At 41.5% G+C, this 72,089-nt stretch overlaps 1 pseudogene; it reads right to left on the bottom strand.

Moving 5' to 3' along the window:
* Positions 1 to 34,671: 34,671 nt before the first annotated feature.
* Positions 34,672 to 71,816, bottom strand: Gm6205 (annotated as a pseudogene).
* Positions 71,817 to 72,089: the final 273 nt, after the last annotated feature.

The following is a 72,089-nucleotide window of genomic DNA, read 5'->3' as shown; positions in this document are numbered from 1 at the left end:
CCTGGACTAGACTGACCAGACGGCTCTCTGTATCTAGGGGCGGTGGGGAAGCCAAGGTAGGCTTTATGAGGGGAGTATTAGTCCCTAGGAAGGGTACCCCCGTGTTGGGCTGTGGAGTTGGAGGAGCTGGTTTGGCCGGGACCTTTGGGGGAGCCGGTACGACTGGGGGGCTCTGTTCTATAAGGACCTTGTTGGGCCCTAAGAGTGTCACCGCCGGGTCTCTCACTGTCAGTCTGATCATGAAAATGAACCCAGGATCTCTTAGTGGAATGTATACTCGCCAACCCCACCTATTTCCTTTAAGCCAACTCAGACAGTGTTGTTTCCCTTTCTTGGTGAACTTTATAAGTAGGGGGTTGCAGTATTTACCTTTGCATGATCCTGGGGGGCTGTTTTTAAAAGCGCACCCATTTTCTGGATATTTATAGGGGTTTCTTTCTCCTTGGTTTGACTTATCATAGCCACTACCTCGTTTTACCGTGATTAGGTCCCAGTCAGAGGAGGGCTTCCAGTAAGCTTCCCCTGTCGTTTCACATGTCCATTTACCACAAAAGTAATCTGATGCCCCCCCCCACATTCTTTTTGAAGCCTTTTGCTCCGACCCTGACCAGGGCAAACATAAAATTGTGCAGCTCTAAGATTAGCTCGGTAGAACTGCCCCGAACACCCATATGTGCTCCCTATCCCATTTGGGACACACCGCTCCTCAGGGGGTGGGTTGCTAAGATCAGTATAATCTGAGAGGTCCCAATTGGGGGATCCTGCCACTAACTTACAGACGTCAGGCATGAGATCAGGCCACCAAGTCCAGAGGGGATAGACTGCAGTGGTTGCCCATACAACGTTTCCCTTTTCATTAAGCACCTCCCAGGACTGTTGAATTGGAGCATGAGGGTTAAGGTTCCCTAGGTGTAGAGTGGCGCCTGCGATGCAGACGAAGCTTAAGAGGATTGTCAGTGGCTGCCACTGTCCAATTGTCGTCGTGGTTTTCTTCATCTTGGCTGGCGGTCCTCTTGATGTGGGAGGCGTGGATCCAGGAGGCGATTCCGTCAACTTTTACCGCAGTAGGGGTTGTCAGTAACACCAAATAGGGTCCCTTCCACCGTGGCTCAAGGCTGCCGGTTTGATGCCGCCTGACCAAGACTTTGTCTCCAACTCGGAACCCGTGGGGTACTGCGGTGGTCCCTGGGGTATAGGCTGCTTTCAGTTGGTCCCAAATCTGGGTCCTAATCACTTCTAGGGCCTTTAAATGAATAAGCAAAGAGGAGGGTAAGACAGGGTCAGAGTCGGAAACTAATGTTCCACCAGCTTCCATTAAGTGGGGAGGTCCTCCATACAGAACTTCAAAAGGAGTGAGCCCGAAACGACCAGGGGTGTTTCGGGCTCGGAAGAGCGCAAGAGGAAGGAGAGCCACCCAGTCTTTTCCGCCGGTCTCAATGGCTAATTTAGTCAAGGTCTCTTTTAAGGTCCTATTCATCCTCTCTACCTGTCCTGAGCTTTGAGGGCGGTAAGCACAGTGTAATTTCCAATCGATGCCCAACTGAGTGGCCAAGCCCTGACTTACCTGGGCAACAAAGGCTGGTCCATTGTCGGACCCGATTACCTTAGGGATTCCAAATCTTGGCAGGATTTCTTCAAGGATCTTCTTGGCCACAATCTGGGCAGTCTCTGTTTTAGTGGGAAATGCCTCGACCCATCCTGAAAAGGTGTCTACAAATACTAACAGATACTTGTTACCATACATTCCAGGTTTAACTTCAGTAAAGTCTACCTCCCAATACACTCCAGGATGGTCTCCCCGTTGTCTCTTTCCAGGTTCTCTGTAGGCTTTAGTTGCATTAGTGAATGCACATGGTTTGCAGGAGTCTATAATCTTTTGAGCCACTGACTTCAGGTTGGGGACTTGGTATCGGGAATTTTTAATTAGTCTCATCATTTTTTCAACTCCCAGGTGGGTGAATTGGTGTAGTCCTTTCACAAATTTTATTCCTTCTTCGGGAGTTAATTCTATTTTCCCTTCAAAAAAATATGGGAAGGGATCTCTGGTCCACCATAGCAATTTTTTTTTTTTTTTTTGTTATACCTCTCGTCCTCAGTGCTTTTGGGCGGATCACCTTTTTCAGTTAAGATCATGGCCCCTTGAGCAACTTGTTTTGCTACTGAGTCTGCCATTCGGTTGCCCCTGGCCACCAAGTCTTCTCCTCTTTGGTGGCCGGGGCAGTGGATGATGGCTACCTTCTTAGGTGCATGTATGGCTTCCAGTAGGGCCAGAATTTCTTCTTTGTTTTTAATGTCTTTACCAGCCGAGGTCAATAGCCCTCGCTGCCTGTAGATGGCCCCATGGATGTGTGCGGTAGCAAAAGCATAGAGGCTGTCAGTGTAGATGTTAACGATCTTACCTTTAGCCTCTCGGAGGGCTTGTATAAGCGCTATAAGTTCAGCCTTTTGTGCCGACGTTCCTTCAGGCAAAGCGCTTGCCCAAATTACCTTTTTCCCGTCTACCACCGCAGCTCCAGCCTTTCGCTTCCCCTCTATCAGGAAACTGCTGCCGTCCGTGTACCAACTGGGAGCTCCAGGCCAGGGTTGGTCAGTCAGCTCACTTCTGGTCCCAGTTTTTTCAGCGAGGATGTCCATACATTAATGTACTGGGACGGAATCATTTGTTAGAGGGAGAAGGGTAGCTGGGTTGAGGATGGCAGAGGGCGCAAAGGTTACACGCTCATTTAGCAGCAGGCTCTGATAGTGTGTCATTCGGGCATTTGTCATCCCTCTGTCAGGTGGCTGCCGCACGATACTTTCTAAGGCATGAGGGGCCACAACAGTCACCTGTTGTCCCATTGTCAATTTGTCAGCATCTTTGATCAACAGGGCTACTGCTGCAATAGCTTTCAGACATGTGGGCCATCCACTAGCAAAAGGATCTAATTTTTTTGACAAATAGGCTACAGGTCTCTTCCAGGGTCCCAGTGCTTGTGTCAACACTCCCCTGGCTACACACGCTCTCTCGTCCTCATATAGGACGAAAGGCTTAGTCAAGTCTGGTAATGCTAGTGCAGGGGCAGTCATTAGAGACGACTTGATAGCCTCAAAAGCTCTTCGGTGTTCTTCTTTCCACTCGAAAGGAACCCCTTCCTTAGTCAAAGGATATAGAGGTGCTGCTAGGGTTGCAAAGCCTGGAATCCAGAGTCTACAAAAGCCAGCAGTCCCCAGAAACTCACGTACCTGCCGTGGGGTAGTTGGCAATGGGATCATCATAACAGTCTTCTTCCGGGCCTCTGTGAGCCATCTTTTGCCCCCTCGGAGGGTATACCCCAGGTATGTTACCTCAGTTTGACAGATTTGTGCCTTTTTAGCCGAAATTCGATACCCCAAGTCACTCAGTTCTGCGAGGAGCCTCTCAGTTCCCTGGTGACACAGCTCCTTCGAGGCCGCCACGACCAAGAGATCATCCACATACTGTAGTAGGGTAAGCTGAGGGTTTCGAGTGCGAAAAGGCGCGAGATCCCGATGGAGGGCCTCGTCAAACAGGGTGGGGGAATTTTTGAACCCCTGTGATAGCCTAGTCCAAGTTAGTTGACCAGTCTGTCCGCCCTCTGGGTCCCTCCATTCAAAAGCAAACAGGAGCTGACTCTTAGGGTGCAAACGCAGGCAAAAGACGGCATCTTTTAAGTCCAGAACTGTATACCATGTTCTCTCAGGTGGGAGAGAGCTTAATAAATTGTACGGGTTCGGGACTGTGGGGTGAATGTCCAGGACCCTTTTGTTAATCTCCCGGAGGTCTTGTACCGGGCGATAGTCATTGGTCCCTGGTTTTCGAACCGGCAGAAGTGGTGTATTCCAGGGGGACTGACAGGCCACTAAAACTCCTTGGCCCAGCAACCTCTGGATATGAGGCCGGATGCCTTCTCTAGCTTCCTTGCTCATGGGGTATTGTTTTACCGAAATGGGGGTGGCATCAGCTTTAAGTTCTACCACAACCGGAGGCACTTGTTTAGCCAACCCCATTCCTGCTTGTTCTGCCCAGACATTGGGGAACGCAGTTAGCCAACCTGAAGAGACTGCATTTTTGGGTTGTTCTTCATGCAACCGGTACTCTTCCTCTGTGTTGAGGACAAGGCAGGCAACAGGGGCCTTTCCCCAGCTTACTTGTGGGCCTTCTGAAGTAAATTGGACTTGAGCCTTTAGCTTGGTTATCAGATCGCACCCCAAGAGGGGAGCAGGACACTCAGGTATCACCAGGAAGGAGTGGGTCACTATGTTCTTGTTTATCTGTAGGGCTCGTTCGGTCGCCCAGGGGTAAAATTTACTACCAGTGGCTCCAATCACCATGGTCTTTTTAGAGCCTAGCTTGCCTAGGGGGCTAGTGAGTACTGAATGCTCTGCTCAGGTGTCTATCAGGAAGTTGACGGGGGTCCCCTCCACGGACAAAGTTAACCTAGGCTCGGGGAGGGGGTCTGAGCCCCGACTTCCCTAATCATCTTCTAGGGTCAGGACCTTGGATCACTCCCGCTTTTTAGGGCAATCTCTAGCCCAGTGTCCTTTCTCTTTGCAATAGGCGCATTGGTCTTTTTCCAGTGGTATCTTTCTGCCACCTGGCGGTTTCACTGCCCTGTTGCCCAGGAGCCCTGTTTTACCTTTTCCTGACTGTCTATCATTTACAACTGCGGCCAAAATTTTACTCAAATTTCTTTCCTGACGGCTATCCCGTCTATTTTCCCTTTCCTCCATTTCTTTCTTCTCTCTCTCCTGCCTCTCTTCTTCTGTTTCCCTCTTATGATAGACTTTCTCTGCTTCTTTTACTAAATCTTGGAGCGTATGATCTTGGAGCCCCTCCAGCCTTTGCAGCTTTTTCTTAATGTTGGGAGCGGACTGACCAATGAAGGCCATGGCTACAGCGGCTCTCTGCCCCTCTGACAAGGGGTCAAAAGGGGTGTACCTCCTATATGCCTCCATGAGACGCTCAAGGAAGACTGAGGGTGGTTCAGTCTGCCCCTGCAAGACCTCTCTTACCTTAGCCAAATTGGTGGGCTGTCTAGCGGCTCCTCTGAGACCTGCCACTAGAGTCCGGCGATAGACAAGGAGGCGTCCCCTACCTTCCGTGGTGTTGTAGTCCCAGTTGGGGCGGTTCAAGGGGAAAGCCTCGTCAACGAGGTTAGGGAGGGCAGTGGGTGTGCCGTCCTCTCCCAGAACATTTTTTCTCGCCTCCATCAGGATTCTTTCTCTTTCTTCTGTGGTGAAAAGAACCTGCAAAGGCTGCTGACAACCATCCCAAGTGGGTTGATGGGAGAACATAAGTGACTCAAGGAGCCCAGTAAGCCCAGAGGGGTTCTCTGAGAAGGGAGGGTGGTTAGTTTTCCAATTATATAAATCAGAAGAGGAAAAAGGCCAGTATTATAAAGGAATGAGATCATTAGGTCCTGGCGCTGGCCCTCCCACATGTGCTCTAAGTGGCAAGGCAACTGTAGAATCTGGCCCCCCTTCCTCCCCGGGGCTTTGGCCTCGGCGGCTCCGAGTCCCCCCCGCCGGTCCCTGAGCCCCTCTCACTATTGGTCCCTGTGGTGGGGCGGCTGCAGGTGGCTGCTGGGGCAGGGGGTAAGGGGGAGGTTGGGAGTCCATCCAGAGGAGGTCGTCAATCTCTGGATAGATCTTGGGGGGTGCTGACGGGCCGGACTTTCCGGCTGCATCAGACTGGGCAACCGCGACCGTCAGTTTTGAAAAATTTGGGGTCCAAGGCTTGACCCACGGAGGTGGGAATTGGACGAGATTCTGCCAGGTCACAATGTAGGGGATCTGATCAGGCGGCGATTAGTGACAAGTCAAAAGCACCTTCTGGTGGCCAGCCCACTCCAAACGTCGGCCACTCGGAGTTGCAAAAGGTCTGCCACGGACCCTTTCTGACCTCCACCGACTGGTTGTGGGCTCTGACCTGCACCTCCTTCCAATGCTCCAGAGTTAGAGAAAGGGGAGTGGACACAGATTGTCCCATTTCCAGAATAATAGTAGACACAACAAGAGCGAACACGAGACTAAGACAAAAAAGAAACCAAAAGCGGCGGCGACTTCGCATCGACTACAAGCAACTCAAAGAATCAGATGGCCTTTCTAAGGCCGGCCGATTGAGACCCTCTGCACGAGGTGGGACTCGAACCCACGATCCCGTAACAAAACACGAGGTGGGACTCGAACCCACGGTCTCGCAACAAGGCGCGAGGTGGGACTCGAACCCACGATCTCGCAACAAAACGCGAGGTGGGACTCGAACCCACGATCTCGCAACAAAACGCGAGGTGGGACTCAAACCCACGATCTCGCAACAAGGCACGAGGTGGGACTCAAACCCACGATCTCGCAACCCCAGATGGTCTCTTGGCCTCCAAAGGGGTCCACCAGGCGTCCCTGGTCCTCCCCTGTTCCTCCTGGGACGTCTCCCAGGGCGAACGGACGGTGGACACCTGGACACGTCTATCCTTATCCACCCCGCGTTCCCTCTCGGAGCGCGGTCTCACTGAGCGTCCCCAAAACTGAAACTGCGATCGCACCAAACTTAGAAACAGAACACAGACACCAGACCAAGACAGAACAAAGAATCTTACCTTTAAGTGGGTCTAGGACCTCTGGGTGGTCGCGCTGATCCCGGACGAGCCCCCAAATGAAAGATCCCCAAAGGGAGACCCTCACTCAAGCCTCGGGACAGCCGTGGACCCAAGAAGACACTGAGACCATACTCAAAATGTAAGTGGGTAAGATTTAATAAAGTAACAGCAAGAAAGCACATAGACCAGAGCTCTGGGGTCGAAACTCATGCACCTAGTATGGTGTAGAGGAGAATCGACCTCGAGCCAAATTTTTCACAGGCTTATATAGGAAAAACTCAAGGGGGGAGAGCGGGGCAGGGAAAGTACAAGTTTGCATAACTAAGGGGTTCTGCCAAGGGACAAGGGGTTCTGCCAAGGGAATTCTACGTAACTAAGGGGTCATGTCCTATTATTTGGCAATGTACCCGGTTCATTCTGAGGTTGTTCCAGGAGGCCCTTATCTCAAAAATGTTCTTGGAACAGTCTTTAGTTGGGAGGGTTCGAACTCTAGGGTGAGGAGTTCAGGAATGCATTCTGGGGTGAAGAGTTCAGGAGTGTTCTGGGAACACTCTCTAGATGGGAGGGGTCGGGCTCTGGGGTGAGGAAGAGTTCAGTAATTTTTTATTCTTCATTAGCTCCTTGGGTACAATATCTAGCTCCTCCATTGAGGGCCTTGTGATCCATCCAATAGCTGACTGTGAAGATCTACTTATGTGTTTGCTAGGCCCCATCATAGCCTCACAAGATACAGCTATATCAAGGTCCTTTTAGCAAAATCTTGCTGGTGTATGCAATGGTTTCAGCATTTGGAATCTGATTATGGTATGGATACCTGGGTATGACAGTCTCAGTTTCATAAATAAAATAGGGGACTGACATCCAATGTATATAAAAAACTCAAAAACGTAGACTCCAGAAAATCTAATAACCCCATTAAAAATGGGGTACAGAGCTAAACAAAGAATTCCTAACTGAGGAATACCAAATGGCTGAGAAGCACCTGAAAAAATGTTCAACATTCTTAATCACCAGAGAAATGCAAATCAAAACAAACCTGAGATCCCCCCCCCCCCCGGAAAAAAAGTCAGAATGGCTAAGATCAAAAATTTAGGTGACAGCAGATGCTGGCAAGGATGTGGAGAAAGAGAAACACTCCTCCATTGTTGGTGGGATTGCAAGCTGGTACAGCCACCCTAGAAATCAGTCTGGTGGTTCCTCTGAAAATTGGACATAGTTCTACTGGAAGATCCTGCAATACCTATCCTGGGCAAAAACGTAGAAGATGTTCCAACTGGTAATAAAGACACATGCTCCACTATGTTCATAGCAGCCTTATTTATAATAGCCAGAAGCTGGAAAGAACCCAGATGTGCCTCAGTAGAGGAATGGATACAGAAAATGTGGTACATTTACACAATGGAGTACTACTCAGCTATTAAAAACAATGAAATCATGAAATTCTTAGGGAAATGGATGCATCTGGAGAATATCATCCTGAGTGAGGTAACCTAATCACCAAAGAACACACATGATATGAATGCACTGATTTCTGAATATTAGCCTGGAAACTTAAAATATCCAAGATAGAATTTGTAAAACACACACAAAAAAAAAAAATCAGAAAGAAGAAAGACCAAAGCATGGATACTTCATTTCTCCTTAGAATTGGGAACAAAATACCCATGGAAGGAGTTACAGAGTCAAAGTTTGTCACTGAGACAAACGGATGGACCATCCAGAGACTGCCTTATCTCCTGATACATCCCATAATTAGCCACCAAATGCAGACACTATTGCATCTGCCAGCAAGATTTTGCTGTAAGGACCCTGATATAGCTGTCACTTTTGAGGCTATGCCAGTGCCTGGCTAATACAGAAGTGGATGCTCATAGTCATCTATTGGATGGAACACAGGGCTCCCAATGGAGGAGCTAGAGAAAGTACCCAAGGAGCTAAAGGGGTCGACAACCCTATAGGTGGAACAACAATATGAACTAACCAGTATCCCCAGAGCTTGTGTCTCTATCTGCATATGTATCAGAAGATGGCCTAGTAGGCCATCATTGGGAAGAGAGCCCCCTTTGTATTGCAAACTTTACATGCCCCAATTCAGGGGAACTCTAGGGCCATGAAGTGGGAGTGGATGGGTAAGGGAGCAGGGCAGGGGGAGGGTATTTGAAATAGCATTTGAAATGTAAATGAAGAAAATATCTAATAAAAATTGGAAAAAAAGAAAACATACCACAAAATTTTAATGAAAAGAAAATCCTTCTGATAAAAAAAAAGAAAGTGTATCTTTGTATGTCAGGCTGTTCTGTAAGTCACTTGATAGACCAGGGTGGAGGTCGTCCTGCCTCTTCCTCCCATGTGCTGGGATTACACTTTTGTAATACCAAGCCTGGCTCTGTCTCAGGACTCTTAAAATGGCTGTTCCTTTTCTTAGGAGAGACAGAGAGGGTGTGGATTGAGATGGAAGAGAAGGTAGGGAAGATCTCAGAGGAGTTGGGGGAGGAGAAGCCATAAAACATTGTATGAAAAAAATATTTTCAGTAAAGGAAAAGCAAAGAAAAGGGGCTAGAGATATGAATGAACAGTTAAGAGCACTGGCTGCTCTAAGAGACCACTCAGGTTCATTTCCCAACCTTCTCCTGAGAGCTCCTATGTGCTGTATTCCTAGTGCTCTTAACTGTGGAACTATCTGTTCAACCTGCATTGGGGAAATCCAAAGAAGGGTCAGCTTAGCACATTGTCTACAGATGATGCCACCAAGATAGTAGCTAGACTTTGCAAAGGCTCATACTACACAAGGAGGCAGAGACAGGGTCTTCCTTAGTTTGGGTGTAACCTGGGTTATAGATGGAAACTGTTTCACCTAGGCAGCCTTGGAAAATGGGATCTGGGGTTCAATATAGGAAAAGATCTCAATATCCTGACTTAATTAGTGAGATAGTACAATTTAAGAACCTCTGAAGTTGAGAGTTCTAGCACCCTATAGCAAGAGAGAGGAAGCAATATAGAGAAGGCCAGTGGCTCCTTATGGTGAGCCCTAGTCTTAAATACAGTTTGTTCCCAAACTTGTTGATGACAAAACTTTCCAAGATGTGCCCTGGACTGAAGGCAACTGATCTTTGTTCTGTACTGTCACAGGGATCTGCTGTGGTTGATGCTGCCTCCCTGGAAGTAGTAATACTGAAGTGACCCCTGATTTTACTCTCTAGGCACATCTGGTAGAGAGATTCTAGATTTGCAATGGTTGATGACCCACCCTAGATGTGGCCAGTGTCCTATGAAAGCCCAATTTCTAGAGAAAATCAAATGGAAAAGCCACGCTCAACAGTTTCTTTGGATTCCAAGTCTGTAGTCTCTGGCCCCTGCCTTTTGAGGGCAACTGCCAAGCAGGGAAGAAAATTGCTGCTTCTGGCTTGGGCAAAAAGCTGGTTTTGCTCTGATGCTCAAAATTGTTCATTCCAAGATTTTACTGTGGAGGCTCAGGGTTAAAAATAGAAAGAAACTGTGTGGGCTAGGAAGATGTGAATGGCTAAATACTAAGGGTACAACTGTGAGTCAGCTACTACACCTGCATAGGTGGTAGAGGGCAGCAAGCAACCAGAAAAAGATCAAATGGCCACTTACAAATAGTAGCTTTCATTATTAAAAATGATTCATCTGGGGAGCTTGTAATCTCAAGACACAGACCAGCAAGGGGCTAAAAGTTTCAAGGCCAGAGAATAGGGCTTATTAGCAGGATCTCAGCCTCAGCCTAGTCCAGAGAAAACCTTTAACTAAAGACAGAAGTCACAAAACCAAACAAACAGACAAGCAAACAACAAAACCTGCCAGGCTCTCCATTCTTCTACTCTTTTTGAGCATGGAACAGAAGATGAAAGGCACCTGGGCAGTGCTCCTAGCATCATGCTGAAACCATTCCTCCCCAAACCGCAGAATCTACTGTGCTCTATCCCTGGCATGGAATTCTTCAAGGACACCTTGAACAAGTGCCTTAGAGGGACACAGGTCAATCACAGAAAAGCTCTGGTAAACAGATTGCAGCAATATAACAGGATCAGGGATCTATCCCCTCCCACTGAGCACAAATCCTAGACCTGAAGGTAGTCCTTTTTCCACAAGTGGGTATTTAGACAAAAGCTTCCATTCCCTTTGAGGCTTGAAATTTTTCACGCATGATAAAAAGTGAGTCATTGTCTATATCTGGCCAGAGGTACTGGTGGCCCTTCCATTAATAACTATGGTGCCTATTAACTTGTCTGGGTCAATGCTAGCCTCTAGGCTCCCCAATTTCCTGCTCATGAGCCCCACCCAGCTCAAAGTCTCCTTTGTCTTGGTCCCATTTTACCCTGAAAATCTTTCTTTCCACTACTGACTTGTCTTTACTTTTCTCAGGAGACATCTACAGTTCTTTGTAGAAAGCCTTTTTCTCTTGAACTGAGGACCTTGGAATCTTTACTGCAGCTATTTTCACTCATGAAAATTCAGGACAAGTGGCTGAGCTGCCTATTTAACACCAGCTCCCACTGTTGGTATTTGGTTGGGTGAGACAGAATTTCATTATGTAGTGTAGGCTAGACTCAGTTTGGAGCTATCCTTCATCAGTCCCCTGAAGCTTGCGCCACCACACTGGTTCATCTCTCATCCTGTTCTGTATGTGATGACTGTCTTAGTTCATTTGTGTATTGGGGAACATGCATGTAGAGGTAGAGTACTGGAGCCTGATAAATTTCTCTTATTTTTCCTGTGGGCCCTATTACTGGGTCTTGCACCATGGAAAAATGAAAGAACAGTAGGCGTTTGTCCTAGCAGAATGTCTGCCTGTCTGTCTGTCCTCATACTGGGTGTTGGGGCTCTGGGTACTGCTTAATATTTCTATATAGTGAGACTATCTCTAAATAAACTGAAACACACAGACAGACACACAGACACAGACACAAACACAGACACACACAGACACACAGACACACAGACACACACCAAACCCAACCAATGAAAACAAAACAAAAACAAAACAAAACAAAACAAAACAAAACAAAAAAAGATTGTGAATGAAAAGTTAAAGGTAATTCCAGGGCTGGAGAGAGGCTCAGTGGTTAAGAGCACTGACTACTCTACCAGAGGTCCTGAGTTCAATTCCCAGCAACCACATAGTGGCTCACAACAATCTGTAATGTGATCTGATGCCCTCTTCTGGTGTGTCTGAAGACAGTGACAGTGTACTCATATATATAAAATAAGTGAATCTTTAAAAAAAAAAAAAAGAGTACTGACTGCTCTTCCAGAGGCCCTGAATTCAATTCCCAGCAACCACATGGTGGCTCACAACCATCTGTAATGTGACCCGTTGCCCTCTTTTGGAGTGTCTAAAGACAGCGACTGTACTCATATACAATAAATCAAATCTCTCTCTCTAAAAAAAAAAAAGGTGATGCAAATCCTTTATTATGTGAAATAAATATCTGATTTGTTTGGATCTTATACCTACAAGTACTTTACCTATAGAAATTCCCCATATTCTTAGTTTACCCATTGTGTAAAAGAAAGGCCAGGAACCAGAATCAAGCTATGCTGGTACTCAGCTACTGAGTTGAATAATCAGGATTGATTCCCCTGTCCTTTCATCCACTGTCCTTTCACAATGAATGAGGCTGGGGATGGAGCCCCAGGGCATCATACATAACCAAGCAAGCATCCACCACTTACATACATCTCCAGTTTACTTTAGCCAAGTCATTCATTGGTTCATTTTTGCAAGCTGATATATTTCCAGAGGGTCTTACTTTGTAGCCTACCCTGACTGATAATTAATTTTATCTACCTAAGAGGTATGTACAGACACTCACAATTTTTATTGAGGTGGCTACTTAGCCTTCATATTGGGTTTGTTCAAATTTGCAAATCTCCTGCCTCATCTTCTCATGCCAGCAAACATGGTTTAAAACTATGCCACATATGTGTTTCTATGAGGAAACATGAATATTCTGCATCACCTTGGACCACAACCCAGTCTTAGAGACAAGCTGAAGATCATGGATGGGTCACTGTGTGGACATACGGAACCAGGTGGGCAGAGATCTCAGTGTCCAAGAGGTTAGACAGTGACCCTAAGCATGGGATCAGTGTCCATACTGGCTCCTGGGGGACTCATTGTTGCTGTTGCACTGGCTATACTGTATGAGTTGCTTCTGTAGTAAGACTGGCTGTGATTTTCCTGCCATTTATGAAGGGTGATGTCAAAGACGAGAGGAACTCAGAGGAGTTTTTGATTACTCCCCCTACTTTTCCAATATCTAGAAGTTGGGCAACTGAGATATATTTTCTCTTGATGTGAATGGTACTTACTGGGGACCCAGGTTCATTTTTATGGTAGAGATTACCAACAAATCCTGTTTCCCACCTGGAATCCCATGAGTATTGTTTGTAGAAAAAGAGTGTCTTGTGGTGTTGATAGAAGAAATGACTGGTCCATGATCCTATATAAGTACCTGACAAGACAAATCAGGACTGGCTCTATATCCATCTGACCATTGTTAACAATAATCTTTTGTCTGGTCAAAGAGAAATCAAGTATAGAGATCAAAATATTTAAATGAGTTAACATGGGATGATAGCAATTTGGATTTGTTTCTGGCACCAGGCTATGGAGCATTTTCCTGACCCTATTTTGAAAGACTGTTTGTTATCTGTGGGTTTGTCTTGCACCTCAAATCTGCAGATGTAAAGGTTACCCTGGATAGAAATGATCAGGAAGGGGAGGGCGAGAATCCCATGTTTTATACAATAAGGTCGAGCTTGACTGCCAGAGTGGAATCTCATTTTCTGGGATTGGGGAGAAGGTGGGTTGTCTCAATGTCCTCTGGAACTTAACAGAGCATGGTCCTGTTAGGATTGACATGTATAAAGAAGAGTCATTTTTAGGTAGAGGGATAAAAAGTTTGAGGTGTGTCAGGTGGACCCAATGAGAGAGTCCCTCCAGTGTCCGGGTCATGAGAATTACCTTAAATGGGCCCTGGCATTTGAGAGAGAGGGGTGAGGGCCAATGGCTTGGAGAGCATAGAAGGATTTGGTCTCCAATGTTGGCAGGCAGTGAACAGGAGATAGTGTGTGGCTGCCATAGACGGTGGTAACCAAAGATACATAGGAGAGAACACAAGGGGCAAAACAACGTGGTGAGTAGATCTGGGAGGGGAGAGCATTTAGGTAAAAGACCAGGAGTTAGTACCAGATATCCATACAAGAGTTCAAAGGGTAAGATGAGTAGAGGTTGGTTGGGGAGACCTTGTAGCCTGAAGAGACCCAGAGGTAGTTTTATCCAATCAAGGTGATGTTCCTGTGACAGCTTAGCAAGAGTGGTTTTTAAAGAGTGGTTGGTTCTTTGTACATTACCGTAAGATTGAAAGTGGTAGGGAACATGAAAATGCCAGGGGAAGTCTAGGGCCTTAGAAAGAATTTGAGAAATTTAGAAAGTAAAATCAGGACCATTGTCTGAGTGGAGGGAGGCTTGAACAACACATCAGGGGAATTCCTCTTGGAGAAGGATATCAGAGACTGTCTGATCCCTTTTGTTAGTTGTGGGAAATGCCTCCACCTACCTCAAGAAGGTGTCCACCAAGACCAGGAGGTACTTGGCACATTTGACAGTGTGCCTACTTGTGGGTAAAGTCAAGTTGCCGGTCAGTTTCAGGAAGGGAACCTGTAGCCTGATGGGTAGGAAAAGGGTTGCTACAAGACCTTGAGTTGTAGTTTGATATCTAACAGATTTTTCAAGAACCAGTGATAGATTTTTAAGAAAATTAAGTTCTCAGGAGTAGGCTGTAGTTAGGTCTTAAGAAAATAAGACAGTGCTTGGTTATTAGGATGAAAGAGTTGGTGAAGATAGGACAGAGTTTGTCAAGTGATAGGGGGTGAAAGTGGGGGTGTAGGTTGCAATTTAAGGATGTCCTGAGGAGGTTGAGATGAGTCTAGGCCTCTCTGGGCTGCAGCTCTAGCTGCCTCGTAGGCTTGGTTGTTTCCCTTGGAGACAATAGAGTCATTTGTCTTGTGTTATATGCAGTGAACAATCCCAAAAGCTGTCAGGATATGGGAGGCCTATAGCATGGTCATAAATTTGGTTGTATTAGTTATTGATCCTCCTTTTGTTGTAAGTAACCCAAACTCCTTCCTGATACTGGTGTGGACAGGAGGATATGGAAAGCTTTTTTGGAATTTGTGGAGATGTTGAGAGATTGTCCCTGTGTCAGCTGAAAGACATGGATAAGAGCTATTAGTCCAGCCTGTTGATTAGTGGTGTGAGCAGGAAGGACCTCTGCCTCCATTACCTTGGTGTCTGAAAGTATGGCATAAGGTCCAGATTGTCTGGACCCTTGCGTACCAGGTATAGATGGATTGAGGCATTGTGCCCTCCTGCATGTGTGAAGGACAAGGTAATAGCTCCTCTAATGTTTCAGTGCAAGAGTGAGATAGTATTTGGTTGAGGAAGAAGATTGGAAATAGTAAGAGGTGGACATGATTGGAAGGTGCATGTGGAGTCTTCTATTAGTGCTACCTGAAGATAAAGAACCTTGGAGGGAAGTTGAGTCTTTAAGCCTTTGTAAGTTAACAACTGTTACTGGTTATGAGAAGAGAAGGCAGTTTTAGGTGACTCCAAGTTTAGTTTTTTTGAATCTCAAATAAGGAGTTCAGTGGATGTTAAAGTATGAATACAAGGTGCCCATCCCTGGATGGTTAGATCTAGTTTATTTGACAGGTGTGCTACATGTGCAAAAGAGGGTCCCAGTTGGTGACCTAAGACTCCAAGGGTAAATCCCTCTTTTTCAGTTACATGGAGGGAAAAAGGATGAGTCAGGTCAGGGAGATATAAGGCTGGGACCTTAAAGAGAGCCTGTTGGAGCCTTTGAAAGGGCTTAGTAACAGTTTTGAGAAGAGGTTCATGGATGGTGCCTGAAGCTGCTCCATATAAGGAGCAAGAGAGGAGGGAAAAGGAATGAACCCGGGAACATACAAAGCTAACCATTTCTAAGAATGATAAAATCTCTTCTTTTGTATAAAGAATCTTGGAGACTGAATCAGATTCTTTCTATCTAAGGTAATAACCTTGTGAGTTGGGGTGATTTTAGTCCCAAATAGGTGACCTGAGGAGTAGAAATTTGAACTTTAAAAGTTGAGAACCTGTAGCATCCACTGGAAAGGATATTTAGAAGAGCAAAGGTGTCAGCTTGGCTAATATCTAGCTATGGACTAGAGAAGGATGTCATCTATATAAAGTACAATATTAGATTTAGGGAGAGATAAAGAGAGTAAGTCAGAAGCCAGGGCCTGGCCAAATAGGTTTGGGCTGTCCCAGAATCTCTGAAGTAGAACAGTCCAGGTAAGTTACATAGAAAAGTGGGTGTCAGAATCTGTTCAGGTAAAGGCAAATATGTTCTGTGACTGGGCATCTAAAGGGATACAGAAAGATGCATCCTTGAGATATGGGACTGAGAAATGGGAAGTTACCGAGGGGATAGTGGAAAGAAGTATATAAGGGTTAGCCACAACAGGATGGAGAGGAATCACTGCAGAATTAATGCACCTGAGATCTTGAACCAGGTAATAGAAACCGCTAGGATTCTTAACTACTATTAAAGGGGTGTCAAAGTGTGAAGAGTTGTGATGAAGGAGTTTTTACCTTAAAAGGTCAAAACTGATAGGCTTAAGTCTGAGGCTCTGGAGAGAGAAGTTAATGAGTTTGGGTGTTTTACCTGGAACAATAGAGTAACTGGATGGCAAGAGTAGTTCTTGTCATGTTTAGCACCAGTGGGGTTCTGGAATTCCCAAACTTAAGGGTCACCTGAGAAGCTGGTAAAGGAAACAGCATGCTAGAGTTAGTAGGTTGACTGGCTAGAAGGAAGAGTAAAGGAACTGCTGGTGATCTTGGGTTTAGAAGAATCCGGAATCAAAGAAAATTGATGCTTCCAACTTAGCTTTCATTCACAATAATAGACAAGTCATGCCGCCACTTCCAAAAAGGAATGGGTGAGAGGCACACCTGAAAATGCAACTAAAAATGCAAATAAGTGGTGTGGTTTGATGGGGAAGGTGACATTGTCCTCCTATCCCAACAATAGAAAAACATGAAGGGGAAGTAGGTCCCCAAAACTGTCAGGACCAAGTAAGTGGCCCCAGTTTCCAAGAGAACAGAGATGGGCCACCCACATACCATCATGGCTTCCTGGGGCTTATTGCTACTGATGGTTGTGGCCAAAGTCAAGAGAGCTCAGGTCTCTTTAGTCAAAATGGTAGCCTAAAGAATGGAAAATTAACTTTACTGACTGTATATTTGACAGAGGGCTGATATTCAAACATTACAAATACCTCAATAAATTAGACATCAGCAAACCAAATACACCTGTTAAAAAGGGGGTGCAGAGGTCAACAGAGAATTTTCAAAAGAGGAATCTCTAATGGTCAAGAAGCACTTAAAGAAATATTTACTATTCCTAGTCAAAAGCAAACTGAAAGGACCCTGAGATTCCATCCTATACACATCATCATGGCTAAGATCAAAACTCAACTACCAGCACATGCTAGTGAGGATGTGGAGCTAGGAATACCATCCCACTGTGGTGAGAAGTGTGCAAACTTGTACAACAAATTTGGAAATGAATCTGGGTATTTCTCAGAAATAATTCTACTTTAAGAACTTGTTATAGCACTCCAGGGAATATATTGAAAATGTGTTCCCCCAGAGCACATGGACACTTGCTAAAGTACATTCATAGCACATTTATTCATAATAACTAGAAATTGGAAACAGCCCACCTGTACAGCACCCATAGAATGGATGAGGAAAGTCTTGTACATTTATGCCATGAAATACCAATCAACCATTAAAAATAAGGACTGTTTTATAATTTTCAGGCCAGTGGATAAAACTGGAAAATATCATTGTAAGTGAGGTAACCCTGACACAAAAGAACTTGCTTAGTGTGTATTCAGTGATAAGTAAATATTGCCCATAGAGTACAGGATAACTATACTCTAATCCAAACACCCAAAGAAGCTAAGAATCAGTATGGCCCAAGGTAAGATGATGATTGAATCTCACTCAGAAGGGGAAATAAAATGTATATCAATAGTGTTTGATTAGTGGGAACTGTATGGGAAAGGATATGGAGACAGGAACAGTTTTGGGGATCAGGTGTGGTGGGAAGAGCTGTCTCCAAAGGACTGGGAAATGGAAAAGCCATCCATGTGGGGGCATGTCAGGAAGAATCCAGAGACCTGGGTTGGGGCAGGCTGCTGGGAGATTAAGGGAGTGATCTTGGCTGAGACCCTACTAACTGGAGATAAAGACTGAAGTGGCCACCTACTGTAGCCCAACAGGATTTCTAATGGAGGTAGGGGGACACCAACCTTCCCACAAAAGTTTCCTTCCACAATTTTCCCTGCCTACAAGATATACAATTTAAAGGCTGGAGCAGAGATTGAAGGAGTATCCAACCACTGAGTGGACAAACTTGAAACCTACCTCATGGAAGAGAGCCAAACTCTGACACTCTTGATGATACATGGTTATGCTTAAGTACAGAAGCCTAGCAGAAGTGTCATGTGATTAGTTTACAGTTCATAGCATACACTCATTCACTTCCTCTCCTCTCAATCTCTCCCCATCCTCTTCCACACCTTGCCTCCCATTCTCCTCAGTTAAGGAGAGCCCTCCCATGGATATATGTTACCTTATCAAAGTGCATCTTTTTTGATTAAGGCTATACAAGGCTGCGCAAGTAAGGGAAAGTGATCAAAAGTTAGTCAACAGTCAGTAACAGCCCCATGTTCTGTCATTTCATTGCCATATGAAGGCCAAGTTTCAGAACTGTTAAATATGTGTAAGGGGCCTAGGTCTGTCTCATGAAACTTCTCTGGTTGGTAGTTGAAACTCAGTGATCTCAACTGTGGCTAGATAGCTTGATTCTGTAGGTTTTTCTAGTGCTGTTTTTGATCTCTCTGGCTCCTCAATCCTTCCTCCCCACCTTCTACAAAATTCCCTGAACTCTGTTTGGCTGGGTCTCTGTATGTATTTCTATCTATGGCAATGTGATTCCTCGCCAATGACAGTTGTGCTAGGCTCCTTTCTGCAGAATATCATTAGTAATGTCAGGGCTCTTGAACAGATTGGAAAATGTGATGACTTCCTGAACACCCATTGCTCAGGCACTCAGTTCAATAATTAATAAAATGGACCCCATTAAACAGAAAATCTTTGGATGACAATGAACAGCATTAGTATGTCAAAACAGCAGCCTATAGAATGAAAAAACATATCTTTACCAACTTTTCATTTGTCAGATTGCTGATATCCAAACAAAATAAATATCTCAAGGAACCAGATATGTACAAACCAAATACCCCATTTAAAAATTGGGCAGAGAGGTCAACAGAGGAATTTCTAATGGTCAAGAAGCAATTCAAGACATATTGTATTTTCCTAGTCAAATGCTGATTGAAAGTACTTTGAGGGCACATCCTATAAGGTTGTGGGCACATCCTTTGAGGTTGTGGAGTAAGGGAGACAGTCTTCAATTTCTGATGAGTGTGCCAACTTTTACACCACACTTGTAATTCAATCTGTGTATTTTCCACAAATAATTCTACCTCAAAACCCAGTTATACCACTCCTGATCATATACTCAAAACATGCTTCCCCATAATACATGGACACTTGCTCAACTACATTCATAGCAGCTTTATTCATAATAGGCAGAAATTGGAAACAACCCACCTGTCCCTCAACCATAGAGTTGATAAGGAATATCGTGTACATTTATGCCATGGAATACTGGTCATCTCTTAAAAATAAGGAATATTATGTAATTTTCAGGAAAATGGATGGAACTGGGAAATATCATTCTGAGTGAGGTAACTCAGACCCCGAAGAACTTGCATGGTATGTAGTCACTGATAATGAGTTATTACCCATACTGTACAAGATGTCCATGCTACAATCCAAGCACCTAAAGAAGCTAAGAAACAATAGGGCCCAAGGTAAGATGATTGAATCTCACTAAGAAGGTTAAATAAAATATCTATCCGAGGTGATTGATCAGAGGGAATTGTATGGGAGAGTGTACATGGTGAGGAACAATTTGTGGTATCAGGTGTGGTGGGAGGGCCTGTGGGGTTGAGAGTTTTGAGACATAGAAAAGCAATCCATGTGGAATCATTATAGGGACAAGCAAGAGAGCTGGGATAGAACAGGCTGCTGGGAGTATATGGGAATGACCTTGGCTGAGACCCCAGCAGATGGGTATAAACAATTGAAGTAGCCACCTCCTCTAGCCAGGCAGAATTTCCAATGGGGGGAGGGGGGACACAAAACCACCCACAAATCTCTCCATCCAATATTTTCCCTGCCTACAAGATATGCAGGGATAAAGATCAAGCAGTGTTTGAAGGAATAAACAACCAATGATTAAACAAATTTGAGACCTACCCCACGGAAGAGAGCCAAACTCTGACACTCTCAATGATACTTGGTTATGCTTAAGGACAGAAGCCTTGCATACTGTCTTGTGAGTTACTTCATCCAGCACCTGATGGCAACAGATGGATATCCACAGCCAATCATTAGGCAGAATTCTGGGAGTCTTGTGGAAAAATCAGAGGAAGAATAGAGGGAGCCAGATGGTTAAGAGATCAGCCCAGGGCTTTTACCAAATTCCACCAAACCCCAGAGCCTAAGGATCCAGCCCTTCCTGGAAGACAGAGGATGTCATGAAGCATGTACGCAACCCTCCCTTCGTGGATTACATTTCTCAGGAAAACCTCAGGGCACACTATCTGTTGGCCACCTACAGACAAGAGAAGTCCTTGCCACCTCATTCCCTAAGGCCCAATCAGTTTAAAAGTCATACTGTTTCACAAATGATATTGTGCCTAGTTGTTGTATAAAAACTTGCCAAATGGGCCATGTGGGATTGGCATCTCTTCTTGAGGTGCAGGACAACCCCAGCAAACTGGAACAATAAATTTCTCTTGCTTTTGAATTGATCACTGGCACTGAGTCTTTACTTAGCAGTCTCCAGTAGCTATGGGCCATCAATGCCTTACAATGGGGTCAAGTATACCAGAAGGAGACCTACAGAGCTAAGCTATTCTGACCCATTGGGCGTTCAGAGAGACTGAACCAACCAAAGAGCATGCATGGCCTAGACCTATGCCTTCTACACACATGGAACAGATGTGAAGCTTGGTCTTAATGGGGTATCTCAATAATGAGATTGGGGGTTGTCTGTTTTAGACCTTTTACTCTTCGTTTGGAACCTTTTTGACTTGTGGACTGACTTGTCTGGCTTTAGAGGGAGAGGATGCATTCAATCCTGATGCAACCTGGTGTGTCAGGGTTGTGTGGCACCTGTTAGGGGTGGGGAATGGGTGCCTTTCTTTCTCTGGGGATAATGGGAGGAGGAAATGAGGAGAAAAGGTCAGAGGGTAGGATTTAGTGGAAAGGAAAGGCAAGAGGTGATCAGCTAGTAAAGTGAATACATAAATGAATTAATGAAAACAAAAAGGAATGAAAAACTGGGAGCTAGATGTGTTAGCATTTAAACTTGGCACAAACTGAATGGAAACAAGGTTTCCTGAAACTTCTTAACAACATATATTCTCATGAGGTACTTATAATTACATTAAATAAACATGAAATTTGCAATTATTTTGATATAAGATAAAGTTCTGAATATTTGTGTGAAGCTTTGTATCTATAGTTAGTATGCACTTATAACTGATAATTAGATCATGTCAATTTTACAAAGAATGTTGTTTCAGTCAGACATTTCCCTAAGACATAAATAGGCATGGTTATATTTATTTTAGTCCTTATCTCCCTCCATTTCTACATGGTTTCTTTCCCTTCTGTTATCAACATACCCTTAAAGTTCATAGTATAGAAATTGTCTAGGTGTTTTTGTTATTTTGATTTTTATTTACCTATTTTGCAGTTTTTTTATTCCGTTGCTGATCAGGGATAAGATGAAGTCAATAGACAGCAAAAGGAAAGTGCTCAGGGACTCAAACTCCATGTCAAGAAGAAGTTTCTAGAATTTTTATATTAGGTATTAGATAAGTACATAGAATGATATTGATTTTCTGCTCTGAATTCTCAACCTATAGGGTACTGAGATAACTGTTACATATTATCACACTGTGTTTAATGGGGTTCACAGATCCTGTGAATGGCTAGGTAAATGATCTATGAAATGATGCACATCCAGACCATTCTTGGAATGACTCAGGATATTGGTATTGCATTGGCAGATCTACTTAGAAACTATCTAAAAAAAGCAAACAATCAAGCAAACCAGCAACACACACATGTATACAAATCGTTTAAACTGAAATGAATTAAAGATAATGTCAAAGTCATAAGCTTTTGTGCAAATGAGATTCCTGATTCCTTGTGATTCTGTATCCATGAGCGCATTTACCATTGTCACACATGCAAGAATCATCTGTCAGTAAGTATGAGTCCTGGCTTCTCTTTCAGACAACGGGAGTTCAATTCTATACAACCACCTTGTAGCTGACAACCATCTATACAAGGTTCTGATACCCTTTTCTGTCATGCAAGGATACATGCAAATAGAACAAGAATATACATAAATGCATACAGAAATAAATGTACCGGGACAAACTCCTAATTTCCTCTCACTCACCCATGGTGTCAGAGGTAAACTTCTGGATCCCAGAACACCCTACACTATTGCTCACCAATGGAACTCAAAGGATATACCTAAACCTCCACATACTCTCTTCCTAGAGCAACACAACTGAGACTGATCAACATCACCATTTTAATTAAATGGGCCATTTTTATTCCTTTGTGAAATTAAGTCAATTTTTTAATTTAATTTTTTAATTAGGTATTTTCCTCGTTTACATTTCCAATACTATCCCAAAAGTTCCCCATACTCACCCACCACCCCCACCCCCCGATCCCCTACCCTCCCACTCCCCCTTTTTGGCCCTGGCGTTCCCCTGTCCTGGGGCATATAAAGTTTGTAAGTCCAAAGGGCCTCTCTTTCCAGTGATGGCTGACTAGGCCATCTTTTGATACATATGCAGCTAGAGACAAGAGCTCCGGGGCTCATATTGTTGTTCCACCTATAGGGTTGCAGTTCCCCTTAGCTCCTTGGGTATTTTCTCTAGCTCTTCCATTGGGGGCCGTGTGACCCATCCACTAGCTGACTGTGAGCATCCACTTCTGTGTTTGCTAGGCCCCGGCATAGTCTCACAAGACACAGCTATATCTGGGTCCTTTCAGCAAAATCTTGCTAGTGTATGCAATGGTGTCAGCGTTTGGAAGCTAATTATGGGATGGATATCTGCATATGGCAATCACTAGATGGTCCATCCTTTCGTCACAGCTCCAAATTTTGTCTCTGTAACTCCTTCCATGGGTGTTTTGTTCCCATCTCTAGGAAGGGGCAAAGTGTCCACACTTTGGTCTTCGTTCTTCTTGAGTTTCATGAGTTTAACAAATTGTATCTTATATCTTGTGTATCCAAAGTTTCTGGGCTAATATCAACTTATCAGTGAGTACATATTGTGCGAGTTCCTTTGTGATGGGGTTACCTCACTCAGGATGATACCCTCCAGTTCCATCCATTTGCCTAGGAATTTCATAAATTCATTTTTTTAATAGCTGAGTAGTATTCCATTGTGTAAATGTACCACATTTTCTGTATCCATTCCTCTGTTGAGGGGCATCTGGGTTCTTTCCAGCTTCTGGCTATTATAAATAAGGCTGCTATGAACATAGTGGAGCATGTGTCCTTCTTACCAGTTGGGATATCTTCTGGATATATGCCCAGGAGAGGTATTGCGGGATCCTCTGGTAGTACTATGTCCAATATTTTGAGGAACCGCCAGACTGATTTCCAGAGTGGTTGGACAAGCTTGCAATCCCAAAAACAATGGAGAAGTGTTCCTCTTTCTCCACATCCTCGACAGCATCTGCTGTCACCTGAATTTTTGATCTTAGCCATTCTACTGGTGTGAGGTGGAATCTCATTGTTGTTTTGATTTGCATTTCCCTGATGATTAAGGATGTTCAACATTTTTTCAGGTGATTCTCTGCCATTCGGTATTCCTCAGGTGAGAATTCTTTGTTCAGCTCAGAGCCCCATTTTTTAATGGGGTTATTCAATTTTCTGGAGCTCACCTTCTTGAGTTCTTTATATATATTGGATATTAGTCCCCTATCCGATTTGGGATAGGTAAAGATCCTTTACCAATCTGTTGGTGGTCTTTTTGTCTTATTGACGGTGTCTTTTGCTTTGCAGAAGCTTTGCAATTTTATGAGGTACCATTTATCGATTCTCAATCTTACAGCACAAGCCATTGCTGCTCTATTCAGGAATTTTTCCCCTGTACCCAAATCCTCGAGGCTTTTCCCTACTTTCTCCTCTAAGTTTCATTGTCTCTGGTTTTATGTGAAGTTCCTTGATCCACTTAGATTTGACCTTAGTACAAGGAGATAGGAATGGATCGATTCTAATTCTTCTACATGATAACAACCAGTTGTGCCAGCACCATTTGTTGAAAATGCTGTCTTTTTTCCACTGGATGGTTTTAGCTCCCTTGTCAAAGATCAAGTGACCATAGGTGTGTGGGTTTATTTCTGGGTCTTCAATTCTATTCCTTTGGTCTGCTTGTCTGTCACTATACCAGTACCATGCAGTTTTTATCACAATTGCTCTGTAGTACAGATTTAGGTCAGGCATGGTGATTCCACCAGAGGTTCTTTTATCCTTGAGAAGAGTTTTTGCTATTCTAGGTTTTTTGTTATTCCAGATGAATTTGCAGATTGCCCTTTCTAATTCGTTGAAGAATTGAGTTGGAATTTTGATGGGGATTGCACTGAATCTGTAGATTGCTTTTGGCAAGATAGCCATTTTTACTATATTGATCCTGCCAATCCATGAGCATGGGAGATCTTTCCATCTTCTGAGATCTTCTTTAATTTCTTTCTTCAGAGACTTGAAGTTCTTATTATACAGATCTTTAACTTCCTTAGTTAGAGTCACGCCAAGGTATTTTATATTATTTGTGACTATTGAGAAGGGTATTGTTTCCCTAACTTCTTTCTCAGCCTGTTTATCCTTTGTGTAGAGAAAGGCCATTGACTTGTTTGAGTTAATTTTATATCCAGCTACTTCACTGAAGCTGTTTATCAGGCTTAGGAGTTCTCTGGTGAAATTTTTAGGGTCACTTATATATACTATCATATCATCTGCAAAGAGTGATAGTTTGACTTCTTCCTTTCCAATTTGTATCCCCTTGATCTCCTTTTGTTGTCTAATTGCTCTGGCTAGGACTTCAAGTACAATGTTGAATAGGTAGGGAGAGAGTGGACAGCCTTGTCTACTCCCTGATTTTAGTGGGATTGCTTCCAGCTTCTCACCATTTACTTTGATGTTGGCTACTGGTTTGCTGTAGATTGTCCATTTTATCTTTAAAGACGTCTTCAGCTATTTGAATAGCTACACATGTATTATGTGGATTAGTGATTGTGAAAGGTGGGATCAATAGAGGATAGAAAGGAGGGTCCTAGAACAGGAAGCCTGAGTTCCATTAGACAACCACCTGATTATTAGCTCTGAAACAAAACTTTGGTTCTCTGAAAAAGCAGCGTGTGCTCTTCACCTGTGAAGAATCTCTCTCCATCTATGCATTGTTTGTTTTAAGAATATGAAAGAATCTTAATTGTCAGAAAATATCAGGTGAGTTTACTGGTCCTAAGGAAAAAGATCAGGTAACTGGACATTCAGACAGGGAGACGTGTTGTGGGGGAAGACAGAAAGAACGAACCTGAGAGAGGTATGTTCTTTACTTTTTGTCTACCTCTGTACTTTAGGCCAGCCTAAAAGTATATATGTATCCCACCATAGCTGATAACTTTATCCACCTTCCCAAGATTGTAAACTGGACTTCTTGCCAGAGGGTGATTGTTGCATAATCTTTAAATTTACATGCTTTAGTCAATTTGGACGAAGACAATGATATTTAAAGAAAGAACTCATGTTTTACCTGTTCAATAAATATAGATTAACATATTATTTTATTGAGAGGTTACTCTACAGAAATGGGATATAATGATGAGGCCGAGGGTGATACTTTTCTCTCTTCTTTTGATTACAACTGAAGACTTAAAATACATTTTTTTTTGTACAGTAAATGGTTTATGGAGAAGAGGGACCTGCATCTCATTGGATATCTTTAAATAAATATGGGTACTTCAGAGAGTTTTGGAGTACATTCGAATAAGGCTTTAGGGACATGTGGCATAACAGATGTATATAGTGGTTCCAGCAGTCATCTCTTTAAAGCATGTCAAAAAGGTCAAGATTACAAAGCCAGACTATAAAGCCTGTTTACTTTGCACTATGTTGTCTTCTTCCCTTTAGGCATTCCTTATAGGTCCACAGTGCCTTGTGGTCTGAATATACTAGATGTTAATTATCTGTGATCCTTTTAATCTTCCTTCCTAGTAGGTGTGTCTATGTTGCTCACATTAGTTTAAATGTTTTGTGCACGTAACTGTTCTGCCACACAGGAGTGTTGTACATGTAGCCCAGGAAAAGGACAAGGGAAAGAAGTGTCAAGAAACTTTCATTTTAATGTAACAGGTTAATTTCACCAAGATCTTTGCTTCACTAATGAAAAACAGTGTCTTTCCATTTCTCCACCCATTGAACCTTCCTGACCCTGAACCAGGTAGTGAGCTTGTTAACAGTCAAATACCACACTGAGAACATCCAGGTTTATAGGTATCCAGACTAGTTAGTCTGTCCATGGAGAAGACATGTAACAATGAAAAGCTGTGTATCTGACTCCACTAGGCCCCTGTTCCCACAGTCCATACAACTGTTCCCCATGTCAAGCTCAGTTTCCAAGACCCAGTCAATGAACAACATTGTCCCTCCTGATGCAACTAGGACATGGACTCCTTGGCTTGTGGGGCATAAGGCAAGCTCTCTCCCAATGACCTGGTTGACCACATCTATAGCAGGGGCATGTTGGTCACTGAGCTTAGAAGACCAGTAGTATGGTGTCATAGCTGGGGCTGGTCAGATAGCCTTTGCCAGCCTGTGGTAATTTTTTCCGTGGGCTTCTCATCTCTCTTATGGTACACCTTGAAGGCCAGCACCAAGGCTTCTGTCTGAGAAGTGGGGTCCCTTCTCCAACAAGTTAAGTTTAACTTTTATTTTGAAGTAGCTCTGGGAAAAAAAGTAAGGCATCAGAAGTTGCTTACCTTCTGGGTTTTCAGGGTCCAGATTAGTGTATTGAAATAAAGCCTTTGTGAGGCATGCTAAAAATTGAGATGGGTTTTTCTCTTTGTCCTGGAAAACCTCGTGGAGTTTTTCAAAATTTACCATCTTTAAGACTGCCTTTTTTAGGCTGGCCTGAAGGCATGTTATAAATCAATCTCTGGGTAAAATACCAACTGCAAAATTGTAATTCCATCGAGGAACTTGGTCAGGTACTGCACTGATGCAATTAAACCAATTGGATAGGTTCCATCTATTTGGTGAATTTTGTCTGCATGTGTTTTTGTCTCTTCCCAAACTCACCTGTGTTCATCAGGAAGTAAATTATTAGTAAGGATCATATGTACATAATGGAAAGTCAAGCTATAAGATTTGGTAAAGTAAACAAAGAAGTCTCACCTGAGGAATATGAATGGCTTAGAAGCACCTGAAAAAATGTTCAGCATCCTTAATCATCAGAGAAATGCAAATCAAAACAACCCTGAGATTCCACCTCATATAAGTCAGAATGGCTAAGATCAAAAATTCAGGTGACAGCAGATGCTGGTGAGGATGTGCAGATAGAGGAACACTCCTCCATTGTTGGTGGGATTGCACACTTGTACAACCACTCTGGAAATCAGTCTGGCCGTTCCTCAGAAAATTGGACATAGTACTACCGGAGGATCCAGCAATACCTCTCCTGGGCATATATCCAGAAGATGTTCCAACCAGTAAGAAGGACTCATGCTCCACTATGTTCATAGCAATCTTATTTAAAATAGCCAGAAGCTGGAAAGAACCCAGATGTCCCTCAGTAGAGGATTAGATACAGAAAATGTGTTACATTTACACAATGGAGTACTACTCACCTATTAAAAAGAATGAATTTATGAAAGTCCTAGGCAAGTGGATGGACCTGGAGGGCATCATCCTGAGTGAGGTAACTCAATCAAAAAAGAACTCACATAATATGTACTCACTGATAAGTGGATATTAGCCCAGAAACTTAGAATACCCAAGATATGAGATACAATTTGTGAAACACATGAAACTCAAGAAGAATGAAGACCAAAGTGTGGATACTTTGCCCATTCTTAGAATTGGGATCAAAACACCCATGGAAGGAGTTACAGAGACAAAGTTTGGAGCTGAGACAAAAGGGTGGACCATCTAGAGACTGCCATACCCGGGTATCCATACCATAATCAGCCTCCAAACGCTGACACCATTGCATACACTAGCAAGATTTTGCTGAAAGGACCCAGCTATAGCTGTCTCTCGTGAGACTATGCCGGGGCCTAGCAAAACACAGAAGTGGATGCTCCCAGTCAGTATTGGATGGATCACAGGGCCCCCAATGGAGGAGCTAGAGAAAGTACCCAAGGAGCTGGGGGGATCTGCAACCCTATAGGTGGAACAACAATATGAACCAACTAGTACCCCCCCCCCCCAGAACTCATGTCTCTAGCTGCATATGTATCAGAAGATGGCCTAGTCGTCCATCAGTGGAAAGATAGGCCCATTGGTCTTGCAAACTTTATATGCCTCAGTACAGGGGAACGCCAGGGCCAAGAAGTGGGAGTGAGTGGGTGGGGGAGTAGGTGTGGGAGGGTGTGGGGGACTTTTGGGATAGCATTGGAAGTGTAAATTAAATAAATACCTAATAATAATAATAATAATAATAATAATAATAATAATAATAGATTGCGTAATGTACTGAAACTCTTTAATAAAGGTAGAGGAATTAGAGAGACAGGAACCAAGTCTGTTTTCTATTTGAGAAAGTTCACTCAGGTAGAAAGGGACATGTACTCTGACAAGGCTGTCCACCCCAGTAACTTCCCTTAGAGGAAGGACCAGTGCTTGGTCAGGTGGCCCTGGAAGAGGACTTGGGGGTTTGGCTGTGGCCTTATAGCAGGTTATAGGAGGAGTAAAGGTCAACACCAATGCAATGTGATTGTAGTGACCTGCAGCTGGCACAGGAGGAGGGGAGGGGTTTGAGAGGTCAAGCTAGGAGGGTATGGGTTGTCCTGGTGAGAAGGAGAAACTGAGGCAGCAGTTTGGGTTTTCAGCAGCGTGGAACAGGTCTGCATTGTAAAGGAGGTGGATGAAGGGTCGTAGACTCATCTATCAGAGGTTATGTAGGTTTCACAGTTAAGAGAAGTTTGGTTGGGGTACAAGAGGAGCACATGGAGGGATGGGAGTGAAGATAGATGAATGCCTGTACAAAGGGAACCTCTTTCCATTTACCAGACCTCTGAAGTATGGATGAAGATCCCTTAAAATCATTAGATCTAGTGTACCTTTAAGTGTCCATTTGGAGCTATTGTTTAATGGGTACTTAATCCTGACCTTATTGAACTAACTTCAGAGATTTGAGATTTTCCAGGAGACATCCCAGTGGAGTGCCCATGGATGTGTTCAAAGACAATTTAGCACCCCCTGGGTGATGGGGTGTTACTGAACTATTCGTACTGGCATCCAGAGCAGAGTTCAGTAACAGGTTTAAGTCTACAGCCAAGGCTAGATGTTCAGGTCATCACAAGAATGTACTGAATTTGCCTGAAAGTGGTTCAACCTAGATGTAGGAATTTAGGAATTGCTACAAGAGCCTGAGGGATTATGAATGGCTTTCAAGAAGAGAAGTCACCCAAGGGTCTAATTCTTATCTCAAAGATCAGCTAGGAGGTTGGTCATAAGAATGAGAGCATTGAAATGCCAACCTCTTAGCCCAAGAAAGGCTGACCAGGCCCTATCTGGGCATTTAGGGTCCCTTCTGCCTACTGGGGAAACACCTTACTAAATTTCTGGTGTGTGTTCCCAGACTTTTCTGTTTAGTAGCAGAAAACATGGAACTGTATGGTTGGTGTAGACCTATCTGACTGTAACTCCACATGGTATTACACATCTTGGTGTGCCAGGATAGTGGGGAGTAGGTGCCTCTTCTTTACAGGGGAGAATGGGAGCAGGAAATGAGGGGGAAAGACAGAAGGTAGGACTGGAAGGAAAAGAAAGGCAGGATATGATCACCTGGTAAAGAAAATAAATACATGAGTTAATGAAAATCAATAGAAGTGATAAATAGGGAGCTAGCTATTTTTAACATTTAAATGTTGTCCACTGCAAACTGAATAGAAACAAGTTTTCCCTGAGACGTACTAGCAACAAATGTTTTTGTGGGCCACTTTTGTGTGTGTGTGTGTGATTTTTTTTATTAGGTATTTTCCTCATTTACATTTTCAATGCTATCCCAAAGGTCCTTCATACCCACCCCCCAATCCCCTACCCATCCACTCCCCCTTTTTGGCCCTGGCTTTCCCCTGTACTGGGGCATATAAAGTTTGCAAGTCCAATGGGCCTCTCTTTGCAGTGATGGCCAACTAGACCATCTTTTAATACATATGCAACTAGAGGCAAGAGCTCCAGGGTTGCTGGTTATTTCATATCATTGTTCCACCTATACGGTTGCAGTTCCCTTTAGCTCCTTGGGTAATTTCTCTAGCTCCTCCATTGGGGGACTTGTGACCCATCCAACAGCTGACTGTGATCATCCACTTCTGTGTTTGCTAGGCCCCGGCATAGTCTCACAAGAGAGAGCTATATCTGGGTCCTTTCAGCAAAATCTTGCTGCTGTATGCAATGGTGTCAGCATTTGGAAGCTGATTATGGGATGGATACCTGCATATGGCAATCACTAGATGATCCATCCTTTCGTCACAGCTCCAGATTTTGTCTCTGTAACTCCTTCCCTGGGTGTTTTGTTCCCATTTCTAAGAAAGGGTAAAGTGTCCACACTTTGGTCTTCTTTCTTCTTGAATTTCATGCGTTTGGCAAGTTGTATCTTATATCTTGGGTATCCTAAGTTTCTGGGCTAATATCCACTTATCAGTGAGTACATACTGAGCGAGTTCCTTTGTGATTGGGTTACCTCACTCAGGATGATACCGTCCAGGTCCATCCATTTGCCTAGGAATTTCATAAATTCATTTTTTTAATAGCTGAGTCGTATTCCATTGTGTAAATGTACCACATTTTCTGTATCCATTCCTCTGTTGAGGGGCATCTGGGTTCTTTCCAGCTTCTGACTATTATAAACAAGGCTGCTATGAACATAGTGGAGCATGTGTTCTTTTTACTGGTTGGCACATTTTCTGGATATATGCCCAGGAGAGGTATTGAGGGATCCTCCGGTAGTACTATGTCCAATTTTCTGAGGAACAGCCAGACTGATTTCCAGAGTGGTTGTACAAACTTGCAATCCCACCAACAATGGAGGAGTGTTCCCCTTTCTCCACATCCTCGCCAGCTTCTGCTGTCACCTGAGTTTTTGATCTTAATCATTCTGACTGGAGTGAAGTGGAATCTCAGTGTTGTTTTGATTTGCATTTCCCTGATGATTAAGGATGTTGAACATTTTTTCAGGTGATTCTCTGCCATTTGGTATTCCTCAGATGAGAATTCTTTGTTCAGCTCTGAGCCCCATTTTTTAATGGGGTTATTTGATTTTCTAGAGTCCACCTTCTTGAGTTCTTTATATATATTGGATATTAGTCCCCTATCCGATTTGGGATAGGTAAAGATGCTTTCCTAATCAGTTGGTGGCCTTTTTGTCTTATTGATGGTGTCTTTTGCTTTGCAGAATCTTTGCAATTTTATGAGGTCCCATTTATCGATTCTTGATCTTACAGCACAAGTCATAGTTGTTCTATTCAGGAATTTTTCCCCTGTACCCATATCTTTGAGGCTTTTTTCTACTTTCTCCTCTATAAGTTTCAGTCTGTCTGGTTTTATGTGGAGTTCCTTAATCCACTTAGATTTGACCTTAGTACAAGGAGATAGAAATGGATCAATTCGCATTCTTCTACATGATAACCGCCAGTTGTACCAGCACCATTTAATGAAAATGCTCTTTTTTCCACTGGATGGTTTTAGCTCCCTTGTCAAAGATCAAGTGACCATAGGTGTGTGGATTCATCTCTGGGTCTTCAATTCTGTTCCACTGGTCTATTGTCTGTCACTATACCAGTACCATGAAGTTTTGATCACAATTGCTCTGTAGTGCAGTTTTAGGTCCGGCATGGTGATTCCACCAGAGGTTCTTTTATTCTTGAGAAGAGTTTTTGCTATCCTCGTTTTTTTGTTATTCCAGATGAATCTGCCGATTGCCCTTTCTAATTCATTGAAGAATTGAGTTGGAATTTTGATGGGGATTGTTATAATTACACTAAAAATATCATGAGATATGCAAGTATTTTGGTATAAGATAAAGTTTTAAAGATTGTTGTGAAGCTTGGTGGCTATCATTAGTTTGTACTTATAACTGATAATCAGCATGTGCCAATTATACAAAGAATGTTGCTTCAGTCAGACATTTCCCTACAGACATAAATAGGTAAAGTTATATTTATTTTAGTTCTCATTTCCCTCCATCTGCACATGGTTTATTTCTCTTCTCTTAGCAATGTATGCTTGATGTCTATACTATAGAAATCATTGAGTTTTTTATTATTTTGATTTTTATTTACTTATTTTGCACAGCTTTTATTCCATTCCTGAGCAGGGATAAGATGATGTCAAGAGAGACTGGGAGGAAAGTGCTGAGGGACTCTAGCTCCACATCAAAAGTAAGTTTCTTGAATTTTCATATTAGATATTTAGCTAAGTAGATAGTATGATATTGAATTTCTGCTCTGAAACCAGAAAACTCCTATGTACTATTACACCCTGTTTAATGATGTTCACAGATCCAGTGAATGGATAGATAAACAATCTATGAAGAGAACTACATCCAGACCTTTCTTGGACTGACCCTGAATATTTTAATTTCTTTGGCAGACCTATATAGTGACTATATAAGAAATAAACAAGCAATACTTCAACACACACATGTGTAAAATATGTTTGAAATGTAATGAATTAAAGACAATGACAATCTGGTAAGTTTTTATGCAAAACAGACACCTGATTCCTTGTAATTATGTATCCACAAGTACTTTTTGGATTGTCAAACATAGGTCTGGAGAAATGTCTCAGTAACTAAGAGTACTGGCTGCTCTTTCCAACAACCTGAGTTCAATTCTAGACAACCCCCTGACCTGCTTAAAACTATCTATACAAGGTTCTGATGCCTTTTTCTGACATGTAAGCATACATGCAACTAGAACAGGAATATAAAATACATACAGAAATAAATGTTGAACATGGACAAACTCCTAATTTCCTCTCACTCACCAATGGTACAGTAGTTCAAACTCTGAAGCCCAGAGCACCCTACACTATTGATCACCAACTCAACTCAATGGAAACACCTGAAATTCCACAGGCTCTCTTCAGAGACACACAATCAACATCCCCATTTTAATTGAGTTCTATTTGTGAAATTGAGTCATTTTTAAAGGACTTCTTTAGCTATGTGCATAGTGACATATTACGTGTTCATGCATGTGAAAGCCAAGATCCACATAGTCCAGAAAAGAGAGTCCTTTCACCTGAAGTCTGAGTTCAAGAGTGACCTGATTATTAGCACTGAAACCAAACTTTGCTCCTATGCAAAAGCAGCATGTGCATTTAACCTGTGAGCAATCTCTCCCAAACTACGGGCTGCCTGTTTAAAGAGTGTGAATGCATGTTTATTGTCAGCAAATTTCAGGTGAGTTCACTGGTCCTAAGGAACAAGGCTAGGAAACTGGACATTCAGACAGGTAGTCAGAATGTAGGGGAAGACAGAAAGAAGGAGCCTAAGAGAGGCTTGTTTGCTTTGTCTTCCTCTGTGCCTTAGGCCAGCCTAGATGTCCATGTGTTCAACCATAGCTGATAACTTTACCCACCTTCCCAAAATTTAATTGTGACATTCCTGGCATCAATGTGTTAATTTTGACTTCTCTCCAGAGGGCATTTGTGGCAGAGTCCTTAAATTTTGATATGTTATTCTATTAAGACAATAACAATGATCTTAAGCAAAGGACTCATGTGCCAAGTGTTCAATAAATACAGAGTAACAATAAATTATTTTATTGATAGTTTGCTATACAGAAAGGGGTATAATGACTAGGCAGAGGGAGATTCTTTTCTTTTGTTTTTATTACAACTAAAGCCTTAAAATACATTTTTTAAAAGTAAATACTTCATGTAGATAAGTTACCTGCATATTATTGGACACCTTTACATATACTATAGGTACTTCATAGATTTTGGGACTCCATAGGAATAGGGCCCTAGAGACACATGTCATGAAGACCTCATATAGAGGTTCCTGTTAGTAAACTCATTAAGGCATGACAAAAATATCAAGAGTTCAAAGCTAGAATGGAAAGCCTGTTTGCTTTGCTCTATGTTGTCTTCTTAACTTTAGGCATCTTTGATGGGTCCAAGGTGCTTTGTGGTCTGAATGTACTGTATAGTAACCATTTGTGACACTTTTCTTCCTCCTTCAAAGAATTTGTCTATGTTGCTCACTTTAGTTTAAATGTTTTGTGCACATAACTGATCAGCCACACAAAAGTGTTACACATGTAGCCCAGGCAAGAGACAAGGGAAAGATGTGTCACGAATACTTTCATTTTATACATGCCATTTATCACCTAAAACTTACCTTTCTTTATAAAATAACAGTGTATTTCCAATCCTGGACCTATTCAACCTTCTAGACCCTGACCCTGATAGTGATGTTGTTAATAGTCAAAGACCCATGAGAGAGATCATCTAGGTTTATGAGTACACAAAAAAGCATCTATATATACACTGTCTGGGCAGAAGCCACATATAAATGCCAAACTCTTTTTCTGACCCCACAACCCCCCTGATATCAGATTCCATCGAAATGGTCCCAATGTTAAGCTCAACCTTCAGGGTCCCAGTCACTGTAAATCTCTTTATTTCCAACCATATGGGAAGTGTCTGAAATCACAGTTTCTGAGCACTGCAGATAAAAGATGTGTCCCAAGCCTGTCATTTATTCATATCCAGAAGTCCTGTATCTATGTTTACTGAAAACAAGAACAAAATATTGGGCCCTGGTCATAGACACAGGGCTTACCACATTTTTGACAGTTATCTGTAGCAAAAGAGATGCTCTTGGGCTGCCTTATAGCTCTGAGAGTATACATGAGCTCCTGACAAAGTTGGACAAATCTTTCTACAGAGACATGACCCAACTCATTATAGCACTGCAGAGGGGCAGGGTATTGTTCCACATTCATCTTGCTCCAGTTGGCTGTGTGCTGGAAAAGGGCCTTCAGGGTGCACATGGAGAAGTCATTGTTGTAGAAGTTGATCTGGTTGAGCTGAGTGCATTGACTGAGGGCAGGTAGGAGGGCATTGATCTGGGAGTCCTACATCCTACACCACTGAAAATCCAGAATCTCAAGAGTGTCTGCTACTTTTTGTAGGAGACCTCTCAGAGGCATAAGATCCAAAGCATATAAGATCATCCCTCTTATTTCCAGATGTTTTAATTTAAAGAGGTTTTGGGAGCAGGAAAATAAATCAAAGTCTCTCTGTGAAATTAGGCATTGAGTGATGGAGAGGGTCTCCAAGGGTGTCATCAGGCACCTAGGGATAGAGGAGACCAGAGGGTTAGTTCTAAAAAGTAGTGTTGTAAAGGTTTGGCTGGGATGTACATAGAGGTAGAATAAACCAGGGGCCCCAAGCTCAGTTTGACAAAAGGATCAAGTACATCATCTATGATGCTTACTATTGGATCTGCTCATTCATGCCAATCCCACAATTCATCCTTGGATCTCACACTCAAGCTGAAAACCAGTTCATCATTAAAAAACAAAAAACACACACACAGAAGAACTTCCAATCTAAGAAAGTCCTGACAGAATTTTGATAAATTCTGTGGACTCATTGAATCTACATTCCATCATTCCTTCTGCAATCATCCTTGCTCTAATTTACATTCACCTGTCCCATACACTCAGTGCTACTTAGGCTCAAAACGTTTCTCCCATTGGCACTTGGGGAAGATAGAAGGCTGTTCTCACAGATCTGAGCATATAGCTCATGTTCAAACTGTACTAATGAGTATCCTGACTCATCTATACACTCCCCTTTCTCTTCCCTATCCATTTGATTGGACGGGCATGATTCCAGGAAGAATTACAACTCATTCTTACAAGATCTGACCTACTCTTTACACCAAATCACTTCTGTACCCCATGAGTTCTCATTTGAGATACTATTATAACTTGTAGTATTCCCATTGTATATTTCAGTATACATTGAAACAAGATACAACTTTCTGAGTCTAATGAATGTCTAAATGTTGTTCCTAGTGACTGGCAGGCATCATGGACCACTAATCTTAAGATAGACAGATTTGCTTTTGTACCTGACCCAGATCTCCATTCTTGCTTACCCTAGGACCTGATTCATGTAGTCTCTTAGAAAATGGACGTGTTTCATGAAGATATGCTGGAGACAGTTGAATTGGGAAAACTGAGAAATAATTTTGTGAACACACTTGGCTTCTGTGGCACTTGTTATATTGATAATAGGGGAGGTACTCTTGTGGAGGGGTGCCAGGAAGACTTTTTGAAGATTTTTCATGTGCCCAAAATAGGGAGCAAAATGTGCAAGCTGTAACAGAGTCCAGTCAGTATTCAGTTCTAATTCTGTGATGTGCTCTGGATCAAAAACATTAAAGATGTCTCTGATAACTTGGTCTGGTGGGTCCCAGATCTTCATCTTTATACAGCAGAAATATAGGGATCCTATTCTCTGCTTGGCCCAATTCAAGAAATATGCCTTTGATTTATTGAAGTGGGAACTGATTGACAGGTTGACTATGACCTTCAGACGCTGCCTCCGTGCATATCTCGGAAGGACCTTCACTAGCTGCTTTTTATCCAATGTCTTTGATTTATAGTCACTGTCATTTGCATCAGCCCGTATGTTCCAGAAGGCATGGTACATATTTCTCATGTCAAGAACCTGAAGTTTTGCCCTCCTGTGGTTGAAACATATGAATGTTAGCACACCCTGAATCATCTTTTGCTGCATATATCTAAACTCAGCTCCCCTCCTATTTAAGGTGTTTGATTTTTAAGCACCTGATATCCAAGGTGGACTCAGGTATGCTACAGAAGCTTTCCTGGGCTTCATTACACTTGATTACTTTCCTTTCAGTAAGGTAACCATTATTTCTCCTTAGAGATTAATTAATTATTAATTAGAAAATTTAATTATTATTACTAGTTGTGGGAAGGCCAGGGATAGGCTCATTCTACTGTGAGGCTAAATCTAATCTAGTCCATATTCAACTCTAATCCATATCCAACTGTCCTCAGTATAAGTAAACAATAGCTTTCAAGAACCTTGTATCCCTACTTGATGATGTGATTAGAAGCATCTGATCCATTTAGTACAAAGCCAATCTCCCTGGCAATGTCTATTGTGTACTCCTCATGCTCCCTTATACAATACATGGATATTGCTTACCTGGGGTGAAACTCTCTTGTCAGTCGCATGTCTATTCCATCTAGCAGGGCTTGCAAGGTTTCTAGGTTAGGCTTCTTCATCAATGATCCCACAGGGAGACAGGGGAAAGGCCAGGCTGCCACCATTGCCTTTAGGAGATTGGTTTGTCTGCCAGCAAAGGCCTCTTTGAATAGTGCTGGGAAGACCACAGTAGGCAACTCCTCCAGAGAGGACATGATCAAAGCTTCATGTGTCAGCAGAGTGTGTGTGGGTGGGGTCTGACCACTCATCCTCTCAGGTCTTCAGTAAAGGCTCCTGGGGAAGCAGTTAGAAAAGAATATATATTCAAGACAAACTTTATAATATTCCTTCACCATCACATCAACCACTTAGCTTCTGAGTTACTGCCATGACAGTCATAAAGCCACCAATTTACCTCTTCATCCTAAACTGGTGGTGTAAAGACTCTCAAACTGGCATCATGGGAATCTCTCTATTACTCTAATGGACACCTAATTTTGGGGTCAAAATATTTTTATTTGTTACTCTTTCTTTTAAAAAGGAAAGAATGAAAGAATGCAAAATGGGAGAGACTCCCAGTAACCAGTACAGCTGGCCCTGGCTGAAATATGTAACATAGAGGAGATAGAGCTTGATGAAGCAACCCCCAATGAATATGCATGGCTCCCTTTTGAGGGAAGGGGCCACTCACACATCTCAAAAATTTTAACGTAGAATTGTTACTATCTAAAGGAAAAACAGGGACAAAAATTGGAGCAAAGACTGAAGAAAAGGCCATCCAGAGACTGGAATCTTGGAATCTATAAAATTAGCAGACACCAAACCCCAACACTGTTGCTGATGCCAAGGTATGGTTGTCCTCTGAGAGCCTGTGCCTATAACTGTCTAATACAATAGTAGACACTCACAACCAACAATTGCATTGAGCTTGGGGACCACAGTGGAAGAGAAAGGGAAGGACTGAAGAAGCTGAAGGGGATTACAATCCCATAGGAAAAAATTATCAACTAACTGGACCCCTCAGATTTCCCAGGAACTAAGTCAGCAACCAGAAAACATACATGAGTGTGTCTATAGTTCCTGATACATATGTAGCAAATGATTCCTTATATGGCTTCAATAAGAGAGGAGGTCCTTTGTCCTGTGGAGGCCTGTTGTCCTAGTGAAGTGGATAAGCTAGAGGAGTGAGGCAGGAATGTGTGGGTGGGTGGGGGAGTGCCCTCTTAGTGGTAAAGAGGAGGGATCATGAGAGGGGGCTTGCAGAGCTGAAACCAGGAAATGAGATAACACTTGAAATGTAAATAAATGAAGTGATCAATAAAAAAATGGGTGGAGGGCCAGGCAGTAATGGCACATGCCTTTATTCCCATCACTTGGGAGGCAGAGGCAGGGAGATTTCTGAGTTCAAGGCCAGCCTGGTCTACAGAGTGAGTTCCAGGACAGTTAGGGCTACACAGAGAAACCCTGTCTCAAAAACCAAAAAAAAAAAAAAAAAGGGAGGGGGGCAAGGGACAAGTAGGAGGAATGGGATGAGGAACAATCAAGTGGCAGATCAGGAGGGGGATAATGAATGGAGGGTAAAAATGAATTGAAGAGAAATTAAATTTAGTAATAAAAATTTAAAAAAAAGAAAAAAAAAAACAAATCAAAAACTGAATAGCAAAAAACAAACAAGAAACATACAAAAAAAACCAGTGCAAAAAAAAAATACAAACAAAAGTCTTGTGTTGCAGATCAATATTGAATTCTCACTAAGGAGGATGACAACTGTGGGTTCCTACAACTTTCAGGCTCTCTTGGGTCCCAAAAGCATACCAAACCCCTCCACAAACACACTCAAACACACACAAAAGAAAAGGAAAAGGAAAAGGAAAAGGAAAAGGAAAAGGAAAAGGAAAAGGAAAAGAGAAAAGGAAAAGAGAAAAAGAAAAAGGAAAAGGAAAGGAAAGGAAAGAAAAATCAGGAAATCAGGTGAAACATGTGAAAATGATCTAAAGCAAAGACTAAGGTGAGACATTTTATTAACTCAGAATTGTAATTTCTGCTATTGGGAGTTAATGATGATCAAAGTTACATGTTCTATAGGGCTACAATGTGAGCCAGGGTCTCACAAAAACAAAGAAGACCATCATTTCAGTGAAAGGAAATATGAAGGAACAGGTTAGTCAGAATGATCTGATTTCCAGCAAACCCAGAGCAACATGCCCAAGGGCTTAGAAAATTCTTGTATCAAAGAAATATATAAAGCACACTAATGAAGTATACAAGCTATCATAGAGATATATTGGAGAAGAGGCTAAAACTGCATTGGGAATGAAACCCAAGGTCTTCAATGTGTTTTACTAAAGAGACAGAAAATGAAATTTCCTGTACTATCCTGGAGTCTAAAATCAAACTGCATCAAACTGCTTAACCCTAGGGAAACCAATTACATACCCGTTGTGAGTACTGCAGTTCTGAGTCCTAGACAAACTAGGCAGTTTTTCTACCTCAAGGTCTGAATATTTTCTGTCTCCACTGAAGACTTTATATGCCTCTCTGTGTAACCTTCCCTATTGCACCTACACCCTTCAACCTCGAATTAGAATTGGATTAGATGGTTAAACTCCACCCTTTTAATTCTATATGTAACATCCAACCACTTCGTTGATTGCATTAGAGCTCTCTGTGAGAATACATCCATAGCACAACACCCCTCAAACATTCTATTTGTTACTTAACAGCACATCACTGAATTTGTGGATTTCCCCCTTCATTTGCTTTTTTATTACATAGTTTTGAGTTTGGTACAGGACTGGGTCTTGCTGTGAATCTAGAGTGGTTTCCAAACTCTAAGTTCTAGCAATCCTCTTGTCTCAGCATTCTTCTTCCTGCTAGGATTAATATGAAACACCACACTTGGGCAAATTTTTATTCATGCACACGAAGTCAGTCTGATTTGTGTCAGATCAGGGTTCAATCTATTGCTGATAATAGACATAAAACAATTCATCAATATTACTGTCACTGGATTTGAGACAGTTTTTAATAGTCAGGAATAAGTTCTGGAGCTCTAGGACTGAATTGGATGCTTCAATAAACTGCAGTAGTACCTACACAAAAGTTAGAGGAAGGAGCACGGCCAGATTCCATTAACATTGTCCAAGTGTGCTGGGTGTACACTCAGTTTGTAGGGAGCTACCAAACATACAGGGAGTCCTCTTTGGAGCAGTGCATGCAGCAGATATGACAGCCATGCCTGGAAACTCACAATTCAAGAGTTGGGAGTGAGGGATCAATTAAAACCCATCCTCAGCCATATTGTAAATAGAGGGACATCCTGAGACTTACATGTGATTCTGTTTTTAAATAGACCTAAAGAGAAACAGAAAACAGAGGGTCTGAGGCTGATGCTGCCCTTTGTAGACAGAAAACAGATAATGTGTCAGGTAGGATCAGACCAGCATGTTTGCCCAAGATGAAATCAGGAGTGGGACCTGTGCTGAGGAGTTGGATCCTCAATAATGAGCACCTGTTAATATTCTATTCTGAGCACCTACATGGTGGATTGAAATGATCTGTGAATCCAGTTCCTTGAAATCTGAACCCTCCTTCTCAACAATGTGGGCATCAGGCATACATGTGGTGCACATTCATATATGCACAGAAAACACCAAAAACACAGAGAAAAAAATCTTTAAGAGAAATAAATCTGTAAGTAGAATGGCGGCAAACACCTTTAATCCCTGAACTCTTGAGGCAAAGGTAGATTGGGCTCAGTGAGTTCAAGGCTAGCTTTATCTAAGTAGCTAATTATTAACCAGTGAAGCCTATTGACTAAGGATCTGTTTTATAATTAAAGCAGAGCTGGGATGGGTTGCACATAACTTTAATCCCAGCACCCTGCAGGCAGAGGGATGTGGACCTATAGGGCCCATACTGATCTACAGGTTAAAGTGTGGAACAGGGAAACCTGTAAAATAGGGAAACTCTCTCTCTCAAATCCAATCCAAATCGAAGAAATAAAACCAAAATCTGCTTTAGCCATGAGGTGCTACTATAAGCCTTTCATCCCAGAATTAAGGACGCAGAAGTAGGTGGACCTCTGAATTTGAGCTAGCCTGTTTTACAGAGTAAGTTCTGGATCAGTCAGATCTGTTAAACAGAAACCCTGTCTTGAAAAAGCTAAAAACAAAAAATGAAAAAAAAAATAGTGTTTTTAAGAAAAAAATTTTAGGGAGCCTAGTAGACTGTGAGATATCTCAATGGTCAATGGCACTTGTTGCCAAACCTGAATTCAGCTATGAGACACACAGATGTAAGGAGAGAAATCACTTCAGTATCTCATGGTTTCTAGACCACCAACACATTCTTGGGATCCAGGTAAAATATGAAGACCTAGATGGAATATAAGACCTAGGTAACTGCTACATATTGGGATATAACAAAATAAAGATATATAGCAAAAAGAGCCAATGAAAAACCATGAGAAATTCATATAGATGCAGGACATGTTCACACACAGTAGATTCCAATAAAAACCCAACATTGGTAGCCATAATATATGAGCAAAGGTCCCAAAGGTGATAAAGACACTGTAGGAAGTCCAACAGAGTCAATCAACTGGGACCTTTGATGCTCTCAGAAACTGAACCCCCAACCAAAGAACACACATGGGCTTGGAATAGGCCTCCCCACACAGATGTACAGCTTGGTCTTCATGTGGGTCCCCTAACAGCTGGAGTGGAGGCCTCCTTCAAAATCTGTTGCCTGTATGTGGGACATGTTCTTCTATTTGAGCTGCTTTGTCTGGACTCAGTGAGAGAGGATATGCCCTGCCTTGAAAATACTTAAAGTACAAGGGTGTGGAAATACACAGGGAGCCTCCACTCACTTAGAGGAGATGGTAAGAAGGCACCTAGACGGAGTGTGCTAGGGTGTGACCCTGGAGAGAACAGCTAGTGGGTTTTAAGATAAATAAGCAAGAAAAAAAAAAAAAAAGGCCTGACAAAACATTATGAGACCTAGGACCTCCAAAGAGGCCCCTGAGTTCATTTTGTGTTGGCCTGCAGACCTGCCCATCTGAATGGGATCTGTATCCTCAGGGAGACTTCATTTGAGAGAACTAATTTTTCGTTTGTTATTAATAGTTTCTGGGTTTGGGATTGGAGCTTGTGTCTATTTCTTTTCTCTACACTGATATGCCATGCAGTATAGACCATCACAGGCCCTGAGAATTCTCCTTTAGTCTCTCTGAGTTCATATGTGCATTAGTTCTCCTGTGTTTAAGAAGGGCTGACTTGCTTGGTGTCCAATATCCCTAACCCTGACACACCATTTAAATTGTTTTGAAAACATTTTAGTACAGCTCAGGCTTTCATTGCACTTTCTATTACAGTCCAAGGTGTCACTGGATTTCTGAGCCTCTACTCAGACTCACATGAACTGGGAACACAGCATGCCTCATTTGTCTAGATCATGCAATTATTTAAAATCTAAGATGTGAACGCCAAAAAAGGAGTTTTCTCCTCAAGTTATATCACAGAATTCCCTGCCAAAATGGGTGAAGCCATCATCCTGCCTCAGCCTTCTGAGGGCTACCATAGTAGAAGATTGGCAAAGCATAAAGCTCACCTCTTTATTCCAGAATAGTGAAATAATTTTTTAAAGTGTGACCAAGAGAGCTCAGTCAGGCAACAGGGTCTCAAGGGTAGGAATGACGATTGAAAAGACAATGACCATTAGACAACATTATTCCATGACTCCAGCCAGAGCTAAGGCTGAAGTAGATTCACTCTTCTCCAGTCTGCTTTTATACTAGTCTAAATACATGCAAAGGATGAAGTCAGTTTTAGGTCAAGCAACAAACAAGGCAATAAACTACATACCAAGTAAGGGGACTCCAATGGAGATGTTAGCAAAGCACTGAAGTAGATGAAATGGTTTGCAACCCCATAAGAAAAACAATATCGTCCAGCCAGACCCCAAGAGCTTCCAGGGACAGAACCACCATCCAAAGAGTACACATGGAGTGAACCATTGCTCCAGATGTATATGCAAAACAGGATGGTCTTGTTGGGCATCAATGAGAGGAGAGGCCCTTGGTCCTATGAAGGCTCAATGCTCCAGTGTAGGGGAATGCCAGGGTGGGGAGTCAGGTGTGGTTGGGAAAGGGAGCACCTTCATAGAAATGGGAAGAGGGGATGGGATGGGGTTTCCAGAGGGCAAAATGGTAAAGGGAAGAAGATTTGAAATGTAAATAAATAAAATATCCAATAAAAATTCTATTGACAAAAACAAACAAAAATAAATAAATATCCCCTGATCAATATTTCTATGGGTTTATCAAGAGACCATGGTAAAACTAATGCCACATATTCCTCTGCTGAGTTTTCCTTGAGCATTGTATTAGCCCCAAAGTAAATATTCTTATCTGAGCCTACTTCACTGTCCTAGCCCTTTGTCAAATTCCTGCCAAATTCCTACAAGGAGGCCCCAAATGCACTGCACAAGGTACTCGTCATGTCCTCCTCTTACAATGGCATTTTATGGTTTTGCACATTTATTTTCAAGGACAGATTATGGCTCCCAAGTGAATTTCCCTCTGAACCATGCTGGTCACCAATGAGGAAAACACATCCAGGTGACTTGGCTCACATAGTAATCCTTCCAGCAAGAAGGCCAAGGCAAGAAGATCCCCATGGGTTGAAATTCTAAATTATCCCTGGCTATAGAACAATGTTGTCACAGAATACAATCCAAACCAAGAAGGTCAAGAGCAAAAAGGAGAATAAAGAAATCAATCAAACAATAAATAACCAAGGAAGGAAACAATAAAATTCAAGTCTTAATATGCAATACAAGGAACACAGAACCTGAAGAGACCACCCCCAGTGGATAGGCATGGCTTTCAGTTGAGGGAAGGTGCAACTCACACATCTCAAAATTTTTAACCTAGAATTGTTCCTGTCTAACAGAAAAACAGGGACAAAAAACTGAAGAAAGGGCCATCCAGACACAGGGATTTTGGGATCAATCTCATTAGGAGACATCAAACCCCTACATTATTGCTAATGACAAGATCTACTTACATAAAGGATCCAGGTATGGCCGTCCTCTGAGAGGATCTGCTATCACCTGTCTAAGATAATTACAGACACTCACAGGCAACCTTTGAACTGAGCCTGAAGACCATAATCCTCTATAATATATGATGTTCTAGAAGTATCACCATTTCTGATCTGAAGTTATACTACATAGCCATAGTATAGTGAAAACTGCATTGTGTTGGCAGGAAAATAGGTTGATCAAAGAAATGAAACTGAAGACCTGGACACTAGATTTTTAATAGAGAATTCAAAAGAGACATTGGAAAAAAGAAATCATCCCTATCAAATGGTGCCTGTCTAACAGGATATCTGCATGTTTAAGAAAGCAAGTTGCTTCGTATTTATCATCCTCCAATACTCTCAAGTCAATTGAGTAAAGATCTCAACATAAAAATTTATCAGCCAAGCTCAACAGTTCCTTTGGATTCAAGTCTTCAGTTTCTGGCCTGTGCCTTTTTGAGTACAACTGCCAAGCAAGGAAAAAAATGGCTGTTCTTGGATTGGGGCAGAAAGCAGGTTTTGCTCTGAGGCTCACAAGTGTTCATTCCCAGTTCCTACTGTGGAGGCTCAGGGTTAGCAATGCAAAGGAATTGTGTGGGCTAGGAAGATGTAAATGCTAAATACTAAGGGCACAACTGTGAAGCAGCTGCTACACCTGCATAGGTGGTAGAGGGAAGCAAGCCACCAGAATAAAAGCTCTTAGAAACAGACCAGCAAAGGGGCTAGAAGTTTCATGGCCAGAAAGAGAACAGGGCTTGGCAGCAGGATCTCAGCCTCAGCCAACACCAGAGAAACACTCAACTAGACAGAAATCACAAACAAAGAAACAAACAATTACAACACCTGCCAGGCTCTCCATCCTTCTACTCTGAAGAGCATGAAACAGAAGATGAAAGTCACCTGGGCAGCACTCCTAGCATTATGCTGAAACCATTCCTACTGTGTTCTATCCTTGGCATGGAATTCCCCAAGGACACCCTGGACAAGCTTCTCAGAGGGACACAGGTCAATCACAGAAAAGCTCTGGGAAACAGCTTTCAGCAATATAACAGGATCAGGGATGGATCCCTTCCCATTGAGCCCAAAGCCTGGACCTGAAGGAAGTCATTTTCTTACCAGTGGGTATTTTGACAAAAGCCTCCATGCCTTTTGAGGCTTGAAATTTTTCATGCATGGAAAAAAGTGAGTCATTGTCTTAATCTCGCCAGAGGTACTTGTGGCCCTTCCATTAATAACTGTGGTGCCTGTTAAATTGTCGAGGTCAATGCTAGGCCCTAGGCTAATTTCCTGCTCATGAGCCTGACCCAGCTCAAAGTCTCCTTTGTCTTGATCCCATTTTATCCGGAAATTTTTTTCTTTTCAGTATTGATTTGTCCTTACATTTCCCAAAAGACCTCTATAAACCTCTTTGTAGAAAATCTCTTTCTCTTCACCCGAGGAATTTGAAATTTTTACTGAAGCTATTTTCATTCATGAAAGCCCAGGACAAGTGACTGAGCTGCCTATTTAACATCAATTCCCATTGTTCGTATTTGGTTGGGTGAGACAGAATTCCATTATATAGTCTAGGCTAGAATCAGTTTGGAACCATCTTTTGTCAGTTCCCTGAAGCTTGCATCACCACAATGGATCATCTCTCGACCTGTTCTGTATGTGATGACTGTCTTAGTTCATTCGTGAATGGGTGTGTCAGCATGTATGTAGAGGTGGAGAACTGGAATCTGATAAATTTCTCTCATTTTTTCTGTGGGTCCTATTATTGAGTCCTTCACCATGGATGAAATGAAAGTTCACTATTTGTCCCAGCATGATATATGTCTGTCTGTCTGTCTGCCACTCTCATACTGCAGGTTGGGGTCTTTGGTATTGCTTACTTTTTTTTTTTTTTTTTTTTTTGTTTTTAGAGAAAGGGTTTCCCATTAAAAAATGGGGTATAGAACTAAATAAAGAATTGTCACCTGAGGAATAACGAATGGCAGAGAAGCACCTGAATAAATGTTCAGCATCCTTAATCATCAGAGAAATGCAAATCAAAACCAACATGAGATTCCACCTCACACCAGTCAGAAAGGCTAAGATAAAAATTCCGGTGACAGCAGATGCTGGCAAGGATGTAGAGAAAGAAAAACACTCCTCCATTGTTGGTGGGATTGCAAGCTTGTACAACCACTGTGGAAATCAGTCTGGGGCTTCCTCAGAAAATTGGACATAGTACTACAGGAGGATCCCACAATACCTCTCCTGGGCATGTAACCAAAAGTTGTTCCAACCGGTAAGAAGGACACATGCTCCACTATGTTCATAGCAGCCTTATTTATAATAGCCAGAAGCTGGAAAGAACCCAGATGCCTTTCAACAGAGGAATGGATACAGAAAATGTGATACCTTTACACAATGGAGTACTACTCAGCTACTAAAAAGAATGAGTTTATGAAATTCCTAGGCAAATGGATGGACCTGGAGGGCATCATCCTGAGTGAGGTAACACAATCACAAAAGAACTCAAATGATATATACTCACTGATAAGTGGATAGTAGCCCAGAAACTTAGGGTACCCAAGATACAAGATACAATTTGCAAAACACATGAAACTCAAGAAGAATGAAGGCCAAAATGTGGACACTTTGCCCGTTCTTAGAATTGGGAACAAAACACCCATGGAAAGAGCTATAGAGAAAAAGTTCGGAGCTGAGATGAAAGGATGGACCATCTAGAGACTGCCATACTCGGGGATCCATCCCATAATCAGCCTCCAAATCCTGACACCATTACATCACCAGCAAGATTTTGCTGAAAGGACCCTGATATAGCTGTCTTTTGTGAGGCTATGCTGGGGCCTGGCAAACACAAAAGTGGGTGCTCACAGTCAGCTATTGGATGGAACACAGGGCCCCCAATGGAGGAGCTAGAGAAAGTACCCAAGGAGCTAAAGGCATCTGCAACCCTATAGGTGGAACAATGATATGAAATAACCCGTAACCCTGGAGCTCGTGTCTCTAACTGCATGTGTATCAGAAGATGGCCTAGTTGGCCATCATTGTGAAGAGAGGCCCCTTAGTCTTGTAAACTTTATGTGCCTCAGTATGGGGTAATGCCACGGCCAAGAAGTGGGAATTGGTGGGTAGGGGTGTGGGGGTGGTTTGGGGGAATTTTGGGATAGCATTTGAAATGTAAATGAAAAAATAATTTAAAAATTAAAAAAAAAAAAAAACTGCCAGTGTTCCACTGGCTACAGTTGGAAGGTCAATCAAAGGCTAGGGATTTTAAACTCACCTATGTTTGTAGTTAAAAAGATATCAAGCTTGTGGAGATGATTGCAAGAGTAATAAAAGGGTTAAAAACAGATGTGGTACAGTATGGGCCTATAGTTTTCTTTATACAAGCTTTGTTGGATACTGTGATAGATACAAATTTAACCCTGCCCCAATGAATATAAGGGAAATCTCCATAGGACTTTATCTAACATGGTGCTGATGAACTGCTCCAAGAAGCTGGTATCAGTTTTGGAGACTATGGCAGGGCTTCCTGTTGTTATACAATTGGCCTATGAGAATGCCAGTGCAGCCGGCCGCATGGCCATCTGGCCATACAAATCAAAGATATATATATACATACATATATATATATAGTTATAGATAGATATAGACATAAATATATACTCATCTTTGTACAGAATTGAGCCCTCCTATAATTAGGGTCCGGCTCTGACTGCTGCCTTGCAGGTGACTACAGTACAAACAAAGCTTTACAGCATAGGGGTGATAAGGAATGTTTAAAGTATGGGGGCATAGGCCATTTTAGGAAAGACTGTCCAAAAAACAGAGGTATAGACAGGCAGTAGAATCACTCCCCTTGAGTCTGTCTTAGGTGCATGAAGGGGAATCATTGGGCCGGGCCCCAGGAAATAGGCACAAATTAAGAAGCCTTTATATTGGAGTTGATGCAAAGCTCAGAGCAGGCTCCAAGATGCTTGTGTGGCTTTCCATTTGTCTTGGTCATCCTGACCAGGCCCTAGGAAGGTGTTTACCAGACCTGCTGACAAAAGAATTGATCAACTTATTTTACTTCCTTTGCATCCACTTCCTACCAAGTTTGTTATCAGTGAGAGAGGACAAAGTTGCTTTCATTCCTCTGATGCTTACTGAGTTCAATCTATTAGTAACAAGAGACCTTACCTTAAAATACTACTTGAAGAAAAAGGCTTTGAAGAATTAATAGACACTGGACCTGATGTACTCACCTCCAAGGGATTGGCTAGTTCATTAATCCAAAGGAAATTTCAGATTTAAGATTCATGGAAGGTTAATGAAACTAGGAACTTGTGGGGGCATTTCAGGCTGGCTTGCCTATTCTAGCTGCCATTCCAGGAAATGTATATAGAATTATTATGGATTTGGTTTTTGGTTTTTTGTTTTTGTTTGTTTGTTTATTTGTTTTTTGGTTTTTTTTGGGGGGGGGGGGTGTTGAGACAGGGCTTTTCTGTTTAGCCCTAGTTGTCCTGGAAATCACTTTGTAGATCAGGCTGGCCTCGAACTCAGAAATCTACCTGCCTTTGCCTCTGCATCTGCATCTGCCTCTGCCTGCTGAGTGCTGGGATTAAAGGTGTGAGCCACCACGCCCAGCTGGGGAATTGTTTTTATACTATTCCTTTGCACCCTGATGATGGCAAAGGGTCTGCTTTTAGTGAGCTTTTAATTTTAAAGAACAAATGAAGCAATATAATTGGCAAGTTTTGTCTCAAGTAATGGCTAATAGCCTCATATTATGTAAAAATTTTGTCGCTTCTTCAAAACACAAAGTTAGGACTTTTGACTCTTTCAGTGTACATTATTCTTTATATGGATGGTATTTTATTAGCTGATCCCTCTGATAGAATTTTACTACAAGTCTTTGCTCTTATACAACAAATTTTGGAGTAGATGTTGCTCCAAAAAAGATTCAAAGGTAATAACTTTATGAATATTTGGGGGCTCAGTTACATCCTAAACATTCTAAACAGATTGTGGCACAAAAAAAAAATCAAGAGAGAAAAGATAATCTATTTACTACAAATTATTTTCAAAAGTTGTGTTAGGAGGATTTACTTGGCAAAGACCTCATCTTAAGCTTATAACAGGAGGACTTGATCCTCTTTGATAATTCTCAAGAAGAATGAAAATCTTAATTTCCATAACAATTAACTGATGAGGGACAAATAGCTTTATAGAAATTAAAGGAAGCTGTAAGCCAAAACAGATACAATATATAGACTATGATCATTTATTGGGTGTTTTCAGCAGTCGTTTGGCAAAAGGAACATTAATGTAGATTCAAAAAGAGAGGTTATAATTACTCTTCTCTTTCCTTTGGTGTGACAGTTATTCTGACTCAATCATGGACTGGCCTATAAATCATTCCAATATTGGAAAAAAGGGAATGACAGACATCATTTGGAAGTCTGTGTTGGGCATTGGGCTATACACTGACAGCCGGGTCTCCAGTTGAGCTGAGATGTTGAACCACAGAACCTGGTAGTGTTAATTCATCTACATAGGACAGAAGGAGTTCTCTTATAATGAAAATGAAGCCACAACATACCGAAACCTATGGGACACAATGAAAGCATTTCTAAGAGGGAAACTCAAAGCTCTGAGTGCCCCCCAAAAGGATCTAAAGAGAGCACACACTAGCAGCTTGACAACACATCTAAATGCTCTTGAAAAAAAGAAGAAAATTCACCCAAGAGGAGTAGATGAAAGGAAATAATCAAACTCAAGGGCGAATTCAACCAAGTGGAAACAAGAAGAACTATTCAAAGAATTAACCAAAAGAGGAGTTGGTTCATTGAGAAAATCAACAAGATAGAAAAACCTTTATCTATACTCACTAGAGGGCACAGGGACAGCATCCTAATTAACAAAATCAGAAATGAAAAGGGAGACATAACAACAGATCCTGAAGAAATCCAAAACACCATCAGATCCTTCTACAAAAGGCTATACTCAACAAAACTGGAAAACCTGGACGAAATGGACAAATTTCTAGACAGATACCAGGTACCAAAGTTATATCAGGATCAAGTTAATGATCTAAACAGTCCCATATCCCCTAAAGAAATAGAAGCAGTCATTAATAGTCTCCCAGCCAAAAAAAGCCCAGGACCAGATTGGTTTAGTGCAGAGTTCTATCAGACAATCAAAGAAGATATAATTCCAGTTCTGCACAAACTTTTCCACAAAATAGAAGTAGCAGGTACTCTACCCAACTCATTCTATGAAGCCACAATTACTCTGATACCTAAACCAAAGAAAGATCCAACAAAGATAGAGAACTTCAGAAAATTTACCTTATGAATATCGATGCAAAATACTCAATAAAATTCTTGCTAACCGAATCCAAGAACACATTAAAGTAATCATCCATCCTATTCAAGTTTTTTATTTCAGGGATGCAGGGATGGTTTAATATACGGAAATCCATCAACATAATCCATTATATAAACAAATTCAAAGACAAAAAACACATGATCATCTCGTTAGATGCGGAGAAAGCATTTGACAAGATCCAACACCCGTTCATGATAAAAGTCTTGAAAAGATCAGGAATTCAAGGCCCATACCTAAACATGATAAAAGCAATCTACAGCAAACCAGTAGCCAAAATCAAAGTAAATGGTGAGAAGCTGGAAGCAATCCCACTAAATTCAGGGACTAGACAAGGCTGTCCACTTTCTCCCTGCCTCTTCAACACAGTACTTGAAGTCCTAGCCAGAGCAATTCGACAACAAACAGAGATCAAGGGGATACAAATTGGAAAAGATGAAGTCAAAATATCATTTTTGGCAGATGATATGATAGTATATTTATGTGACCCAAAAATTCCACCAGAGAACTCCTAAACCTGATAAACAGCTTCGGTGAAGTAGCTGGATATAAAATTAACTCAAACAAGTAAATGGCCTTTCTCTACACAAAGAATAAACAGGCTGAGAAAGAAATTAAGGAAACAACAACCTTCTTAATAGTCACAACTAATATAAAATATCTTGGCAAGACTCTAACTAAGGAAGTGAAAGATCTGTATGATAAGAACTTCAAGTCTCTGAAGAAAGAAATTAAAGAAGATCTCAGAAGATGGAAAGATCTCCCATGCTCATGGATTGGCAGGATCAACATTGTAAAAATGGCTATCTTGCCAAAAGCAATCTACAGATTCAATGCAATCCCCATCAAAATTCCAACTCAATTCTTCAATGAATTAGAAAGAGCAATCTGCAAATTCGTCTGGAATAACAGAAAAGCTAGGATAGCAAAAACTCTTCTCAAGGACTTAAGAACCCTGGTGGAATCACCATGCCTGACCTAAACCTTTACTACAAAGCAATTGTGATAAAAACTGCATGGTACTGGTATAATGACAGACAAGTAGACCAATGGAATAGAATTGAAGACCCAGAAATGAACCCACACACCTATGGTCACTTGATCTTCGACAAGGGAGCTAAAACCATCCAGTGGAAGAAAGACAGCATTTTCAACAAATGGTGCTGGCACAACTGTTTGTTAACATGTAGAAGAATGTGAATCAATCCATTGCTATCTCCTTGTACTAAGGTCAAATCTAAGTGGATCAAAGAACTTCACATAAAACCAGAGACACTGAAACTTATAGAGGAGAAAGTGGGGAAAAGCCTTGAAGATATGGGCATAGGGGAAAAATTCCTGAATAGAACAGCAATGGCTTGTGCTGAAAGATCGAGAATTGACAAATGGGTCCTCATGAAACTGCAAAGCTTCTGTAAGGCAAAAGACACAATCAATAATACAAAAAGGCCACCAACAGACTGGGAAAGGATCTTTACCCATCCTAAATCAGATAATGGACTAATATCCTATATATATAAAGAACTCAAGAAAGTGGACTCCAGAAAATCAAATAACCCCATTAAAAAATGGGGCTCAGAGCTAAAAAAAAAATTCTCACCTGAGGAATAACGAATGGCTGAGAAGCACCTGAAAAAAATGCTCAGCATTCTTAATCATCAGAGAAATGCAAATCAAAATAACCCTGAGATTCCATCTCACACCTGTCAGAATGGCTAAGATAAAAAATTTAGGTAACAGCAGATGGTGGCGAGGATTTGGAGAAAGAGGAACTCTTCTCCATTGTTGGTGGGATTGTAAGCTTGTACAACCACTCTAGAAATCAGTCTGGCGGTTCCTCAGAAAATTGAACACAGTACTACTGGAGGATCCTGCAATACCTCTCTGGACATATATCCAGAAGATGTTCCAACCGGTAAGAAGGACACATGCTCCACTATGTTCATAGCAGCCTTATTTATAATAGCCAGAAGCTGGAAAGAACCCAGATGCCCCTCAACAGAGGAATGGATACAAAAAAATATGGTACATTTACACAATGGAGTACTACTCAGCTATTAAAAAGAATGAATTTATGAAATTCCTAGGCAAATGGATGGACCTGGAGGGCATCATCCTGAGTGAGGTAACACAATCACAAAAGAACTCAAATGATATGTACTCACTGATAAGTGGCTATTAGCCCAGAAACTTAGCATACCTGAGATATAAGATACAATTTACAAAACATATGAAACCGAAGAAGAACGAAGACCAAAGTGTGGACACTTTGCCCGTTCTTAGAATTGGAAACAATCACCCATGGAAGGAGTTACAGAGACAAAGTTTGGAGCTGAGAGAAAAGGATGGACCATCTAGAGACTGCCATATCCAGGGATCCATCCCATAATTAGCCTACAAATGATGACATCATTTCATACACTAGCAAGCGTTGGCTGAAAGGACCCTGATATAGCTGTATCCTGTGAGACTAGACCGGGGCCTAGCAAACACATAAGTGGATGCTTATAGTCAGCTATTGGATGGATCACTGGGCCCCAAATGGAGGAGCTAGAGGAAGTATCCAAGGAGCTAAAGAGATCTTTAACCCTGTAGGTGCAACAACATTATGAACTAACCAGTACCCTGGAGCTCTTGACTCTAGCTGCATATGTATCAAAAGATGGCCTAGTTGGTCATCACTGGATAGAGAGGCCCTTTGGACACGCAAACTTTATATGTGCCAGTACAGGGGAATGCCAGGGCCATAAAATGGGAATGGGTGGGTAGGGAAGTGTTGTGGGGGAAGGGTATGGGGGACTTTTGGGATAGCATTCTAAATGTAATTGAGAAAAATACGTAATAATAAAAAATATTTTTTGTTAAAAAAAGGAGTTCTCTCATGTCTCCTGGAACCCTGGCTCCTGTCCAAGTTACCAACCTGTGGAGAGCCGTGAGCAATTGCCATTACAAGATGGCGCTGGCTTACTCAGTGCCTAACTAGTAAACAAGCAATTTGCGCAGGTGCTGGAGTAAATTTGTGCCAAGTCACTGCCCATCTCGGGGCATAGCAGTGGGGTGATGAGTGAGCAGCTAATCAGGAGCTGACACGTCACACGGAGGGGTATTTAAGCAGCTACTTTTTCCGGGTTCAGGGTCTTCCTGAGAAGTAAGCAATAAAGCTTTGCTGTAGAATGATCTTTTTGTCCGAGTGTGTTTTGCTGGTGAAACGTTACAAGGACAAAGTGGCGCTAATAACCCGGGAATATATCATCACCAGGCGCTGAAAGGAGACCCCCCGTTTCACGGGGCAGATTCAGAACTACGGGACAATACAGCTCTGCAAGGTATGGGCTTGAACTTTCTCCAGTGTTAGAAGCCTTTCTGTTCCTTTTTACAGGGCTCGTTCTTTTCTTTAGCTTGTGTATAGTTTCCACAGGAGGAATTGCTAACTAGTGTTCAGCCGAGGTCAGGCCAGGTTAGAAAAAAGGCAAGAAGATAGCATGGGAGCCTCCCACTCTGTGGTGACCACCTTACGGTTGGTTGGTCCTGAGGCAGAGTGGCTTGAAAGTCTCCACCAAGACATTAGAAGGCTTTGTAAAAGAGATAGATCGCATAGCACCGAGGTTTGCGTGCTCAAGGTCCTTAACTATCTCCTCTTGGGAGAAACTCAGGTGAGATTTAGTTGGGGAGCAGGAGAACAGCAAACTTAAAGCAGGAAACAATCATGCCGTTGTGGAAGCTGATAAGACTGTGCTTAAAGGATGAGGAATGTCAACAAGTAGTTAAGGCAGGGCAGAAAATTCTGGATGAAATTCAAGAAAGCCTATCAGAGGCAGAGTGGGGAGAGAGAGTAGGAGCTAAAAGGGAGTCATGGTGCACCAATCAAGCATACAGGCCTTTCCATGGGTCTTGAACCTGAGGAAAAGATAATGTTGATACAGAATGCCCGGAGAGAGTTTAGAAGAGGAGAAAACAGAAAAACAAAAGATAATAGAAAATATAAAGATACAAAAGATAATATAAATTATAAAGATACAAAGGATAATACAAATTAGGTCAATTTACCCTCCTCTCGAGGACTTTGACTAAAGAGGCAGCCTTCATTAAAGGCTTAAAGATAGTTCTCAGGGTCACTGTGCCTCCTCTCATTCACTGGCAGTATTCCCAGAAGAAGGAGATAAGGAAGTAGAGTCTGAACATGAGAGAGAGAAAATAAGTTTTAGAAAAGCAGTTATCCCCTGTTTGGGATCTTTTAGCAAAAAAGAGAAAAAATGAAAATAAGCTGTTTCAGAGCTCTCCTGGGAACAGAAGAAAAATGTGAGACGTCCTACTTTCTCTCTGGCTCCTATGGAGATATTCTTAGCTCTTGTTAGGATATCTGTGCCCCTTTGAGACACCAAGTTCTATTCCCTGTCTGTCTATTGTTTGTTTCTGGTGCACCAAAACAAATTGTCCATATGTCTGTCAATTCATGTTTGTTTTTGTTATGTTGTTTGAATGATTATTGTTCTGTGTTTCATGTTGAAAAAATATAAATGGTTAAAACTTTATCTGCTGGCTCTCCATCCTTTACCTTGTTTAAAAAGCAGTCTCAATTTCCACAGCACAAGCTGATAAGTTTGCTACACTGTGGCTGGGAGCCAAGTACAGCTGAAAAAGCCTTGCTGAGGGCCTATTGCAAACGGAGCTCTTAAAGGGGCAGACAGCCTTTCGCTTGTAACGGAAAGTTGGCTTGGGGTTCGGAACTCAGGGTTAGAGTCTTTCTAGACAACATGAATGAACACAAGAGGGCAGGTCTTTAGGGATACTTCAATATGGGGATAGTCTTTGGGCCAGGACTCTGGCAGAGTGTTCAGATTGAGAAAAGTTTGCATTTGGGTTGAGGCAGAGCTCAGAGGGGTGCAGCCTCAGCTTGGCTTGTGTGATACTTCTTAGTGCCTTATTACAGACCTAGCCAGATGTTGTTCTAAATAAAATTTAAATTCAAAGTTTATAAAAGGTCAATTACACTGTGAAATTTATCCATACATTGCGATTTGACTTGCCTACTTTATATAAAGTTATAGTGTACAGAGTTTGCTTACATGTATAAGTGTCTTTTCCTTGTTCCAAACAGCCATTAATTTGGTTATTGCAGAATATTGATGTTTGATTTATTGCATACCATTATATAAGGTAAAATTGATAATCATCATCCTAAGATAAGTTAAAAATTTATAAATTCATGCATGCATGCATCCCATTTATTGTGTTTAAAAATAGCCTTTATATGAGAAGAAAAAAGTACATGTGAATTAAATCACATGATTATTCTTTTGAGTTTCCTCTTGTTTCAGCACAGATAATTAAATTGTGTGCTGAAGGTGGTGTTTAAAAATATTGAACAATCAAACTTTAAGTTGTATATTAATAGTTAATATTATACCTAAGAGCTTACAATTGCTTATGCAACTTATAAGAAAAAATACTGTTTCTTTAAGAAAATTGTTTTTGGACAGTTAAGAACTTGCCCTGGGTTGCCTGGAAATGACCCCCCAGGATTTGCTTTTGTGTTATAGAGGTTTACACAAAGCTTTAACTAATAAAGATTACAGATAGCTCTTGAGAAGATACAAACTCAGGATTCTTATATTTATTTGGGTTTTAGAAGATAGTTATTTACAGAGACAACTTAAATATTTTCTCTAATTTCTGATTAATAAATAAATAAATTATACACAAGTGACTATAATGACTTTTCAAGCATTCTAGTTACAATCTCTCTTCAAGAGAAACAATTGAAAGGTAATTAGTCACTGTTCATGTTGTATTAAAACTGACTAACAGTTCAGTATCTAAAATTTTGATGAAAATACAAGATTGTATTTTGATGCGTGAGCACCCCTTTTATATTCAACATGTTAGAGCACATACATCATTACCTGGCTCCTATTCAAGAGAAAAATTCCTAAGCTGAAGTTAGCCACTGGCAAGAAAGACTAAACAGATAAGTCCTAGCTGTTTATTTTGTAAATCTAAATAGTATATATGACTGGGCTGAAAAGCCACCCTAGAAACAAATGTTCTGTTCTTGTTAGTCAAAAGATACATGACCTACACCTGGAATCATGGTGACCAACTCCCACAGGCTATATCCTGGGGAGGACTTGGAATGTATATGAAGGCCTCTATCTCAAACTGGTCATTAGATAACTAGGAGAATTAAAACTTCTTTAAAAACAAAAACATAAAGGGGGGATAAAGGCTATGATGCCAAAGATGGCTCTATGCCTTATAATATTTACTCTTAATTTCTTAAAACTGGATAATGCTGGGAGACCACCACCTGAAAGGCATGGACAATGGCCTCAACCGCCCAATGAAATGGTCAAGTAGAAGAATGTCCTTGATAATAAATGGTACGGCCCGGATCCTATCTTAATCAGATCCTGGGGAGCTATTTGTGTTTTTTCCACAGGGTGAAGAAAATCCACTTTGGGTTCTGATGCGACTGACAAGGACCGTGAAAGATCAAGACGAATCCCAAGATGATCCTGTTATTCTTACTCCTGATGATTGAGACCAGGATAAGTATACCTTTGTGGGCCATAGTAAGATCATGGCCAGTACATTTACCGGTACATTCCAATTCTTCTACCTTGCCTTTGTTTTTGGCAACTGAATATTTTTAAAGAAAAAGATTATCTTAATTGGGCAGATTTCATTAGCCAAAATAAAGTGAGCTCTGGGGTGTTATTTAATGCTTTAACACAAGTTGCTCAAGGAGCAGTCAGGCTCAAGTGATGTTGGAAGTACTGTAACTTCACCTATAAACATCACCATGATTATAATAAAGAGAAATGTGACTATTCCCAAAAAGATCACGATGGCCTGTTGACAATACTACTGCTATACGCAGCATGCCTTGGTGTCATCCGGACCTTGCATTTCCTATAGTTTTTTCACCTTGTCAATCAAAAGCTTTTTCCTCAGAAAGAAATAACATATTGTTTTGTTTTGTCATCTCCATTGGATTTTGCTGTAATAACTGGTAAAGGAGATGCTACAGGAAAAGAAAATATTTGGCCATATTACCAATGGATTCTAAGTAATGAGACAGGTGTTGGTGCCCAGTTGAAAGAAGGGCTGATGATTTTGAATCAGCGCCTCGATCTGGTTGAGGAACAAATAAGTGTTCTATACCAGTTGGCCCAGTTGGGCTGTGAAAGAAAAGTGGGTGCTCTGTGCATTACCACTGCTCTATATGATAAATTTACTCATGCATCTAATCTGTCTAGGCAGCTTTCTTTGTATCTTGCAGGAAATTGGTCTGAAAGATTCGATGAGACCCTTGAGGCCCTGAGAGCGGCTGTTCTCAGGATCAACTCGACACGAGAGGACCTGTCATTGACAGAGGGTCTCTCCTCCTGGATTTCATCTGCATTTTCTTTTTTTTCCCATTTTTTATTCGGTATTTAGCTCATTTACATTTCCAATGCTATACCAAAAGTCCCCCATACCCACCCACCCCCACTCCCCTACCCACCCACTCCCCGTTTTTGGCCCTGGCGTTCCCCTGTACTGGGGCATGAAAAGTTTGCGTGTCCAATGGGCCTCTCTTTCCAGTGATGGCCGACTAGGCCATCTTTTGATACATATGCAGCTAGAGTCAAGAGCTCCGGGGTACTGGTTAGTTCATAATGTTGTTCCACCTATAGGGTTGCAGATCCCTTTAGCTCCTTGGCTACTTTCTCTAGCTCCTCCATTGGGAGCCCTGTGATCCATCCATTAGCTGACTGTGAGCATCCACTTCTGTGTTTGCTAGGCCCCGGCATAGTCTCACAAGAGACAGCTACATCTGGGTCTTTTCGATAAAATCTTGCTAGTGTATGCAATGGTGTCAGTGTTTGGATGCTGATTATGGGGTGGATCCCTGGATATGGCTCATCTGCATTTTCTTATTTTAAGGAATGGGTGGGGCTACTTTTGTTTGCTGCTGTTATCTGCTGTGGACTTGTGTTTATGCTCTGGTTGGTTTGCAAGCTCAGAACCCAACAAAACCGTGACAAGGTTGTTATTGCTCAAGCACTTCCTGCCATTGAACAAGGGGCCTCCCTTGAAATTTGGCTATCCATGCTTAAGACTTAATTGGTATCTGAGTTCTCTGCTCTTGTGCTCTTCAGTTCTGCAGAAAATGAGAGAGACTCAACAATTAAAGCTCGCCCAGGGCCATACTCAGCTCTTGCTCCCCTAGAGGCTAGACTCATTGCACAGGAAAGAGTGAGTAGGTCTTTAACTCTTCTGGATTGTTGGGCTAAGCACTGCATAGGAGTCGCTCAGAGGTTTGGGCAGTCTGAGAAGACAAGTCGATTTGCATGAGGGTTGAGTGTCCAAGTGTCCCTCCCCTAGGAAAAAGGGCACGGGAGCACATCAGTGTTTCTCTGGGTAAAAACCTGTGAGCCTAAGAGCCAATCCTGTACATGGCTCCTATTTCTGCACACTAGGGATTCGACTTCTATCTTCATCCATTAAAGAGTGGCTTGCATTTTAATAAAATAAAAAGGGGGAGATGTGGAGAGCCATGAGCAATCGCCATTACAAGATGGCGCTGGCTTCCTCAGTGCCTAACTAGTAAACAAGCAATGTGTGCAGGTGCTGGAGTAAATTTGTGCCAAGTCACTGCTCATCTTTGGGCGTAGCAGTGGGGTGATGAATGAGCAGCTAATCAGGAGCTGACACGTCTAACAGAGGGGTATTTAAGCAGCTCCTTTTTCCAGGTTCGGGGTCTTCCTGAGAAGTAAGCAATAAAGCTTTGCTATAGAAGGATCTGTTTGTCCGAGTGTGTTTTGCTGGCGAAACGTTACAAGGACACCAACCCCCTCAGCCCCCACAAGAGAAGTGTGTGGCTAGCAGTCACGTAGGCAATGCTCCAAGCTTCTGACCTTCAGGCTAAACTCCTCCCCAGTTACCTATCAACAGAAAAGATAGCAGCATACTTTAAAAGGGGCTGTTGGGCCCCTCCTTGCTCTCTCACTCCTCTCTCCTCTCTCTTTGTCTTCTATCTTCTCTCCTCTTTCTCCCTGTCATTCTCTAGCCTTTCTTGTCTCTCTCTCTCTCCTTTCCCCCTTCTTTCCTCTTGGCCATGGCCAGTCTCTGTCTTTTCTACCTTCTCTCTCTCCCCCTGTCTTTCTATAATAAAGCTCTAAAACCATAGACAGTCTCTGCTCATCAAGGCCCACTGAATTTGGAGGATGATGAGATAGGTTTTCTCCTAATAAGCCATTTCTGATCTCCCAATTGAAGGCCTTCCTGTGCTCCATCCAAAGTCCTCTGTGCTCACTCTTGCCTGTGTGGGAACCTCTCTTTCCTTTGCCCTCTCTCCCATAACCCCGGGGCTACAGGGTATAAACCTAGGGCCCCTTTTGGTTTCAGGGCTGCCCCTTGTCCACCCCCTGTCAAATGGGTCAGAGGCTTGGATGCCCACCCGGGCTGAGTGGAAAGTGTCTGGCAACCTTCCCACTTCAGCCTGGTCAGAGCATAGGTGGAACTCTGGCTGGACATGGGCTATATATAGTCCCTCCCCCTTCTTTCTCAGGCCCCTTGTTAGTTCCCACAGTTCTGTACATTTTCAGAGAAATACTTGGAAATTAGTTACAGTTCTTTATGAAGTTACATTTGCAGGGGGTAAAATTGGACAGGAACTGGATTTTGAACAAGTGTTAGTACATGTGTTTAAGCTCCTAATCTTTTATTCCTTCAACAAGAACAACTATGTACAGCCCTTCATGAAGAATGTTACTTTTATGTCTATCATTCAGGAATAGTAAATGATTCTATTTAAAAAATTCGAGTAGGGATAGTCAAAAGGAAAAGAAAAAGGACAGAATCAGGGATGGTTTGCATCCTGATATTCCACTTTCCCATGGCTTACAATATTAAATTCTAAACTGCTTGAACCATTAATTATAATCTTGTTGCTTTTAACTTTTGTACCTTTTATCTTAGGCAGATTGGTTGCCTTCACACAGGATCACTTTAGCAAGCTCAGCTATTTCACCATGGCACTTATTCATTGCTATAAAGAAATGCAATGAGTGCATATTCATATACCCTTTGTAGCCTTGGTCTGAATGGGAAAGAGTGTGTGACAGAAGGCCTGTAGCCAGAGACAGGTATGAGAGTTCTTATGCTTCTATCAATCTAAGAGAGTAATACATCAATGCTACATTTGTCCTCCATCATTGGTAAGAAGGAGCAATATAGGCACCAACATAAGATAGGCATAGTCACTTAGCTACTATACCCCCATATGGGAATACAAAAAAACAAAACAAAACAAAACAAAAAAAAAACCCAAAAAACAAAAACAAAAATAAAATCAAAAATAAAAACAAAAACAAAAAACAAGTAAATCTTGTGCCCCTGTCCAGCTACTGCTCATGTTTATAAAATAAAAATGTGGGGATTATAATCTTCACCCAGCCTTGAGCAGGTAAACAGACACTGAGTGCTTGCTACAATGGGTTTTACGACCTAGGTATTCCATAGGATATTGGCAAACAGAACCCAAGTAGACATCAAAAACACAATCCACAATGATCAGGTAGACTTCATACCTGAGAAGCAGGGATGGTTTAAAGTACAAAAAGCCATCAATATAATCTACCATATAAACATACCAACGAAAAATTACATGCTACTGAGTAAGACTTTGAAAAAATCCAATGTATTATGTTGAAAATCTTTGAGAGATCAGGGATAAAAGGCACATAGCTAAATACAATAAAGTCAATATACATCAAGTCAAAATCAAAGATCAAATTAAAAGGAGAGAAACTTAAAGCAATTCCACTAAAATCAGGGACAAGGCTGTCCATCTTCTCCCTGTCTCTTTATTGCAGTACTGGAAGGCCCAGCTAGAGCAACAAGACATCTAAAAGAGGTCAATAGAATACAAATTGGAAAAAAGGAAGCCAAATTATTGTTATTTACAGGTGATATGATAGCATATGTATATGAGCCCAAATATTTTAAGAGAGAAATCTAATAGCTGATTAACTCCTTTAGCAAAGTGGCTGGATAGAAAATTAAGTAAAAAAAAATCAGTATCTTGGCTCTATACAAATGATAAATTGGCTGAAAAGGGAATTAGACAAACAATGTCCTTCACAATAATCACAAATAATATATCTTTTTGTAACCAAGCAAGTAAAAGACCTGTATGACAAGAACTTCAAGTCTTTGGAGAAAGAAAATGAGGAATATATCAGAACATGGGAAGATCTCTCATGCTCATGGATTGGTATCAATGTCTAAGGCATAGGTGTGAAGGGTAGAGTTGCATTAATAAGTACACAAGGGATGCATAGCAACAGTGTGACAATGCATAGTTTGTTGAGTGCTCAATAATCGTTTCTAGGTACTCAGAATAAAGGTTGCCTACAGATTCTAATTCTCAACAGCTTCCATATCTCAAGCCATAACTTATCTAGTTTCAAGGTGATACAAACCTCCTTGCTGAGTGAGAATTCTGTCAGCAGCCCACATAATTTAAGTGATGCTTAGTTTAATTAAAAGCAAAGTACATTTCTAATGAAAAAAATGGCGAAGAAAGCCACTTCCTCAGGCATACACCTAAATTGGCTTAACATCAGTGTTCTCTGCTGAGAAAGTACATCTTGTCCATGTCTCAGTACCCTGAGATTTACAGAAATCCTTATGTCACCTCACAGATAGCAGGCTGGGAGTCATGTAACTTTTCTACAGATCAGAAGGATTAACATAGTGAAAATGGACAACTTTTCAAATGAAATCTATAGATTCAATGAAATTCCCGTCCAAAAACTCCAACATAATTATTTACCTTGAAAGAGCAATTCTCAATTTCATATGAATAAATGAAAAACCTAGGATAGTTACAAACAATTCTCAACAATAAAATAATTTCTAGAGTTATCACCATCTCTTATTTCAAGTGGTATTACAGAGCAATGGTAATATAAACTGCATAGTGGTATTGAGACAGACAGGTTGATCAATAGAATTGAATTGATTATCCACACATCAATGTACACTTGATTTTTAACAAAGCCAAAAACAGACAATGAAAAAATGATCTTCAACAAATGGTGCTTTTCTAACTTGATATCTGTATGTAAAAGAATGTAAATAAATCCATATTCATCATCCTGCAAAGTACTCAAGATCCACGTGGTTCAAAGATTCAGTATCTTGTTTCCCTGAATCCCAGGATGCTCCACTTGATCCTACATGGGTCATGTTGTATATACATGGAGACCTATTAAAATTACACCCAACTTCTTAAAAGAGACTTTATATCCAGAAGGGCCTTAGCAAATATCTTACAGCAGAGACTGCAGATGGAAGATGCAGACAACTATACCCAGGTAAAATTTTACATCACCATAGATGTCATAAACCAGACTTTCCATGAGAAAATAAAATTTAAACAATATTTATCTTGAAATACAGCCCTATAGAAGATACTAAAAGGAAAATGCTAATCCAATCAGGTGAAGCAAACACAAAATATATACATGAAATAATATAATCGCACACCAGAAAAAACAAAAGCAGGGGAACACACACACACATATCCATCACCAACATCAGAAGAGGAATTACTAATCATTAGTCATCAATATCTCTTAACATCATTGGACTCAATTTTCAAGTAAAAAGACACAGACTAACTAATGGAATGGATGTGAAAAGAAGATCCAGCATTCCACGTCATACAAGAAACAGACCACCACAACAAAGATAGCCATTACCTTAGAGTAAAGGGATGGAAAAAGATTTTCCAAGCAAACAGACCAAGAAGCAAATTATTGTAGCCATCCTGGTAGTTTTAGAGACTTTCAGTGAAAATTATGGTAGGTCACTTCACACTCAATCATACCAAGAGGATGTTTCAGTTATCATTATCTATGCTCCAAATGAAAGGGCACATACCTTCATAAAACAAATATTATTAAAGTTTAAATAAAACCTAGAATAGCACACATTAATAGTGTGATACATCAATACACTGTTTTCACTAAAAGATAGGTCATTGAGGCAAACAGTAAACAGGGAAATAATGAAATGGAGATATGAATCAAATGGACCTAACAGATCTTCAGACCCTTTCACCCAAACACAAAGTGTAGTCTCCCCTCCCCCAGCCTGAAACCTGCTTGCTCTGGGGTGGAGCTTCCTGCTCATTCTTTCTGCCATGCCCACTGCTGGAACCTGCTGCCTTGCTGTTCTGAAGCCATCACGTGCTCACCCTGCTACTGGACTTCGAGATTATTTATCAAGTCCTCCCCCCCTTCCTTCATAACTGAGTGTTGCAACAGTAAAAATTGAGCTTTGATCAGAGTGACTTTTGACTTGGCTTCGTTCTTTCTTCTGCTCATCTAGTTCTTCTCTTTCAGCTCGAGTTGCCATCTCATTTGAAATGTTCATTGCTAGCTGTGGGCCAGCCTCAACAACAAAGGATATACCTTTCCTCAGAAACTCATGTAACCTTCTCCAAAATTGACCATGTAGCTGGTTACAAGGCAAACCTCAACAAATATAAGAAAGCTGAAATAAATCCCTATATCTTATCAGACCACTCTATTAAACCTGGACTCTAACAATAGAAACAACAGAAAGCAAACAGCCTCATGGGAACTGAACAACTGTCTACTCAGTGATCACTGGGTCAAGAAGAAATGAGTTAAAGTCTTTTGAAAAGTCAATAAAAATGAAGGCTGAACACACCCAAACTTATGGGACATGGGGAATGCAGTCCTCAGAGGTAAATTCATAACACTAATTACCATCATAAAGAATTGGATTTCTCATACCAGCATCTTAATACTACACCCGACAGCTCTAATAATAAGAGAAGCAAATACACCCACCATTTGTAAACAACAGGGCCGAAAACAATCAATTAGAAACAAATAGAGCAGTAAAAAGAATCAACCAAACAAGTTTTTTTTGTTGTTTTTTGTTTTTGTTTTTGTTTTTTTGTTTTGTTTTGTTTTGTTTTTATTTTTTTTGAGAAGATCAACAAGACAGGCAAATCTTTAGCCAAACTAACTAAAAGACAGAGAGACAGTACCCAAATTAACAAAATCAGAAATTAAAATGAAGACATGAAAAAAGACACCAAGAAAATCATTAGGTTTTACTTCAACAACGTGTACTCTACAAAATTAGAAAATCTAAATGAAATGGAGGATTTTCAAGACAAATGCAAATTACAAAAGTTAAAACTCAATGTCCAGTTAACTGTTTATTCCTATAACCCCTAGAGAAATAGTAGTAGTCAGTAAAAACAGCCCATCTCCAAAAAAAAAAAAAAAAATGCTCAGGGCCAGACAGTTTTATTGCAGAACTTTACTCTACTTTGAAAGAAGAGCTTATGCCAATAATCCTCAAATTATTCCACAAAATAGAAACAAAAGGAACATTGACAACTCATTCTGAGGCCAGGGTCTCCCTGATACCTAAATTATTCAAAGTCTCAACAGAAAATAAGAACTTCAGGCTAACATCCCTTATGAATATTTACGCAAAAATATTGGAAACTGAATCCAAGACTATGTCAAAGACACAACCCACCTTAATCAACTAGGCTTCATCCCAGGGATGCAAGGACAGTTCAATTTATGGAAAATCCATCAATGTATTCCACCATAAAAACAAACTTAAAGAAAAAAAAATCACATGATCACCTCACTCGATTCTGAGAAAGCATTTGACAAAACCTAACAGCCTATTATGTTAAAATTTTGGAGTTATCAGGATACAAGTTGGATATGTCAACATAATATAAGCAATATGTAACAAGGCAATACCCAACATCAAATTAAAAAGAGAATTTTAAAGCAATCTCTGTAAAACCAGGGACAAGACAAGTCTTCCCACTCTCTTCCTATCTACTCAACATATTACTTAAAATTCTAGCTAGAGTAAAAACTAAAGGATCTCAGGGGGATAAAAATTGGAAAGGAAGAATTCAAAGCATCACTAGTCGCAGATCATATGATATGAATAGATAAAAGATCCCCAATATTCTACCAGAGAATTCATACAGCTGATAAACACCTTCAAAAAAATGGATGGATTCAAAGCTCACTGTAAAAAATAACTCTTTTTATAGAAATGATAAACTGGCTTAGAACAAAATTAGGGAAACAGCACCCTTTACAATAGTTACAAATTATCTCGGTATAACTCTCCTCAAGCAAGTGTAAGACCTGAATGACAAGAACTTCAAGTTTTTGAAGAAAGAAACTTGAAAGAAATTGGAGAAAGAAATTGGGAACATATCACAACATGGAAAAAATCTCTCCCCTTCTGGATTGGTAGGATCAACCTAGTAAAATTGGTCATGATACCAAAAGCAATCTATAGATTTAATGCAATTCCTATCAAAATTCCAACACAATTATTTATAGACCATAAAAGAACAATTCTTATATTCGTATGAAAAAATACAGAAGTGGATGATCATAGTCATCTATTGGATGAAACACAGGGCCCCCAATGGAGAAGCTAGAGAAAGTACCCAAGGAGTTGAAGGGGTCTGTAACCATATAGCTGGAACAACAATATGAACTAACCAGTACCCCCAGAACTCATGTCTTTAACTGCAATAAGTAGCAGGAGATGGCCTAGTCGGCCATCATTGGGAAGAAAGGCCCCTTTGTCTTGCAAACTTTATATGCCCCAGTACAGGAGAATGGCAGGGCCAAGAAGTGGGAGTGGGTGGGTAGGGGAGCAGGGCAGGGTAAGGGTATAGGGGAATTTCTGGGTAGCATTTGAAATGTAAATGAAGAAAATATCTAATAAAAAATTGGAAAAAAAAGAAAAAATAAAAAAAAAGATATCTAAAACAATCCTGTACAAGAAAAGTTCTGGAGTGATCACCATCTCTGCTTTCAAGTGTTACTAGAGAGCAATAGTTGAACAATGTTATCAAATTGAAGACCCGGAAATAAACCAGTACAATTATGGGCATTGGTTTTTGACAAAGAAGGCAAAACCATATAAGAAAAAAAAAAAAGAAAAGAAAAGAAAAGAAAAGAGCTTCAACAAATGGTGCTGTTCTAACTGGATGTCTGTATGTAGAAGAATGCAAATAGATCCATATCTATCTCCCTACAGAGCACTCAAGTCCAAGTGAATCAAATATATCAACGTAGACATGCATGCACTAATTCTAATAGAAAAGTGGGGAATAGCCTTGAACCCATTAGTACAGGAGACAACTTCCTGAACAGATCCAACATCTCAGCCCCTAAGATCAACAATTAAATGGGACCTCATGCCAGGGAGGGTGGCACACGCAGAGGCAGGTGAATTTTTGAGTTCGAGGCCAGCCTGGTCTACAAAGTGAGTTCCAGGACAGCCAGGGCTATACAGAGAAACCCTGCCTCGAAGAACCAAAAAAAAAAAAAAGGGGGGGGGGGACCTCATGAATCTAAAAAGCTCCTGTAAGGGAAAGAACACTGTCAAAAGGACAAAATAGAAGCCTAGAGATTGGGCAAAGATCTCTACCACCCTTACACCTGAAAGAAAACTGATATGCAAAAAAAAAAAAAAATATAAAGAACTAAAAAACATAGACACCAACAAACCAAATAACCCAAATCTTAAAAATGGGCACATAGCTAAATAGAATTCTCAACAGAGAGATATTAATGATGGAGATGTATGTACAGAAATGTTCAACACCCTTAGTCATCAGGGAAATCCAAATCAAAATGACTATAGGATTTCATTTTATATCCTTTAGAAGGGCAACAGTTCATGCTGGCTATGATGTGCAGCAAGGGGAAAACTCTTCCTTTTCTGGTAGGAGTGCAAACTCATACAACCAGTCTGGAAATCAATTCAGAGATTTCTCAAATAATTGGAAATAATTTTCCCAGAACTGATTATACCACTCCTGGTCATACACACAAAAGATACTTGATCATACTTCAAGGACAGTGTTTTAACTATGTACATAGTTTTATTGGAAATAGCCAGAAACTTGAGACAAAGCAATGTCCCACAACTGAAAAATGGATAGTGATCATATGGTACATTTACACAACAGAATACTACTCAGCTATTAAAAACAATGATATCATGGAATTTGTAGGCAAAACTCAGACCAAAAAAGGACAAATGTGGCATGGACTCATAAGTATATATTAGCCATATAGTACAGGATAACCATGCTATCCACAGACCCAAAGAAACTAAGAAGGAAGACCCAGCAGAAGATGCTTGAATCTTACGAAGAACAGAAATTAAGAACACATCAGGAATAGATGGATGGAGGGAAATGTGTGAGAGAGAAAATCTGGACAGTAACCAGAGGGATTGCATGTGAGGAGGTTGAAGGCAGAGAGAAGTGGAATCTGTGACTGTGGAGAATCTCTGAGATGAGCTAGATAACTAGGACAATGGAAACTCCCTGGAATCTATGAGAGTGACCCTAACTATGACTTCTTGAAATAGGACATACAGAAAATGAACCAGTCACATGCTGTAACTAGGCAAGATTTCTGATGGAGACAACAATTCAGCCACAAACCCTTAACCCACAAATTTCCCTGCCTATAAATATGCATGAATAAGGAAGGAGCAGAAATTGAGGGAATGCATAACTAATGACTAAACCAGTGTGAGATTCATGCCAGGAGAGAGACACTACCCCTGATGTTATATTAAGGATATTGTGTTATACTGACCGACGGGAGCCTAGCATTCATGTCATCTGAGAGGCTTCACACAGCAGCTGATGGAGACAGATGCAGAGACCCAATGCAAAACATTAGGCAGATCTTGGAGAATCTGTGGAAGAAAGGGGTTGGGGGAAGGATTGAAGAATCGGATACCTCAAGTAAACAACAAAACTTACAGAATCAACCAACCAAGCCCGATAGGGGCTCAATGAGATTGAATTACCAACTGGAGTGCATCCACGGGATAGACCTAGGCTTCCTACACAGATGTAACAGATGTGCACCTTGGTCATTCCATGAGACCCCTAGTAGCAGGAACAGGGGCTGTCTAATTGTTGCCGCATTTGGATCTTTTTTCCCTAACTGGGCTGCCTTGTCTTGCCACAATTAAAAAAAAGAAGCACAAAGTCTACTGCAACTTGATATACCAAGGTATATTCATGGGAGACCTCCACTTCTCTGTGGAGAAATGAAGGGGAGAGGAGGTAAAGGAGGTGAGAGAGCATAACTGGCCAGACAGAGAGGAGAAGCTGCATTCTGGATGTAAAATAAATAAATTAATAAATTAATGGAAGTCATCCAGTCTCTCTTTCTTCCTATTGGGTTCCTTTGTAAGCCTTGATATGGGAGCCTTTGTCTTGCCTTGTTTTGTTCTCTCTGGCTGTCATCTCTTGGAAACCTGCTTTTTTTCTGAAGAGAAAACAAAAGGGGATTAGCTCTGGGGAGGGGAGATATGTGTTTACAGGGAGTTAGGAGGAGTAGAGGAAGGGGAAATATGAATGAGATGTATCGTATATATTTGAGAATATTTTTAACAAAATATCCATTCTCTTTTAAAATACAAAATCTCCTTTCAAAGTCCAAAGTCTCTCAAGTCTGAGCTCCTGTGAAAATCAAATGTAAATTAAATTCTGACTTTAAGAGGAGAAAACCAGGGCATAGTCACAATCAGATTAGAGCCAACCTAAATGGCAAGAGTATAAAGAACTCAATGTCCAATGCCTGGGTACTAATGAAAGACTCCGAGAGGAGCCCCTCGCTCAGGCCTCAGGACAATAGCGGACACCCAAGAACTCATGACAGACCGAGCTTGTTGCAAACCACATGAGGCTTTATTCGGGGAAAGCCAGAGCTCTGGGGACGACTCATATCCCACGCAGGGGTAGAGGAGTCGTCCTCGAGGGGAAAGAGTTCCCAGTTTTTATAGGCCCTCAGGGGGGAAAGGAAAAGGGGGAGATTAGGGGATTTCCAGATCTAAACAATGTCTATTCTCAAGAAATGGATATGGGAGGGCTACAAGGAAAGAGTCTAATGAAGGTGCAGCAATGGGCACACACCTGGTCAGAACATTGGCAGACACACAGGTTCAAGGAGTGGCCAGAGCATTGTGCACCTCTATTTTTCTAAATCAGTGAAGCTAGTTCTTCTAACACTGACATCTATCTTGCCAATTTCAGGGCTTCTGTGTCCTTTTACATTCTGCCAGGATCTTTCATTACCTTCTCTCTTCTGGGTTCCTTCAAAGGGCTTGGATCACTTCTCTGGTCTGCCCTGTACTGCACACAGAGCTTGTCTTCTAGGCTCAAGCTAGCTCCACCCCATACCTGCTGTCCTTGGTACTCATGCCAAGGTACTGCATCTCCAAATGCTGGGGGTCTGTCAACTGGGTAGCACTTTCACCCATAGCCTTTCCTAGACTCCAAGATTCCAGCAATGCTCTCCAATGCCAAGCCTCACCTGTTCTCCCCTTAGTAACTTCATAACCAGCACCACCTGGGTGATTCTTTCAATAACAAGTTCAGCTGCCAACCTTGGAATACAGCTTCTTTGTATTCTGAGAGAACACTCTCCAGATGACTTTACATCAATAATGCTGGTCTCTTAATTTATATCTGCTGATTCTTCAGCCCCAGCTGACCTATATTGATATTTCAGGAAAGAAAAGGTTTCGCTTTACTTGTTCTGGTGACTTGTTCATCAAGAGCTGATTCTTAAGCTAAAACCTGAACCATGAAGTCTTAACTCAAATGGCTCAGTAGTCTTGGCTTCCTTCTGAAGTATCACAAGCCATGCCTCCACCATCTGTACTGCTCTCGATGCTCTTACCTTCCAACCTCCTACAGAACGCCTGAGATCTCTTCACTTAATGGATTTTCTACCCAAATTTCCAAAATCCTTTCCCAATACTCCCTAAAACATGATCAGGTCTGTCAAAGTAACATCACACTCTGCCAGTACCAGGTAATGTCTTTGGGATTGTTTGCTGTGATGAACCTGGTCCACCAGCCTAGGGATAGAACTACCCACAATGGGCTGTGCACTTCCTCATTAATCACTAATTAAGAAAATGTTCTACAGGCTTGCCCATAGCGCAGTCTTATGGAGGCATATTCTCAATTCAGTTTCCCTACTCTCAGATGACTCTAGCCAGTGTAAAGTTGACACAAAACTGTCTACACACACACACACACACACACACACACACACACACACACACACACACTTACACACAAATTTCAACCCAACAGTTTTTTCTCTTATTAGTAACAGAGGAAAACCCCTCAAGATATTTTAAGGTATTATTCTTTACATTTTTCTCACCGATGAGAACTTCATTTTTTAATGAGTCTAAGTTCCATGAATGCTGACAAAAATAAGTGAAATAAAAGTTTAAAGGTAGATACTAGACATGTAGTGAGTTTCAGGAAGGCTTGCCAGTGTGCTTTGAGCATTCTCTGTCACCACACTCTTTTAAGAGTCCACAGAGCTTGGACTTTTTCCCATCACATAGGACATAGAGGTAGAAAGGTCTCTGCTGCTCAAACTCATCTAAGATACATATATATTTCTGAGGTAGCCTGGATTATAGGAGACCATGTTTCAGTTTAGCAAAACTAACCAAGCAATAAAACTAGCCAGAAACATTAAAATGAAACAGGAGATTCTTGAGTAACAGCCTGTAAGGTCAACCCCTGGGAGCTGAGGCTGGGTTTGGTCACACATGCCAATGACTCAAGTATTCAGGAGACAGGGACAGGAGGACTGCAGATTCCAACCAATCTGAGCTACATGACTAGTTCCAGGCCAGTCTGGGCAACATATCAAAATGCTGTCTCAAAAATTAAGAGTCACAAATTATCAAAGGAAAAGACACTTTGAGCTAAACTAAAACTGAATTTGGGTTTGAAACCAACCTCTAAACAGCAAATCTGGGGTCAGAAATTACAGTGCCCCATGCCACCCAATGTCCTCAGCATGGAATGGCAGGGTGGGCTGCAGAATGCAGGTGTTTAACTTACCTGTGGTGACAGTGTTCCTAGTTCAAGCAAGGACAGGCTGAAGTTTTAGGTTCTACAACTCTGAAAGTTTCCCTTACTCCTCTGGAGCAAAAAGCCACCTTCTTCCTTACTCCTCCTCTTTGCCACCCCAGATCCACCCACAAGCTACAATTTGATTCGATGGGAAGGGGTAAATCTCAGAGAGCCCCACCTCTAGTTAAAAAATCGCAGTAACCAAGGGCTGCTCAGTGAGGGGGAATTAATAAAAAAACAAAAAACAAAAAACAAAAACCCTGAGCTTCCTAATTGCTGTGCAGCTCCAGGTGGTTGGACTTGAAAACAC

The sequence above is a fragment of the Mus musculus genome, chromosome 5 (assembly GCF_000001635.26).
Source record: "Mus musculus strain C57BL/6J chromosome 5, GRCm38.p6 C57BL/6J".
Classification (NCBI taxonomy): Eukaryota; Metazoa; Chordata; class Mammalia; order Rodentia; family Muridae; genus Mus; species Mus musculus.
Note: the sequence above shows the minus strand (reverse complement) of the source record. Positions and strands in the feature narration are given on the sequence as shown.